This window comes from Cryptomeria japonica, chromosome 11 (assembly GCF_030272615.1).
Source record: "Cryptomeria japonica chromosome 11, Sugi_1.0, whole genome shotgun sequence".
Classification (NCBI taxonomy): domain Eukaryota; kingdom Viridiplantae; phylum Streptophyta; class Pinopsida; order Cupressales; family Cupressaceae; genus Cryptomeria; species Cryptomeria japonica.
Window position 1 is genome coordinate 586,526,782 of NC_081415.1, and position 72,089 is coordinate 586,598,870.

Sequence of the window (72,089 nt, forward strand, 5' to 3'; positions counted from 1 at the left end):
TGATGTTAAGAAATTGATTTTCTGATTCAATATGATGTTGCCATATCTTGAGAAGATTGATTTGAAGAGAATTAAGTGGTCAGTAAAAGACACAAAAAGAATGTGATGAATAAGGGGAGAAATAAGTTATTCAATGGGAAACTATTATCGAGTTAGACAATGGTGAGATCATGATGTTTAGATTGTTTTGATATCCTACATATGTTGTTGATTGTAAGGTTAATACTATACTATGTTACCGAGCAAAGAACCTAGTCGGTAAACCCTAAGGTTATCGATATCGGTTAATGAAGGCGGAATGTCTACCGAGTAAAGTTTAGTATTTACCGAGTTACAACTGAGTTATGACAGATCGCATTGGTTGGATAAAAGCATTATTTAATGAAGGATGCTGATGAGATGGAGTTGTTTAAATGATTGGCATGCCGTGCATGAAGTTTGTTAAGGAGCTATGGCAATGGAAGATCAATAGGAAGATCTACATCGTAGATTGAACCACAATAACCTTGTGCAAGTTCCAAGAAAGGAATGCAAGTCCCAAGGCAAGGCAAAACATTTTCAGATCGAAGGATGCATTGAACCTAGTCAAGATTGAAGATCTGATGGCTAAGATTGATCATGGGAAATGTGATCAAGGAGATTCAGCGGTTAGCAAATTGTTTATAAATAAGAAATTGTTGATGAACAATGTATGCAGGCAAGTGTAAGCACAAGGATGCTACATAGTGATTACCGAGCATAGAAGCTTGAAGACCTGTTTGAATAACAAAGTAAGGAGCCCAGTAGAGGGACAAGATACATCCTATGACAGGATTGTTTTGAGCAAATAAGAATCTGCTTTAGCATTTTAGATGTGAAGTTGTAGATATATATTTATTACTATTATTGTGTAAGTGACAAAAAATCTCTTAACCGAGTGGACTTAACAGTCTTATTTGTAAACCCTCTAGCAAGGTGACATTCTAAATGAGTGTTTGAAATCCTTTAACAAGGTCACTTCTAACAAAGTGAAGATCCTAACAGATCTGAGGGAAATCCCTTAACTGGGCCACATCTAGCAATGTGTTTGTAATCTTTAACAAGATTTTCTTTTAACCGAGCATACTCTAGAAGAGTATATTTCTTAGTGGGTCCGAAATCCCACAATTTTTTTTTCCCTATTTGGGTTTCCACGTTAAATCTGGTGTTATATGTGTTATGATGATTATGTGTTTATGAGTTTGCATGTTTAGCAGTTTTTGGTTATATTGCTGAAGTATTAGTTACCGAGGTTGAATCTATTGATTTTATGGAAGATTAAGTTTGTATGATTCACCCCCCCTATCATCTTATTAGCTATTGGCATGAGTAATTTACATTTAGTATCATAACTTACAATTGGTATCAGATCTTTGGACTCCGGAAGAAAAGTTTAAAGGTACTTGAGGCAAAGATCCGAAGATGTATAAAAGGGATGCACCAAAGCTGAGCAAGTCAAGTTTCTCCACATGGCAGAAAAAGATGATGCTGCATTTATCAGGAATTGGAGAATATGCAACATATTATTTGGAGAATGATTACATACCACCAAGCACCAACCCGATGACCTTGGAAGAGATAAAGTCAAAGCAAGAACACCTTCAAGCTATGATTGAAATAACATCAGCACTAACCAACTCAGAGTTTAATGATCTAGAAGGCTGTAATGATGCAAAAGAAATGTGGACTAAGCTCATATATATATATGGTGGTGATGAAAATGTTCGAAGAGAAAAAGTAGATAGTCTAAGAGGACAACTTGAATCTATGAGAATGAATGAAGGTGAGAACATAACCCAATACAATACAAGGTTAAAGCAGACTGCCAATCAAATTAAAGGAGCAGGAGGAACTATTGAAGAAAAGGATATAACAAGTAAGTTGTTGAGAACCCTTCTACCTGTTTATGCCATTCGAGTCTTTGCAATGAATGAATTGAGGTTTGTACCTAACATGCCAGTTTCTTTGGATGCTACTATTGGTAAGCTACATGCATTTGAGTTAAGTAATTTTGATAATAGTGGGTCTTCGGTAAATAAAGTAGAATCTACATTCAGTTCTTTTCATATTGGTGAATCTGATGATTACAATGATAGAATGAGTAAGTACTCTAAAGGGAATCACAATAGAGCAAGTGAAAGATTTCGCAAGAACATGGAAGAAGTGCACAAACTGTATGAGGAAATCAAGAAGCAAGAAGAGTTTGAAGCATTATTAGCCAGAAGGTTACCGAGAGGAAAAGGTAAGTATAAAGGAAAGCTACCTTTAAAATGTTTCAATTGTGATAAAATAGGACATATGGCTTCTAACTGTCCTGACAAAGAATCTAGTGAAAAGAGAGAATATCGAGATAACAGGTAGAAAGACAACCAATACAAAGGACACCGAGACTTCAGAAGGAGAGAAAGAAAGATATGCCTACTAGCTGATGAGGAATCCAACGATGATAAATCTGATGAAACTAATACTGAGGAAGTTGTTTATGTGGCTATTAAAGATGGATCAGATGAAGAAATGTATGAAGAAAAAGCCCTAATATCTCACATAAATAATAATGATTCTTGGATCATAGACAGTGGATGCTCACATCACATGACAGGTGATAAACACAAGTTTGTTAAATTAGAAGACTATGATGGAGGCTATGTAAGATTTGGTAATGATGCACCATGTTTGGTGAAAGGTAAAGGATCCATAACACTTCTTGACAATGCTAAATGTGATGATGTATACTCGGTTGAAGGATTGAAGTACAATTTGTTGAGTGTAGCACAGCTAAACAATATAGGATACCAAATAGAATTTCAGAAAGGAATTGTCAAAGTTCATGACAAGCATGGAAAGTTAGCTGCTACCGTGACACAAAGAAAAGGTAATACATTTCACCTTGACTCTACTCACAACAAGTGCTTGCATGCAAAGATTGATAACACCTGGTTATGGCATAAAAGTTTTTGTCATGTTAATTTTGATAATCTGATCAAGATAAGTAAGAAGCACAAAGTAAGAGGTCTATCGAGTCTTGAAAAACCTGAGAATGCTATGTGCCGAGGATGCCAAATGGGAAAGATGACAAGATCCAGCTTTACAAGTAAGTCCTACACTTCTAAGGGAATTTTAGATCTTGTACACACTGATCTTTGTGGTCCTATGAAAGTTCAAAGTTATTATGGTGATAAGTATTTCATATTATTTGTGGATGATTATTCAAGGATGATGTCAGTAATGTTTTTAAAAGAAAAATCAGAAGCTCTTCAAATGTTTAAGTGGTACAAGGCTAGAGTTGAAAATGAAATAGGAAGACAACTGAAATGTCTTAGATCAGATAGAGGAGGAGAGTTCACATCTGATGAGTTCAATCTATTTTGCAATGATCATGGTATTAAAAGACAAGTCTCTGCACCGAGAACTCCATAGCAGAATGGAATAGCTGAAAGAAGAAACAGATCCATTGTGGATTGTGCTAGAACACTGATGATTGAGAAGAAGGTTCCACAAAATTTTTGGAGAGAAGCAATAAGCAAAGCAGTTTACACCTTCAACCGAGTTCAATTGAAGAAAGGTACTTTGAAGACACCTTATGAAATCTAGTATGGCAAGAAACCTAATGTAAGTTATTTTAAGATCTTTGGAAGAAAATGCTATGTTCATAAAAATGATAGAAATGGCAAGTTTGATCAGAAAAGTGAAGAAGGAACATTCCTAGGATATTCTTCTAGGAGCAAAGCATTTAAATGTCTGATCAAATCATCTAACAAAATAGTAGAAAGTGCAAATGTGAAAATTGATGAATTTGCAGAAAGAACTGATGACAGGAATTCCAAAGAACCAGAAGACTATGATGAATTTGTCTATGTGCAACTGAAAAGTCCTACTGAGATAACTGTTGAAGGAAATGAGGAAGATATCCAGTTACCGAGTGATGAAGAGGATCATACAGAGCCTACCAAGCCTGTATTAGCCAAATATGTCAGAAGACATCATGCACCAAGTCAGATTATAGGAGATAAGGATGATCCAGTGATGACAAGGAACAAACTAAGATAGAACACATGTTTGATATTTGAATTTGAACCAAGAATAGTAAAAGAGGCATTCAACAGTGAAGATTGGATAAATGCTATGACTGAAGAGATTGATCAAATCAAGAAGAATGACACATGGACACTAGTCCCAAGACCTAAGGACAAAAATGTAATCGATACAAAGTGGATCTTCAGAAACAAGCTAAATGAGAAAGGAGAGGTCATTCGGAACAAAGCAAGATTGGTTTGCAAAGGTTATGCCCAAGAAGAAGGAATTGATTATGGTGAGACTTTTGCACCTGTTGCCAGACTTGGAGGAGTTAGAATATTGTTGGCATATGCTGCTTTCAAAAACTTCAAGGTATATCAAATGGATGTCAAATCTGCATTTCTGAATGGAATATTAGAAGAAGAAGTTTTCATTGAACAACCTGAAGGATTTGTTAAAGACAATAATAAAGATCAGGTATGTAAATTGAACAAAGCTTTATATGGTCTGAAACAAGCACCTAGAGCATGGTATGAAAGATTGCACTCTTATTTGATTAAGATTGGTTTTATAAGGACAAGTGAGAACAACAACATGTACATGAAGAATGATGAAAATGGAATACTAATCTCAACCATATTTGTTGATGATATTATATTTTGTGGAAATGACTCTTTATGCAAGAACTTTGGTAATGAAACGAGCAAAGAATTTGAGATGTCATTAATCGATGAGATAAAGTATTTAATAGGCTTATAGATACTGCAAATGAAAAATGAAATTTTCATTACTCAATCCAAATACATAAAGGAAATTTTGAAGAAATTTGGAATGGAGGATTCAAAGCCAGTAAGTACTCCTATGACTACAAACTGCAAACTATCAAAGAATGATGAATTTGCATTTGTTGATGAGACACTCTACCGATCCATGATTGGAAAACTACAATATGTTGTTCACAGCAGGCCTGATATAGCACATGCAGTAGGTATTGTTGCAAGATTCTCTGCAAATCCTAAGGAAATACACATGACAACAATCAAAAGAATTTTTAGATACTTGAAAGGCACTGAAGATTATGGCTTAGTATATCAGAAAGAAAATGATTTTGATTTGAAAGTCTATACTGATGCTAATTGGGCAGGCAACATTGATGATAGGAAAAGCACAAGTGGAGGAGCTTTCTTCTTAGGAGAAAGACTAGTGAGTTGGCTTAGCAAGAAACAAGGATGTGTTTCTCAGTCAATAGCCAAAGCTGAATATGTTGCTACAACACTGAATTGTACCAACATTGCATGGATCAAACAATTGTTGGAAGGAATAAATGAGAAAGTTACCAAGTCAGTAACTATATTCTGTGATAATACTAGTGCCATTAATATTTCAAAGAACCCTGTTATGCACTCTAAGACAAAGCACATATCTATCAAATATCATTATCTTAGAGAAGAAGCTCATGAAAAGAAAGTGGTGTTGGAATATGTTAACACAAAGGAACAAATAGCTGATATCTTCACCAAGCCACTACCAAAGGACACTTTTGAATATCTCAGAAGTAAGTTAGGGGTCCTAACCCTATCTCTTACTCATTGACCGAGTTCAGTGAAAGCATCACTTTGATGAATCTATTGAATATCTTTTAGGGAGCTGATGCTGGAGTGATACACTTTAAGAATGCTTTTCTGAAAGTCTACTGGAACAATATTGGGATAATAGAGAAAATGATATAGGGAACAAGAATTGTAATAAAATGCTCTGACCGAGACTCAGTTGATACACATCAGCAGGAAATAATTTCTTACAGAAACAACTTATGTTTTAGTTCTTTTCTTTTTGGCATTGTTGTCAAAGGGGGAGAAGACTACCAGGGGGAGAAGATCTACCCAAGGAGGAGAAGACCTGAGAAGATTGAGAGAAAACCAGAAGAGAAGTCTGATGTATGGGGGAGAGCATTTCAGCATTTCAGAATCACAACAATCCGAATTCTTAATGGTCAAATCAATCGGTTTTTCCATCAATGCCAAAGGGGGAGATTGTTGGCAATATAACAAGGATATTGAGAAGGTTGTTGATGATTATGGACATAACTGATTAAAGATGTTTTACTATCTTGATATTATTATTTTGTCATTGATGTCAAGAAATTGATTTTCTAATTCAGTATGAAGTTGCCATATCTTAAGAAATATGATATGAAGATTATAAAGAAGTCGGTAAAGACACAGGAAAGAATATGATGAATAAAGGGATAAGTTATTCAATGGGCAACTCTACCAAGTCAGACAATGATGAGATCTTGATGTTTTAGATTGTTTTAACATCATACATATGTTGTAAAATGTAAAGGTTAATACTACACTATGTTATCAGGCAAAGAACCTAGTCGGTAAACCCTAAGGAACCTAGTTGGTAAACCCTAAGGTTATCACAGTCGGTTAATGAAGACTGAATGTCTACCGAGTAAAGTTTAGTATTCACCGAGTTGTAACCGAACTATAACAGAATGCATTAAATGTTTACATGTGATATTTAACGAAAGAAGCTGATGAGCTGGAGTGGATCAATGATTGGCAAGCCGTGGAAGAAGTTTGTTAACAAATCTAAGGCAATGGAAAGTCGGCAAGAAGATCTACAGCTCAAATTGAACCACATTACCCTAACACAAGTTCCAAGGCAGGGTAAAACATTTTTCAGATTGTAAGATACAATGAACCTGGACAAGATTGAAGATCTGATGGCTATGATTGATCATGGGAAATGTGATCAAGGAGATTAAGCGGTTAGATGATTGTTTATAAATAAGGAACTGTTGATAAACAATGTATGCGGGCAAGTGTATGCACAGGGATGCTACATAGTGATCACCGAGCATAGAAGCTTGAAGACCTGTTGGAATAACAAAGTATTGATGCCCGACAGATAGACAAGAATAGTTCTATGTCTAGATTGTGTTGAACAAATAAGAATCTGCTTTAGCATTTTAGATGTAAAGTTGCAGATAGATTGTATTACTGTTAGCTTGTGGAAGTAATAGGAAATCTCTTAACCAAGTGGACTTAACAGTCTTATAAGTAAATCCTCTAACAAGGTGACATTATAAATGAATGTTTGAAATCCTTTGGCAAGGTCACTTCTAACAAAGTGAAGATCCTAACAGATCTGAGGGAAATCCCTTAACCGGGTCACATCTAGCAATGTATTTTGTAAGCTTTAATAGGATTGGCTTTTAACCAAGCATACTCTAGAAGAGAATATTTCTTAGTGGGTCCGAAATCCCATAGTGGTTTTTCCCTATTTGGGTTTCCATGTTAAATCTGGTGTTATGAGGTCTATATTGTTCATATGCTTTTGAGTTTGCATGTTTGACTGTTTTTATTCTATGACTGATATATGTTACCGAGATTGAATCTGATGTTTTCATTAATGATCAAGTTTGTTTGATTGACCCCCCCCTCTCATCTTGTTGGCTATCGGATCTATACTTATATTAAGTATCAGAACTATCACCTAGTCGGTAAACCCTAAGGTTATCGATATCGGTTAATGAAGGCGGAATGTCTACTGAGTAAAGTTTAGTATTTACTGAGTTGCAACCAAGTTATGACAGATCGCAATGGATGGATAAAAGCATTATTTAATGAAGGATGCTGATGATCTAGAGTTTTTTAAATGTTTTCTATGTCGTGCATGAAGTTTGTTAAGGATCTATGGCAATGGAAGATTGGTAGGAAGATCTACAACACAGGCTGAACCGCAATAACCTTGTGCAAGTTCCAAGAAATGAATGCAAGTCCCAAGGCAAGGTAAAACATTTTCAGATCGAAGGATGCATTGAACCTAGTCAAGATTGAAGATTTGATGGCTAAGATTGATCATGGTAAATGTGATCAAGGAGATTCAGCAGTTAGCAAATTGTTTATAAATAAGAATTTGTTGATGAACAATGTATGTGGGCAAGTGTAAGCACATGGATGGTACATAGTGATTATTGAGCATAGAAGCTTGAAGACCTGTTTAAATAATAGAGTAAGGAGCCCAATAGAGGGACAAGATACATCCTATGACAGGATTGTTTTGAGCAAATAAGAATCTGCTTTAGCATTTTAGATGTGAAGTTGCAGATATATATTTATTACTGTTATTGTGTAAGTGATAGAAAATCTCTTAACCGAGTGGACTTAATAGTCTCATTTGTAAACCCTCTAGAAAGGTGACATTCTAAATGAGTGTTTGAAATCCTTTAGCAAGGTCACTTCTAACAAAGTGAAGATCCTGACAGATCTGAGGGAAATCCCTTAACTGGGTCACATCTAGCAATGTGTTTGTAATCTTTAACAGGATTTGCTTTTAACTGAGCATACTCTAGAAGAGTATATTTCTTAGTGGGTCCGAAATCCCACAGTGGTTTTTCCCTATTTGGGTTTCCACGTTAAATCTAGTGTTATATGTGTTATGATGATTATGTGTTTATGAGTTTGCATGTTTAACAGTTTTTGGTTATATTGCTGAAGTATTAGTTACCGAGGTTGAGTATATTGATTTTATGGAAGATTAAGTTTGTATGATTCACCCCCCCCTCTCATCTTGTTAGTTATTGGCATTAGTACTTTACATTTAGTATCAAAACTTACAAAAGATAATGAGAAAGGAAAGAAGAAGGTAGATGAAATACAAAAAGATCACACCAAGAGATGGGTTAGAAAATATGAAGAACCAAGTGGAGATGGATCTACACTGGTAACACCACCAGTAGAATAGAGCATTCTTGCACTGATAGGAAATTCCACCATTAACTAAGGCCTAAGCCTTAGGGGTTGGCAAAGTCATTGAAAAATATTGCATATTACCCCGGAGGAGATCTAAGGAAATATGAAAGAGATCTGGAGAGTTGTGTTCATCATTGATGAAGGTTCACTCGACACAAGACTGTGAAGCTGGCATTCGATAAGGTTATTCGTGAAGCATTTATTACAGAGAAATATTAGTGTTTTATTTGCTGATAAAAGGGGTAAGTGAAATAATTTTTATTGACCAAGAATTCAAGCATTCAGAGTGAAGAACAGGCAAATTTCAGGCAAATTAAGAGCGAGCAAAAACATTATGGAAGGATTTCGAGCAGTTATCAGAGAAGCACTCAATCTTCAACTGACGTTCACTTTCAGGTATTCTTCAAAATGGCATCTAGATCTTCAACTCATACTTTCATTGCAAATCACACCATTGTTGAAGTCAAGGATAGGTTAAGGCCCGTATTCAAGGAGGCTCCCAAAATTGGTAAGAAGGAAGACTCTGTGGGAACATTTTCTAGGTTTCCTAATGACATGATGTATGTTGAAGATGTGAGGGCACACATTCACTGCACCCTAGAGAATCTGGGCACAAAGGACATCAAAAGAATGTATCAATCTGTGATACTGGGAGACTCCGGAACCATCAAGCCAAAATAGAAAAGCAATTGAGGATCTAGGGTTAACCAGTATTGTCTACATACCAAAATTCAAAGATGAGGTCATCAGATACGTTCTGAGCAGGGTTTACAACAAGTTTATGTGGCTGGATCAGCCTTACATGATCATGAAGGAGGCTATTCAAGCAGTCACCGGACCAAAGTTGGACAAGAACCTTGCAAGAAAGTTTCCAACACTAAGGTAAAAAAACTCACGAGTACAACTCCTGATAGCAGATCAATGAGGATCAACACAATCACCGACACTGATGTGAGATTTGCAAGCATGATAATATGTTATAAGGTAATTCAATCTATTCAATTGAATTTTGTTGCTAGTTCATGCATTCATGTTGCATATCAGATGCTGAGGAATAATGCAAAATATGATTTATGTGAATGGATGAGGAGTGAATTAATGTTGAACCTTGGAAAGATCAAGGGAGTTAAGAAAGGAACTTTTAGATACAAAAACTTGATTGTTTGTTTAATGCTTTACTTCTTGAATGAGCTACCTGGTCTAGGGAAGAAGCATTGGGCTCATGACATGCTAGTAGGTATGGAGATCAAGGAAGCAATCAACGGTTTTGGTACCGGCATAGATGAGAAACTTTGGGGGTATTTCAAAACATTCCAAGAAAACATGAGGCAAAGGGAGAGAATATCAAAGAACATTGTGGAGAAGTACTCCACTGATATCTGTTTTATGGTAAAAGATGATGAAACTCTTATGGAAGAAGTTGAACCAAGGACCATATGGGTTACAAAGCTTGGATATGAGGTAGATGATAACATTCTTGAAATCTATGAAAAGATGTTAGATGCCCCATTAGATGATAAAATAGAGCATTTTGGCATGACACATGAGAAGGATTTTGAAGTTAAAACTGGTTTTAACAGGAAGAAAAGAGAGAAGAAAATAGAAAAGATGTCTACATATGAAAAAGATGTAATTAATAAGATAGACACTCAACTAGGGTTTGGATCCAAACTGAGAGCAAAACTGACAGTGGCTAGTACTGCAGAAATGAAGAAATCAAAGCTTACATTTTTATCATCACTTTTGATTCTGACCCTGAGGACAATGAACCTCTAGCTTTTAGAAGGGTACAAAGGAAGAAAGTGGACCAACCACCGATAGAGTAGAAGGTGGTGGATCCTAGGAGGAGACTTGTTAGAAAGGCAACTAAACCTACTGCACCTCCACCTCTGACAAGGAAGCCTATGAAAAAGAGGAAACCAGTCACATCTACACTGACAACCCCAAGCAAAAAGAAGAAGGGTGATGATATTGAAATTGGTAAGACCACAAACACGTGTGCTGAGCTAATTGATGAAATTACAAAAGATATAATTTTGAAAAATGTATCTAAGTATTATGAAGACTTAGAACACAATGAGAAAAATAAAATAGAAGAGGTTATTTTGTTATATATAGACATTTATAAGAAAGCCTTAGTATAAATTTTGAAGGAGATACCTCTATCTTTGTATAATAAACTTGATGCTAGAAGACTTGACACTGTCAAGAGGGATAGGGAGATTAAGGAAGTAGCACTTTTGGAAATGTGTGGTGCTGTAAATAATGAGGAAATGAAAAGATGCATAAATGTTGCAAATAGGACAAATTTCAGTAGTAAACCTCGACAAATAAGCCTTATAATGGGCAGAGTTAATGAGGTGATAAATGAGACCAGTAAGGGTTGGACCAAATTTTGCTAAAAAAATCCAGATTTTCTTACATCTCAAGAAGAATTTGCAAAAGAAACAACTTCCACAATTCCTGACAAATCAAAAGGGAAAGGTATTTTGGGCAGTTCAACTCCAATTTTGACCAAACTAGGAGTAAAGGAAAGTGTGTAGTCTATACCGACACAAACCATTTTTTAGAAAGGCAATGCACAGGACATTGTGAATATTGTGGATAATACTCCACTGGAAGTAACTGACATTGAACCAAGTGGCAAAGCCACAGGTGCAAAAGAGGTTAAAGAGGATAAGGTAAAATCAACTAAGTCTATAATGACAGTTAAAACCGATTCCCCGACAAAGGTTTTGGCAATTGAAACTTCTTAGGTTGAGAAGAAATCAGTCTCTGAGATGAGTCCAACTGAGTTGATGATGATGGCAACTCAAAAATTATTGAAGGAGGGTACTGTAGACAAAGGAATAATTGATGAATCAGTTATAGTGTTACACAGATTGATACTTGACTGTCAGATTGAAGATGGAGCAAGCCATTCTGGCAACCTCAACATACTAACATAGCACATTTCTAACAATTTCAATCTCTAAGGCAGATTACAGATTGACAGGCTTTAGAAAAGTTCACCGTAGCCAAAAGAATAGCTTTTGATCAGATCATGGAAACAGAGAAAAAGAAAATTGAGGCAAAACTCATTCTTATTGAGGTTTGTTTTAAACAGTGTACAAATATCTATAGAGTGTGCTGTAACATAGAAATTCTTACAGCTAATGTAGATGGCAAATTGAAGGAGGTATATGATAAGATAGCTAACATTGGTAATTCTTTGGATGGATTAACTACACTAACCACATATGATGATGGATGAATTTTATCCTTGGAGAACCAAATTTTTTCTTTGGAGAAAGAGAAAGATAAGATCATTCGCATGGTAAGAAGCCTTAGAGGACTAGTAAGTCCCAGATTAGATTCATTGGGTGTTCATAAGAGTGAGTGCATGGACATGATTGCTTATTCCACACCGACAGGAGTCAAAGAGAAGGAAACACTAGCACACTTACTAAGTGGACTAGTATCCATTTCTAAAACTTTCAAAACCTGTTGGGATACATATCTTCAGTTGTTAGATGAGGCTTACCCTGAAATTTTAAAGTTGGTCAAGCTCCAGTGACATTAACAATATTCATTTATTCTTTTGTTCTGAATTCTTTCAATTCTTTCACCCATCTTTGGCATTGATGCCAAAGGGGGAGTATGTATATATGTTAAAAATATCAGAAAATACCAGATAAGAACACATGGGAAGGATATAAGAAAGAGTGTATTGCTCAGGGGGAGCATATTTCAATTGAACCGATAGGGAATCCATTTTTCACATGAGTGTTGCCATCAATGCCAAAGGGCGAGATTGTTGGCAATAGACACTCATCGGATTCATTTTTTTGTCATTGATGGCAACAAGATCAGATGGAAGTAATATAGCGACATTAGGAGGCATATACCGACAGACACCGACTTTGGAGCATTCAGGGCTACATCGACACCGACACCAACATCAATACTTCAAGGAAGCCAACATCAAGAAATATTTATTTAGTAAATCATATTGTAATTATTGTCGAGGCCGACATCGAATATATTTTTGTAATGTATTGTAAGCCAACATAAGGCATATTGTTTGTAATAGGTATATAGGTCAATCTGCTAGGCCATTTTGAAGACATACTGACATGATATGGATATAGGAGAATATAGAAGAACTGCATAATGTGAAATATATGTATGTAGATCATTTGTATGCGAATTTTATATCATGCAATGATCTGTAGATATCTTGGAAAGAATTCTTGGAGGAGAAGAGATACCGGTAGTAGTGTTCAGGTTTTATGAACTGGTACAGAGCAAAGTTAGAACCATAACTCTATTTGGCATAGAAGATCCATTTTTGAGTTCATTTTCAATGTTATACTTTAGCAAATGCTTGTAGTCAGTGAGGCTCTTTAGTGATGAGCAGTATGCTCTAGGCAGTGTGCCTTGCTGCATGTGTAGGCCCCCATTATATGTAATATACTTTCATATGGCCAATGAACTAATATTGTGGGTCACAAATCCCATCGTGGTTTTTCCTCTTTGAGGTTTTCCACGTATAAATTATGTGTGTTATGGTGTTCATTTATGTGGATGGTTTATTTGCTTCATGTTATATGTTTATTTGTTTACCGGTTTATATGTGTGTGGTATAAAAGGATAAAATCTTATCATACCAGTAGAACACTGATTCACCACCCCCCCCCCCCTCTTAGTGTTCTTGGATCCCAACAGATGTATATATGGATGTATATGTGGCACATGTGTTTTGTGCTTTATTTTGATGCAAGTATCAGGCATCAACTCCACCTAGCTTCATAGGTCCAAGCATTCCTAACAATCCCCAATTATTTTAATAGAGATATAGATTGTAGGCCCATGTTGACAACCCTAACCGTTGTCCCATAATAGGAGAATTATCTTTGAGTGATGTGTTTACCTATTATAATTTTCCCTAAAGGTGATATTCACCACCTTGACTCAGTTGCTTGAGTTTGTGGTAAATGTTGTCTTTATCTCTGTTATGATGTAAGTATTTATGTGTAATATTTTATTGGTATGATAATATTATCTTATATATAATTATTGATGATTTCTAGTATTATTATTTAATTAAAGATATGATTTATTTGTATTTATATTAAAGTGTTTATTCTCACTATTTAATTATAAGGTTAATAATTTATGAGTTAATCATTTTAATTTAAGTGAGATTATTTATAATTATTATTACTATTATTATTTGATTATTTGATATGTGTGTGCGTTTTTTTTACTTATATTAATATTCAATTATTGATCTGATTGAGTGTCTCTTTCATATGGGCTTCTTCTCTCATTGAATCTCCTTTAGTTTGTGTTGTCTCTGTAGAACCTGAGGTAGGGTTTTGAGACACAAATTTAGGAGAATGATTAGGTTCTTGTTTTGAAAAGAAAATAATATCATTTTTATTGATTTTTATATTATTTGAATTTACTTTGTTTTTTAGGAAGGTATGGGAGAAGAGGGATTTGAATGCATTCCCATTTTCTTGAGTTTTAGGGGCTGATTTTTTATGAAATCTTTGTGTTGTTTACAGTGATCTTCAAGTATAGTTGTATGGTTTTTTTGTTGTCTAAGGTTTTATTGATATTATTTAAAATTATTCTACCCTTATTATTGTTTTAATCTTATTTATATGATTTTATTTCCATTTTTTAGTCAAATAGAATTAGTTTGTGGTGTTTTGGGTGAATCGGGTGGTGTAGTTTTATCACAATTTTATGGATTTGGTAGAGATTTTGGAAATGATATATATATCATTATCTGTTGTGTTAAATCAGGTTTTAGACCTTATATTTTTTTGTTAAATATCAGAAAATACATTTCCAGGATGTCCTATAAAATTATATTAAAGTTGGTGATCCTTTGTGCAAATCTAGTTGATCAACTTTGTTGTTTTTCGATTGATTTGGAAAGATAAATTGTGAATCAATTTTTTCAGATCTGAAATGAATAATTAATTTATTATTGAGGAAATAATAGGATTTGAAATAAATCCTTAATACTTTTGGGGACATTTTAGTTTGAGTCGTATACTTGTTGTTTGACTTTGTTAATTAGTTCAGGTGTCAAGGTGGATTCTAGAGGCTTGTCATGAGGTTGTTCTTTGTTGTATCAATATATGGGGGTCAGTAAGACCTGATTTGATATTGATTCATGTCTACTTATGTTTTCCTATGCTTGGATGTAAGAATATCCTATGGTTATGGTATTTGGAAGTAAACTCATTGATGTATCCTATTGGTAAGGCCTAGGGGGGCCTTGTGTATGATCTATGATTATGATTCTTGATTATGAATTCATGTATGATTCATTTGACATATCTATGATATTGATGTTTATCATACCTTGAGATGGAATATAAATTAATAAATTAAATAAATTAAGGGGTGGGTAGAACACACATTAATAAGATAATTGTTGGTACTCCACTCATGGCATGGAGTGGTTGTTAAAACCCGAGATGGGATTGGGAAGGCCGACATGACAAATTGAACTTCCTTGCCTCCATGGAAGGTTTTTTTGGTTCCACATGTGCAATCAAATGGGTAGTAGGGTTTGGAATTTGGAGAGGGTTAGGCCGCCAAGATCACTCATTTTGATACCATGTGATGACACTCTTCCCTAGTTGAATTCTAGTACCCTATCCTATGTAGTGGTGTGAAACCTCTAGTGAAACCTGGTGATGCGTCCTGTTTGATCATATCTATCCTTGTGTCCTTGTGTCTTCTTGATGTTGGTCTGTCAGATTAGATTTCTTGCATTGTGTGGGGTCTCGTGTTTATCTCCTAAGCATAGTGGGGTGGACCTAAGGGTTCCACATGGTTGGTAGGTTGTTGCCTACCTCCATTGGGGACTTGTTCATGCATTGGATGGAGGGTAATCCCATAATACTAGGTTACACTTTTTGGCCAAACTTGACATTGAAATTAGCATTTTGTGCCTAATCTTTAATTTCTGATAGTTATTGTAGCGAAATCATTAATAATTTGAAGATGAAGTAAACTATTGATTTGTGAGATTTTAGATCTATATTCTAATTATATATTTTTTTAAATAATTAGAAATGAATTGTTCATATTGTTATGTAACTTTTGATAACTTATATTTACAATAATTAGCATTTTTCATAATTTACATTTATTTTGTAATGCATAACATTTTTTATAGTAGGAAGGAAATTATAATTTTTCAAATATAGATTTGTCACATCAATATATAGTGTATGGATTATTTTTTTAATAATTTTTCATTACATATATATTTTTTAGTTAATTTTTTAAGTCAAAGCAACTATAATTTAGACAAAGGTGTATTCTACAATGCATATCTTTTTTTGTATGCACTTCAACTAACTTCTTTTTATGTTGAAATGAGGATATAAATACCAATGGAAAAGATATTTTTAATGATTTTTATTCTCTATTTTTCAATTTTTCCACATGTGTGAAACACAATGCTTAATGTTCCATGAAAAACCTGCATTCATAGGAAATAAGACATAAACATATAAATGAAATTAAATATACTGAAAATTATACTATTTAAAAAGTTAATAATAAGGACTTAAATACTTGAAAAAATAAAAAAATAAATGAATTCATTTGACCCCCCAAAAGCTAATGTAGAAGTGGTTTTTTTTCAATATTTTGATAGGTACGAAGAAGACTCCATTATAGGTATGATCCATGTAGGAGAATTTATAAAATTAGGGATTGTCACTAGGCCAACAAAGAATAAAGGTAAAGAAGTGTCTTCAAGAAAATCTCTGCAACAACTAGTTCATGCTTCTAAAAGAACCCAAGTGATCTTACAAGGTCTCAACCTATTTTAGCACCCTTAATAAGTCGAAACCCACCATCTCCATCAATGAAATACTTCAATAAAATGTGTACCCCTTTGGGAACCATACTTGGAGGAATCCATGATCTAGCTAGGAATTCTGACAAGTTTTGTACTAAGTTAGAATTTGGTGGACCCAAGACTACAGAGGAAGATATTGAACCATTTAAAGATGTTGTGGTCTGCAATCACATTTCACATTAGGATATTCATGCAGGAGCATCCCCGATCGATGAGAAATCTTGCATCAACCAAAAATAGTTGTTTTTAGCAGTTTCTATGTTTCTTTCAACATGTTCTAGTAGTTGTTTCTTTTTTTTTGTGGATAATATTTCTGGTTTCCTGGTGTGTTCGCGTTTCTTGTTCTAGATTTCCAGTTCATTTGGATTTGTTTCGGGCAATTTATCTCTTCTAGAGTGTTTGTTTGTTGGTTTTGGAGCAATTTTGAGCTTATCATTTATGTTGGAGATTTATTTTCATGCGGAATGGTTCCTTAGATTGCAGAATAATTTGGCACCACACATGATGTTCTTTGGCCCTTGGCCAAACCTCCTTTGTGGTTCGCTCTTCATGTGTGTTCTTGGTGGATGAGATCTTCACATTTTGGGGCTGACCTATTTTACACATTTTATTTTCCTTCCCTGGTAAATGTAATCTCTTATGGTCAATCTAGATGTGTTCTGGATGGTATATGAATTGTTGTATTTGATCCTTTGAGAGATATTGAAGTAGTATGATGATCTAGTTTCATAAATTTTAATTCAAATACTTCTCAGAGGTCTAGATGAATTGTATTCTGGGATGTAGTCTATAACTGGATGTCACCGACTATATGATGAATATAAGGTGATGCAAATGTTTGATTATCCATTTTCTATGGTTTTTATTATTGCTTCCTTCGTGTTAGTCCTGCTACATGATTTGAACTATCCTCTTTGAGGATCCTCCAGATCATGGCTATGTCAGATGGTATCAGAGCTGGTTGTGAGCCTTGAGGCATTCCTTTGGGTGAACAGATCGCCAATTTGAGGTAGGTTGCTAGTGTGTTAAATAGATTAGCGACAGAGAGGTAATTGAAACATTGTAGTTAGATCGTTGAGTTGAGGCAGTTACACTAGAGCAAAGGAGGAGATGCCACCAAGAAGGATGTGTTGGCCATTTGGTGGAATTGATTATGTGTTGCATTAATGTTTTGTCATTAATTTAAACACTAGTTGTTTGGATGCTTTACTGGTACCCTTTTGGTTTCGGTAGGTTGAGTGGTTTCTGGTTAACCTGAATCCGACATGATCCGATAGGCTCCGGTATAATCTGGTGATAGAATTGGCTTGTTCATGATACTCAGACTTATATTTGGTTAGTTGGTTTTGGTCTGGTGATTGGATGCTATCCTATTTGCTTAGAAGATTGGTTTCTAGTTCCGGCGAGGGTTTCACCGGCAGAGCTTTTGGTGGATATCTTTCATGAAATGCATAAGTGGTGTTGGTACAACTTCTAATGGTGTTTTAGGATGCTATTGGTGATCATGTTCAAGACTTGGCATTTGGAGATCATTGGTAAAGCATGTGGACCTATACTTGGTCCCGGATGATTTAGGTTCTGGACTGATATTAATGTAATGTGTGGATAGCACCTATTGATTTATTTTTGGGATGTCGTATGCGTTGATATTACTTAAGGCTGACATGGTTTGTAATTATGTAATTAGTTTATTGTTTGGTAGCTAACCTGATTGTTTATGGTTGAGGGTTTGTATAAATAGATGTAAGATATCATTGTAGATCATCATGGTTAATGAAAGAGGTCATGGTCAAGGAATGTAATATGCGAATAATGTAATATCATTCAGGCAAAGGAGTTGGTCGATCACTGGAGATCGAATTGGGTTTGTGTAAGAGGATTTAGTCCTTTTCTATTGAGCTTAATCAAAATTGTAGTTAGGCATAGGAGATGTTATCTTTTGCAATTCAACACTTCTCTAGATTGTAATCTAGATTTGTATGTAGTCAGTGAGACTCCTTTTGTGATGAGCAATGTTCTCTAGGCTATTGATATTCCTGAAAGTTCAGGCCTCTTTATAATAATTCACGTACTTACTACAAAAGTATTATTTGACTATGGGTAGGCTTCTCACCATGTTTTTTCCCTTTACCGGGTTTTCCACATACAAATCTTGGTGTTCTGTGGATGGGTTTTATTCTGTAATTATTGTTTATGCTTAATTGGATTAATTGCTATTCCAGTATTATTGTTTTGGCTTTTGATATTAAAGTTTAAATTGCTAATGCTTCTGGTAATTTGTGACAACTGATTCACCCCCCCCTCTCATTTGTATTCTGATTATCTTTAGCTATCTAACAATTGGTATTAGAGATTTGGTCCTCTTTGCATAAAGCTTAACCACTTGAGGAAGATCCTATGGCAACTAGCAGTTCAAGTTCATCTAGTTCTTCTGGAGCTATCTTTCAAAGGGATACATCGAGGCTTGATGGAACAAATTACACAGTATGGAAGATTCAGATGGAGACTCATCTAAGATGTATTAGCAAGGATATTTGGGAGATCACACAGAATGTTGTCACACCCTTTAATCCGGGATCTGGAAATCCTCCTTCGTCTAACCTGGACAAAGATCTTGAGAATTATTGTAGAGCAAGATAAGCCCTCTTGTGTGCACTTTCTGATCAACAAATAATGGATTAACAGGCAAATCATATGGAAAGGCTATATGGGATAAGTTGTAGACTCTTAATGAAGGTGATGCTACATTGAAGATTGCTAAACTTGATGGTTACTGAGTGAGATATGAAAACCTGAAGATGAAAGAAGATGAAAGGATTACTGGATTCATGGAAAGGGTAAATGAGATTTTTATGGGAATTCAATGTTGTGGTGGAACTCTAAGCAAAGATGAAATTGTTTCTAAAGTCCCGAGAGCCCTACGACTAGCTTAAAAAATGAAGGATACTACTATCAATGAGTTGAGAATAATGGCTAATACATATGTCAACCAAGATACATTAATCGGGAAACTATCTCCTTTTGAGCTTGAGGAATTTGGACCTTCTGGAGCTATAAAGACTGAACCTTCTTTTAATGCATCTACATCTACAACCAGTAAGCAAGACTAGAAAGCTTTATATGCAAAAGAACTAGAAGATATGAAGAGAGGAGATAATGAGTTTGAGAAACTTGAAGCACTATTTGCTAGAAGACTACCTAAAGGACCGGTAGGAAGTAAGTATGAAGGAAAAGAACCTTTTAAATGTTTTGCATGTAATAAAATTGGTCATTTTGTATCTAGATGTCTTGAAAGGAATTCAAGTTTTGAAAAAAGAGAAAAGATTATTTAATCCTAACCCTAGATATCAGAACAAATATAGATTCAAGAAAAATGGTGACAAATCATGCTACATAGTGGATGAGGAAGGCATTACTGATTCTGATGATGAACTAGTAGAAGACTTTGCTAGTGGATCAGACAATGGGAAAGAATGGGTATCTTGGCTATCAAGGAAGATGATCCAATATTGGAAGAGAATGTACCTAAGGAGAAGGAACTTGCTGCTAAAATTGAGGACAAGGATGAATGGGTAATTAACTGTGGTTGTTGACATCATATGTTTGGAGATAAAGGGAAATTTCTATCTTTGCAAGAATTTGATGGTGGACTAGTTATATTTGGAGATGACAAGGAATGTATGATCAAGGGAAAAGGAACTATTACATTGGATGGTAAGAATAATACTGACAATGTTTATTATGTTGAAGGTTTCAAGCATAATATTTTGAGTGTAGGACAATTGGTAGATAAGGAATTTACAATTCAAGGATGGAAAATGCAAAATCCTTAATAGATTTGGCTTGGAGATTGCAATCGGTACACAAACAAAAGGTAATATATTTCATTTGAACTCTAGTGAGAAGACATGTTTGATTACACATATTGATGAGAGTTGGATATGGCATAAAAGGTTGTGTCATGTGAATTTTGATTGCATTGTAAAGATCAGTACAACTAAGGCAGTTAGAGATATACGTAAGATTATGAAGCCCTATAATCCGGTATGTAAAGAATGTCAAATGGGTAAACAAGTCAGAACCTCTTTTAGGAGTATACAATATAAATAAAATGATGTTCTTGATCTTATTCATACTGATTTGTGTCGCCCTCCTAGAGTTAAAAATTTTCATGGTGATAGATATTTCATGCTAATCATTGATGATTATTCAAGAATGATGTGGGTTACTTTTTTGAGAGATAAATCTGAAGAATTTGAAAAGTTTAAAATCTTTAAGGCTAAAGTGGAAACTAAAACAAGAATAAAGATTAAATGTTTGAGATCAGATAATGGTGGAAAATTCACATCTGGTGAGTTTAATAACTTTTATGACACGCATGATATATGAAGACAATTTTCTACTCCCTGGACACATCAGCATGATGGAGTTGTGGAAAGGAAGAATAAAACTATCTTGGATGTTGCTAGAACAATGATGATGGAAGCAAATATACCTCATATCTACTCGAGAGAAGAAATGATTACAACAATTTACACATTCAATAGAGTACATATCAAAGGAGAAATTGGTAAGACACCTTATGAATTATGGTTGAGAAATACACCTACAGTTAAGTATTTTAGAATTTTTGGTAGTAAATGTTATATCAGGAGAGATGATACTAATGATAAATTTGATCGTAGATGTGATGAAGGAATATTTATTGGTTATTCTAATGAAATCAAAGCATATAGATGTTATAACAAGAGATTGCATAGAATTATGGAGAGTGCTAATGTCAAAGTAGATGAGCTGAAAGAAGTCAAATTAGATTTTATGAGAAGGAACCGATAGTGGAAATGATTATATCTGAACCGATAGCACCTTTACCAAAACAGAGAGTTGAACTAGTTACTCCGGCAAAATTAGAGAATTCTACAGTAACTTAAGAACATGGAAGAGAAACAGAGAGTCAGAAGACTCCTAGGTATGTGCGACTGAATCATTCTAAAGATCAAATCATTAGGGATAAGAGAAATAGAGTGATGACAAGAAGAAGACTGGAAACTAATGAGGTATGTTTAATTTCACAAGTTGAACCGGTATCAGTAATTGAGGCATGTAAAGATGAATTTTGGTTAAAGGCTATGGAAGAAGAATTAGATCAGATTGAGAAAAATAACACATGGACTATGGTTCCCTGGCCTAAAAATAAAAATATCATTGGAACTAAATGGGTTTTTAGAAATAAATTGAACAAGGATGGTAAAGTTATAAGGAATACGACTAGATTGGTTTGGAAATGATATTCTCAGAAGGAAGAAATTATTATGGAAATTATGAATGTTATTTGTAATGTTTCAAGATTTCAGAGTGATCCTAGAGAAAATCATGAGATGGAGGTGAAAGGTATTTTTAGATACTTGCAAGGTACATCAGAATACGACTTGTGGTACCCTAAGGATGATAACTTTATTTTATGTGCAATTACAGATGCTGATTGGGCTGGAGATATTGATGATCAGAAAAGCACTTCCGGTGGATCTTTTTTTCTTGGAAAGAAGTTGGTTTCATGGATCATAAAGAAATAGTCATGTACTTCTCTATCTACTACTGAAGCTAACTAGGTTTTTTCTACTACTAACTACACACAATTTTTATGGATGAAGCAAATGTTGAAGGATATAAAGGTGGATTGTGATGCATCGGTAGTTATTCACTGTGATAACCTTGTTTCTATCGATATATCAAAGAATCTGGTATTTCATTATAAAACAAAACACATATCTATCAAGTATAACTTTTTGAAGGAGAAGGTGGAAGCAAATGAAGTCAGACTCGTTTATGTGAACACTAAAGAATAGATTGCAGATATTTTCACTAAACCTTTATCCAAGGAATCATTTGAGTACCTGAGAGATGGACTGGGGGTTTCTACCCCTCCAGCTGAGACTTCATTGATGCGGCTTGGCATCAGTCTGACATGCATTATCTGAGATACTATTCATTTCAGCACTGATGTGGGATGCTACTACTCAAAGGGAGTAGTCAACTTTGAGATTCAGAGGCTTATGTTTTTGCTTTGATATTTCTATTAGATTTTTGGCATTGATGTCAAAGGGGGAGTGATATTGATGTGAAATAGTAATAGTCAAAGGGGGAGATATTGATAAGGGAGAGATATTGAAAACTATATGCAGGTGATTGCTGGTTGTCTTCTGCAGGGGGAGACTTGTTTGGCATTTCTTGATACTTAGATTTTTTTCACATCTAGTGTTGCCATCAATGCCAAATGGGGAGATTGTTGGCCATTTGGTGGAATTGATTATGTGTTGCATTGATATTTTTTCATTGATTTCAACATTAGCTATTTGGATGATTTACCGACATCCTTCTAGTCCCATTAGGTTGAGTGGTTTCTAGTTTATTTGGATCCGACATTATCGGGTAGGCTTTGGTATAATCTAATGATGGAATTGGCTTGTTCATGATACTCATACTCATATTTGGTCAGTTGGTTTTAGTGCGCTGATTGGATGCTATCCTACTTGGTTAGAAGATTAGTTTCTGGTTCTGGCAAGGGTTTCATTAGTAGAGCTTTTGGTGGAGATCTTTCATAAAATCCACAAGTGGTGTTGGTGCAGCTTCTGATGTTGTTTGAGGATGTTGTTGGTGATCATGTTTGAGACCTGGCATTTGGAGATCATTTCTAAACCATGTGGACCTATACTTGGTCCCTGTTGATCTAGGTTATGGACCGACATTAATGTAACATGTGGATAGGACCTAATTATATATTTCTAGGATGTCTTATGTGTTGATATTACTTAAGGTTGACATGGTTTGTAATTATGTAATTATTTTATTATCTAATGGCTGACCTGATTGTTTATGGTCAAGGGTTTGTATAAATAGATGTAAAATCTCATTGTAAGTCAGCATGGTTAATGTAAGAGGTCATGGTCAAGAATGTAATGTGCAAATAATGTAATATCCTTCAGGCAGAGGAGCTGGTCGATCATTGGAGATCGAATTGGGTTTGTGTAAGAGGATTTAGTCCTCTGGTATTGAGATCAATCGGAACTATACTCAGGAATAGGAGATGATATCTTTTGTAGTTCAACACTTCTCTGAATTATAGTCTGGATTTGTATGTAGTCAGTGAGACTCCTTTTGTCATGAGCAGTGTGCTCTAGGTTGTTGGCCTTCCTGCAAGTGCAAAACCCTTCATTGTAATTCACATACTTACCACATAAGTATTATTTGACTGTGGTTTTTCCATTTACCGGGTTTTCTATGTACAAATCTTGGTGTTGTGTGGATGGCTTTTATTTTGTGATTATTGTTTATGCTTAATTGGATTAACTGTTATTCATGTATTATTGTTCTGGGTTTCGGTATTAAAGTTTAATTTTTTTTAATGCTTCCAGTAATTTGTGACAACTAATTCACCCCCCTCTTAATTGTCTTCTGGTTATCTGAATTGTCTAATGGGATGAACCCTTGGATAGTAGAGCAGATGATGGAGGATTTCAACAATGAGATGAGGAATGAGATCTGAAACACGTTGGCTAGTTTGCAAAGGAATTCAAAATCAGAGGATGAATTTGGAGAGGCAGGAGAAGAGCTTGATGCAGAAGAAACCAGAGATCGACAAATGAAGGAGAATAAATATTTCTTAGGGTGGTGGTGTAAGTAAGGAAAGTTCATAAAATTGAGGTATCAAACTTTTTGGGTTTGCTGAATTTGAAAGACTTGATAGACTAGATCAGAGAGTTGGAGGATTGCTTCGAGATTGAATATGTTAAGGACCTGTAGAGACCCCAGTTAGCACAAACTAAGTTGAAAGGGCATGTTGATTTATGGTGGAAAGAAATGTAGAGAGATAGAGTAGAGAATGGTGAGATGAAGATCATTTGATGGAGGTAGATGTTCGCAAGATTGAAGGATAAATTCATTCCAGGAGACCATGAGTTGGAGTTGTTTAAGAGGTTACAAAACCTGAAGCAGAAGGACATGAGTGTGAAGGAGTACACCAAAGAATTCTCCAAAGTGATGATCAAATCTGGACACCGAGAGATGGATAGGGAAAAGGTGGCTAGTTACATTAATGGACTTTGATTAAACACTCTAGATGATAGGAGAATGCTGAAGATTTCTAAAATTGAGGAGGCTTGCCAATATGCCTTGAAGGATAAAGATAAAGTGAAAATAAGACAATAGAATAACCATAGAGGAAAATAGACATATAAGGGGCAGGTGAATAACATTATAGAGAAGAAGAATAGTGAAGAAGAACCAAAATCTAAATGGAGTAAAGAACCAGAGCAGAAGACACAAAGAAAAGGTAGTGGCAGTAGCAGTAGAGAATTTTTAGGTACATGTTTTAAGTGTGGAGAAACTAGACATAGATCTTTTTAGTGTATGCAAGGAATAACAATAAATTGCATGGAAAATGAGGATCAAGAAGCTAGAGTTACTAGAGAGAATGTGGTTGAACCGAAGCAGGGAGAGTCCCTTTTTTTTAGAAGAGACTTGATGGAGAAGAACAGTGAAGATACCAGACCTACTCAAAGGAATAATCTTTTCTATATTGTTTTCAAATTAGTTGGTAAGAGCTATAAGGTTATTGTGTATACTGGAAGTAATAATAATTTGGTATTAGAGGAGATGGTAGTGAAGCTTGGTTTGAAGAGGCTTGAGCATCCCAACCCTTACAAGGTGTGTTTGTTGCAAGATGATCATAAGCTAGAAGTGAGAGAGTAGTGCTTGGTGAATTTTAATATTGGACCTTTCAAGGATGAAGTCTTGTGTGATGTTTTGCCTATGAGTGCTTGCCATGTTTTATTGGGTAGACCTTGGTAGTTTGATAGAGGAGCTATATATGATTATATAAGAAACCTGATCACTATTGAGAAGGATGAGGAAAAGTTTACTTTGGCTTCTTTAAAGGAGAAGGATAAGGTAGTGATGAATTTGTTGGAAATATACTGGATTTGATTAAGTGTTGTCATTGATGTCAACACTGTATCTCGGTTGGAGGCTATCCCAATTGGACCTATCTTGGTTAGTCTTGGTGATCATCTTGGTTCTGGCTATGATTCTGATCTGGTATGATCAGATCTTTGAAATTGATTTTGGATGCTTACTCTGGATGGTTATTTGTTTTCCATATTCTGTTGGTTCATGTTTTGGTGCTCTGGTAACTATCGTTTATGTTCCCAATTTGTATTTCCTAGTACTGGTTAGCTTTACCGGTAAGCGATACTTGATGTTTTGGTCAGACAATTTTGGTCCAGCTTATGGAATTAGTTTCTGTCATGCTGAAGGTTCTTCTTGACCATATGTTGAGTGTTTGGTGAATTTGCATTGGCTGGCATGCTATTATGGTGGTCTTATTTGGATCCGGTTAAACTTTCTATGTTACTATTGTTGGGATCCAAGAACACTGAGAGGGGGAGTGAATAAATGTTCTGCTAGTATGAATAGTTTATAACTTTCTAGACCATGCATATATAAGCCGGTAAACAAATAAACATATAATGAGAAGAAAATAAACCATCCACATAAATGAACACCATAACACACAAAATTTTATACGTGGAAAACCTTAATGAGGAAAAACCACGGTGGGATTTGTGACCCACAATATTAGTTCACTGGCCATATGAAAGATATTACATATAATAGGGGCCTGCACTTGCAGGAAGGCACACTTCCTATAACATACTGCTCATCATTAAAGAGCCTCACTTACTACAAGCTTTCTGCTAAAGTAAATTACTAAAAATGAACTCAACAAAGCAACTCCTATGCCAAATAGAGTTCTAGTTCTGCTTTGTACGAGTTCATAAACCCTGAACTACTACTGGTATCACTTCTCCTCCAAGAATGCTTTCCAAGCTATCTACACATCATTGCATGATATAACATTAGCATACAAAGTGATCTTCATGCATATATTTTGCATCATATAGTTCTTCTATATTCTCCTATATCCACACATATCATTTATTACATATATATCAAAATAACCTAGCAAACTAACCTATATACCCATTACAAATAATATGCCTTATGACAACTTACAATACATTTACAAAAGATATTCAATGTCAGCCTTGACAATATTTACAAAATGATTTATTAAGTAGATCCTCCTTGATGTTGGCTTCCAATCAAGTAATGATGTCGGTGTCAGTGTCGGTGTCTGTGTAGCCCTGAATGCTCCAAAGCCAATATATGTCAGTATATGCCTCCTAGTGTTGGTTTATGACTTCCATCAGATATTGTTTCCATCAATGAGAACAAAATGAATCTAATGAGTGTCAATTGCCAACAATCTCCCCCTTTGGCATTGATGGCAACACTCATGTGAAAAATGAATTTCTTGCTGGTATTCTCCCCCTGAGCAATATACTCCATCTGATATCCTTCGAATGTGTTTCTTTGATATTTTTCACATATATACATACTCCCCCTTTGACATTAATGAAAAATAGCGGTGAACGAATTGAGAGAATAAAAGAATATTGTTAGTTTCACTAGACCTTAGTCATCTTCAGGATTTCCGAGTATGCCTTTTGTAATAACTGAAGATATGTATCCCGGATGGTTTTGAAGGTATCAGAAATAGATGCAAGTCCACTTAGTAAGTGGGAAAGTGTTTCCTTCTCTTGGATATCTATCAGTGTGGGTTTAGCTATCATATCCATGCACTCTTTCTTGTGAACAGCCAATGAATCTAGTCTAGGACTTACCAATCCTCTTAGATTTCTTGCTCTTCTTATGATTTTATCTCTCTCCTTCTAAAAAGAAAAAAATTTGTCCTCCAAGGAAAAAAATTGTCCATCAACAGATGTGGTTAGTGTAGTCAATCCATCAAAAGAGTTAGCAATTTTAGCCATCTTATCATATAACTCCTTCAATCTGCTATCTAAATTAGTTGTACGACTTCCTACGTTACAACACACTTTGTAGATATTTGCAAATTATTTTAAACAAACCTCAATGGGAATAAGTTTGTCCTCAATTTTCTTCTTCCTTATTTCTATAAGCCGATCAAAAGTTTTTCTTTTTACTGCTGGTAAATTGTCTAAAGCCTGTCGGTCTGCAATCTGTCTTAGAGATTGAAAATTGTTGGATATATGCTTTGTTAGAGTCATGAGCTTACCGGAAGGGCTTGCTCTGTCTTCAATCTGACAGTCAGGTATTAGTCTGTGCAATACTGAGACCGATTGATCAATTAATCTTTTATCTACAATACCTTCCTTCAGTAATTTCTGAGTAGCCATCATCATTAATTTAGTTAGACTCAACTCATAGACTGATTTCTTCTCAACCTGAGAAGTGTCAATTGCCAAAACCTTTGTTGGGAATCAGTTTTACCTGTTGGTATGGACTCAGTTGATTTTACCTTGTCCATCTCAACCTCTTTTGCATCGTTGGCTTTGCCACTTGGTACAGTGTCGGTTACTATCGGTGGAGTATTATCCACACTATTTCTAGTGTCCTATACATTGCCTTTCTCAAAAATGGTCTGTGCTGGTACATACTATACACTCTCCTTAGCTTTCGGTTGTGTTTGAATATCTATAGTTACTGCCCGTTGTGTCAAAATTGGAGTTGAACTGCCCAAAATACTTTTCCCTTTTGATTTATCAAGAATGGTGGAAGTTGTTGCTCTTGCAAATTATTCTTGAGATGTGAGAAAGTATGGGTTTTTTCTAAAAGAATTTGGTCCATCCCTTACTTGTCTCATTTATCACCTTATTTACTCTCCCCATCATAAGGCTTATCTGTTGAGATTTACTACTGAAAACTGTCCTATTTGCAGTGTCTATACACCTTTTCATTTCTTCATTATTTATAGTACCACACAATTCTAAAAGTGCAACTTTCTTAATCTCCCTATCCCTCTTGACAATGTCAAGTCTTCTAGCCTCAAGTTTATTATACAAGGATAAAGGTATTTCCTTCAAAATTTCAATTAAGGCTTTCTTATAAATGTCTATATACAACAAAATAGCCTCTTCTAATTCATTTTGCTCATTCTCTTCTAAATCTTCATAATACTTTGATATATTTTTCAATATTCCATCTTTAATAATTCCATCAATAAGCTCAGCACAGGTCATTGTGGTCTTATCAGTTCCAGCATCATCACCCTTCTACTTTTTGCTTGTGCTTGTCGGTGTGACTGGTTTCCTCTTCTGCATAGGCTTCCTTGTCGGTGGCAAAGGTGTAGTAGGCTTAGTTACCTTTCTAATAAGTCTCCTCCTAGGCTCTGCCTTTTTCTGCTCTACCAGTGGTTTTACCACATTCTTCCTGTGTACCCTTCTAAAAGCCAAAGTCTCATTATCCTTAGAGTTAGAGTCAAAAGTGATAGGGGAATGTGAACTTGTGGCTTCTTCACTTTTGCAGTACCCACCTCTGCTGGTTTAGCTGCTTGTTTAGATTTAGAGCCTAGATGAGTGTCTATCTTATGTATCACATCTTGTACATATGCAGACACCTTTTCTATTTTCTTCTCTCTTCTTTTCCTATTAAAACTAGTTTTCATTTCAAGAGCCTTTTCTCCTACTGTACCAAAATGCTCTGTCTTATCATCTAATGGGGCATCTAACATCATATTTGCATAGAGTTCAAAAATGCTATCATCCACCACATATCCAAGCTCAGCAATCCAGACTTGCCTAGGTTCAACTACTTTCATAAGAGTTTCATCAATTTTTACCATGAAACAAATATTAGTGGAATACTTCTCCACAATGTTCTTTGAAATTCTATCCCTTTGCCTCATGTTTTCTTGAAATGTCTTAAGATATCCCCAAAGTTTCTCATCTCTACCGGTACCAAGACCGATGATAGCTTCCTTGATCTGCATACCTACTGGTATGTCATGTGCCCAATGCTTCTTCCCTAGACCAGGTAGCTCATTCAGGAAGTAAAGCATTAAACAAACAATCAAGTTTCCATATCTAAAAGTGCCTTTCTTGGTTCCTTTGATCTTACCAAGGTTTAGCATCAACTCACTCCTCATCTATTCACATAAATCATACTTCACGCTATTCCTTAACATCTGATATGCAGCATGAATGCATGAACTAGAAACAGAATTCAATCAGTTGGATTGAATTACCTTGTAACCTATGATCATGCTTGCAAACTTTATATCTATTTTGGTGATTGTCCTGACCCTCATTGATCTATGATCAGGTGTAGCATCGGTGAGTTTCTCGACCTCTATGTTGGAAATTTTATTTCCAGGTTCTTGTCTGACCCTGGGTAATTCAGTGGCAGCTTGAATAGCCTTCTTCATGATCATATAGGGTCTATCTAGCTAGATAAATTCATTATGAACCCTGCTCAAGACGTATTTGATAACCTCATCTTTAAATTCTGGTAAGTAGAGAATACTGGTTAACCCTAGATCCTCAATTGCTTTGAATTCTGGTTTGATGGTTTCGGAGTCTCCCAGTATCACAGATTCATACATGCTTTTGATTTCTTCTGTGCCAAAATCCTCAAGGGTGCAGTGAATGTATGCCCTCACATCTTCAACATACATTACACCATCAGGAACCCTAGAAAATGCTCCTGCAGAGTCTTCCTTTTTAGCAATTTTGAGAACCTCATTAAATACTAGCCTTAACCTATCCTTGACTTCGACAATGGTGGGATTCACAATAAAAGTAGGAGCTGAATATCCAGATGCCATTTCAAAAAATACCTAAAGGTGAATGCTGGTGGAAGATTGAGTGCTTCACATAACTGCTCGAAATCCTTTCACAATGCTTTTTCTCACTCTCAACTCTCCTTTACTTCACTCTGATTTCTCTGAATGCTCGGTGAGTGAAAAAGAATTCACTTACCCTCTTTTATCAGTGAATAAAACCCTAATTTTTTATAATAAATGCCTCACCAACAACCCTACGGATATCGATTTCACAGTTAAGTGTCGAGTGAACTTCATCGATGATGAATACAATTCTCCAGATCTCCTTAGATCTCTTCTAGGGTAATATGAAAAATTTAGAAATGACTTTTCCAACCCCTAAGTCTTATGCCTCAGTTACCTGTGGAATTTCCTACTAGTGGAAGAATACCCTATTCTACCGATGGAGTTGCCGGTATATATCCATGTCCACTTGGTTCTTTAGATTTTTTAACCCATCTCTTGGTGTGATCTTGTTGTATTTCATCTACCTTTTGCTTTCCTTTCTCATTATCTTTATAATTATTAGCCAGTTGAGTCTTGCTTTTGCAATACTTAGCAATATGACATATTCTGTTGCATGCATAACATGTAATATTGCTCTTCTAAATTTCTTTGACATATCCAGTATCATTTCTTGACCTACAATGATTAGAAAAATGTCCAAACTTTCCACATTCATGACATTTAATATTCATTGTACAATCATCTGATCTATGACCATATTTCTTTGAGCTTGTGCATTGACCGGGAATAGAATTGTAGTTTTGATTTTCCTTATTTCTACATTGTTTATCCATATGCCCAAATTTATTGCAAACAAAACATCTACCATTGAATTTATAAGCATTAGATTGCCTTACCAATTTCCTCTGTTTTGATGAGTTTTGCATACCGGTTGTTTGATCTTCATTTGTAGTACCAAAGCTTTTAGCTTGTACAAATCCAAGTCCTCTAGAATCATCAATCTATCTTTTTCTTTTCAATAAGTCATCCAACTGTGTAGCACTATTCCTAAACTTTTCTTTATACTCACTCGCAGTAGTCAAATCATCTCTCAGGGTAGTTATTGGTCTTTCAAGTTCTTGTTCATTGTTTCGGGAGTGTGTCAAATCAGTTCTCAACAAATTATTCTCATGAGTCAATCTACCACATTCATCAAATTTGTTCTTCAAAGATATAACAAGATTATCTTCCTTCTTCTTTCTATCCTCAATATCTTTTGATAACCTCATAGTCAGATCTTGCATTTCATTCTTCATGAGCATGTTTGCTTGACTTAGCTTCTCCTCATCATCTGGTTGTAGAAAAAGTTCTTTTCTCTTGGCTTGAGTGAATGATAACCTTTCTTGCAGGATAAGAATGAATTCATTTGTAGAATTCAATTCTTCTTGCAATTTCAAGTTCTTCATCCTTTCAGCATCATAATCCTCAAGAGCCATCTCAAGTTGCTTCTCCATAGCCATGTTCAAAGATTCCAGTTTTAGGATCTTCCTCAAGCTATTAAAGTTCTTCCGAGGTACCAGGATTTGAAACCAATTGTGGAGATCCAAGAACACTGAGAGGGGGGGTGAATCAGTGTTCTACTGGTATGAACAATTTTTAACTTTCTAGACCATGCATATATAAACTGATAAACAAATAAACATATAACAAGAAGCAAATAAACAATCCACATAAATGAGCACCATAACACACAAAATTTTATACGTGGAAAACCTCAATGAGGAAAAACCATGGTGGGATTTGTTACCCACAATATCAGTTCACTGTTCATATTAAAATATATTACATATAATAGGGGCCTACACTTGCAGGAAGGCACACTGCCTAGAGCATATTACTCATCACTAAAGAGCCTCAATGACTACAAGATTTCTGCTAAAGTAAATTACTGAAAATGAACTCAAAAATGCATGTGCTATGCCAAATAGAGTTGTGATTCTGGTTCTACTCTGTACCGGTTCATTAACCCTAAACTACTACCGGTATCACTTCTCCTCCAAGAATGCTTTCCAATCTATCTACAGATCATAGCATGATATAACATTCGCATACAAAATGATCTTCATACATATATTTTACATCATACAGTTCTACTATATTCTCCTATATCCACACATATCATTTATCACATATATATCAAAATAACCTAGCAGATTGACCTATATACCTATTACAAATAATATGCCTTATGTCGGCTTACAATACATTTACAAAAGATATTCAATGTTGACCTTGACAATATTTACAAAATGATTTATTAAGTAGATGCTCCTTGATGTTGGCTTCCAATCAATTAATGATATCAGTGTCAGTGCTGGTGTAGTCCTGAATGCTCCAATGCTGGTATCTTCCGGTATATGCCTCCTAGTGCCGGTTTATGACTTCCATCAGATCTTGTTACCATCAATGACAAAAAAATGAATCCAATAAGTGTCAATTGGCAACAACTTCACTAAGGGTTTCTACCAGTTGGCGAAGCATGTTATATTTTAGTCTTAGCAGAATTTACGGTGGATGGAATTGTTTTGTTACTTGATTTAGGTCCATGCTATGTAATGTAAATCCTAATATTGGTCTGGTGATACTGTGTAATGTAATTTTTGTTATTATAGGTTTATGGGTTTAGGGTTTTGTTGACCTTGTCAATAAGGTTGATGATCTGTATTTATTGGTAACTTATTCATGTAATTTGGATATCGATAGGATCGATGATTATGTCTATATTATCAAAGGAAGGTTTATGTACAAATAAGTGATATTTCATTTTGTGAAGGTTTTTGTATTATAGGGAAAACATATGTGCTTAACCAGAACTATATGCAGCATTTGGAGATGCTACTTTCAGAGTTCATGATTTCTGGATTGTAGTCCGATGTTTTGTAAGTTAGTGAGACTTTTTTTTGTGATGATCATTGAGCTCTATGTAGTTTGCCTGATTGCAAGTGCAATCTCTATTGTAATTTCACATACTGTTGCAGAATTATTATCTTGTGGGTAGGGTTTCTAATCATGGTTTTTCCCTTTACCGGGTTTTCCACGTAAAAATATTGGTGTTGTGTGTACTATACTTTCATGTTCTATCCTTCATTGTGTTGGTTTCTTTGTGCTCTGGTTAAATAGTTTTGATATGCATTAGTTCTAATTTCTGATGGCAAACTGATTCAACCCCCCCTCTGAATTTACTCCTGATATCAGATTTTTTTAACAATTGGTATCAGAGTGAGGTACTCTTTGCGGAAGCTTAACTGCTTGAGGAGATCCGATGGCAACAAAATATAGTTCTACATTCAATCCCTATCAGAAGGAGATTCCTAGATTCAATGACACAAATTACAAAATATGGAAGGAGTGAATGAAAATTTATCTCAAATGTCTTGGCATTGAAGTTTGGAAGATACTGGAGAAAGGGTATATACCTCAATTTCTCTTGATCCTAACTCTATAACACTAGCACCAGCTGATGAACAAAAGAAAGCTAAAAATGATGTTAGAGAAACAGAAGCATTGTCAAGCATCCTATCTGATGAAAAAGAAGCATTGACCTATTAATGCCTGATACAACCACTAGACTTATAGAATCCACATGAGGTTGTTAAACCATGTCGTGAATCCCCACAAGGGACACTGGCCCACTGCCAACAATCGCCCTCCCAGAGTCACTCATCGTGGCCTGCATGATTTGAACCTATGACCAAGCTCTGATGCCACTTGTTACAAGCTTGGGTTATCGTTGCACCAAAATATTTACCTATTATGCCCGATAAAACCACTAGATTTATATAATCCACAGGAGGCTTTTAAACCATGTTGTGAATCCCTGTGAGGGATGTTGGCCCACTGCCAACAAAGTTATTGAATATCATAGAGTTGGAGAATACAAAGTTGATCTGGACAAAGCTTGAAACTCTTTATGAAGGTGACCAAGTTGTGAAAATTGCAAAACTTGAAGGTTTCTGGGTAAGGTATGAAACTTTGAAGATGGAAGAAGATGAGAAGATAAGTTATTTCATGGATAGAGTGAATGAGATTGTTATGGGATTCAAATGTTGTAGTGGATCAGTTAGTGAGGATGAGATTGTGTCAAAGGTTCTGAGAGTTCTACCTCTGACTTCTAAGATGAAGGCTACAATAATTGTTGTAAGGTGTGCATCCTTGGTCTCCTTGTGTTGTACAACACAGCACTCTGGTTTGTGACATGGCTCAACTGCCTCCTATGGATTTTATAAATCTAGTGGTTGTATCAGGCATTGATAGGTCGATCTTTTGGTGCAACAACAACCACACTTGTAACAAGTGGTATCAGAGGTTGGTCACATGATCAAACCCGTCGCTTGTGTTGGGGGGGATTGTTGCAAGGTGTGCATCCTTGGTCTCCTTGTGTTGTGCAATGCAGTGCTCGGGTTTGTGACATCGCTTAACTATCTCATGTGGATTCTATAAATCTAGTGGTTGTATCAGGCATTGATAGGTTGATCTTTTGGTGCAACGACAACCACACTTGTAATAGTAATCAATGAACTCAAGATAATGTCAAGTACCCATGTTACCAGAGATATATTGCTTGGGAAATGGACTGCTTTTGAGCTTGTGGAACTTGGAGATCAGAGTGCTGCTAAAACTAAAACTACATTTAAAGCAACTGCCTTTGGTAAGAAAAGATAGATTGGAAGGAGATGTATGCTAAAGATTTGGAGGACATTGAAAGAGAAGAAAGAGAACTTGAAGAGATGGAAGCCTTGATTGCTAGAAGAATTCCTAAAGGACTAGTTGGAACTAAGTATGAAGGAAAAGTCCCTTTTAAATGTTTTTCATGCAATAAGATTGGTCATTTTTCTTCTCGATGCCCTAAAAGAGTTGCTAAGAATCATGAAATATTTGTGAAGAGTTATAATCTTAATCCAGAATATCTGAACCAACCTAGATTCAGAAGGAATAAGGATAAATCATGCTATTATGTTGGTGATGATGATTTTGGTATTACTGATGACGACGATGATGAACTGGTGAGTGGATCCGGCAATGGAAGCTCCAGTAAGGACTAGTTTTTTATTGATATCAAGGATGATTCTCTAGAACCTATCATTGAAGAAACTCATACTGAGGAGAAAGATTTAGCTACTAAAATTGAAGAAAATGATGAATGGGTTATAGACAGTGGATGCTCACATCATATGACTGGTGACAAGAGAAAATTTCTATCACTACAAGAATTTGATGGTGGATTAGTTAGATTTGGAGACAACAAGGCATGTAAGATCAAAGGCAAAGGAAATATATCATTGGATGGTAAGACTAATACTGATAATGTATATTATGTTGAAGGCTTAAAGCATAATCTCTTAAGTGTAGGTCAGATGGTGAATACAGGATTTAATTTATAATTCAAGGATGGGAAATGTAAGATCATCAATAGATCTAGATTGGAAATTGCTTTCGGAACCCAGACCAATGGAAACATCTTTCATATGAACTTCGGTGAGAAAGATTTCTTGATTGCTCAGATTGATGAAAGTTGGTTATGGAATAAGAGGATGTGTCATATAAATTTTGATTTCATAGTAAAGATCTATTCAATACAGACTTTCAATGACAATCTTATAATCTAGTATGTAGAGAATGTCAAATGGGTAAGCAAGTCAGAACTTCTTTTAGAAGCATACATGATAAATCTAATGAATTCTTGATCTTATTCATACTAATCTATGTGGACTGACAAGGACTAAAAGTTTTCAAGGTGATTGATACTTTATGATACTTATTGATGATTATTCTAGAATGATGTGGGTAGCATTTTTTAAAGAAAAATCTGAAGATTTTGAGAAATTCAAAATATTTAAAGTTATGGTTGAGACTAAGACATGACTGAAGATAAAGTGTTCAAGATCAGATCAAGGCGATGAGTTTACATCTAGTGAATTAAACAACTTTTATGAGAAGAATTGAATCGAAAGACAATTTTCTGTCCCTAGAACTCCACAACAAAATGAATTGGTAGAAAGGAAAAACATAACCATATTGGATGCGGAAATGACTATGATGATAGAAGCTAGATTGCCTAGTATTTATTGGAGGGAAGCTGTCAATATGGTTGTATACACTTTCAACAGAGTACACATAAAAGGTGATATAGGTAAGACTGCTTATGAGTTATGGTTTGGTCATACTCCTACTATCAGATATTTTAGAATTTTTGGAAGTAAATGTTATGTTAGAAGAGATGATGCATTGGGAAAATTTGATCCTAGTAGTGATGAAAGAATATTTTTGGGTTATTCTACTAAGAGGAAAGCATATAGATATTATAACGAAAGATTGAATAGGATAATGAAGAGCATAAATGTCAAGGTGGATGAACAAGGTGGTCATCAAATCAGATATTATGACCATGGATTGGAAGATGAATTTATCAGACCTGAACTGATAATGCAAGAACTTGGTTAAAACGGTGAACCAGTGAATCTATTAACATTAGAAAAATCGATTGTGATAGAGAAACAACATAAAGAGTCAGTAAATCAAGAAAATTCAAAAACTCTCAGGTATGTGAAACTAAATCATTCTGAAGATCAGATCATTGGAGATAAAAGAAAAGGTATGATGACTAGGAGAAGGCTAGCTACTGAAGAAGTATGTCTGATTTCTCAAATTGAACCGGAATCATTTATTGAAGAAAGTAAAGATGAAAATTGGATAAAAGCAATGGAAGAAGAATTAGATCAGATAGAAAAGAATAAGACATTGGAACTAGTTCCTAGACCTAAAGACAAGAATATTATTGGAACTAATTGGGTTTTCAGGAATAAATTGAGTGAGGAAGGTCAAATTGTGAGGAACGAAGCTAGATTGGTTTGCAAAGGTTATTCATAGAAAGAAGGAGTTGATTATGGTGAGACTTATGCTTCAGTTGCAAGAATTGAAGCAGTAAGACTATTTCTTGCCTATGCTGCACACAAGAACTACAAAGTATATCAGATGGATGCCAAATGCACATTTCTAAATGGAGATCTTAAGAAGAAAGTCTACATTGAGCAACTTGATGGATTTTCTTTATTAGAAGATAAGGACATGGTTTGTAGATTGAAGAAATCTTTATATGGACTAAAACAAGCCCCTAGGGCATGATACGCTAGATTAGACAAATATCCTTGTAAGCTTGTTTTCAGAAAAGGTAATGCTGATAGCAACCTATATTACAAAATTAAGCATGATGACATACTAATAATTTAAGTCTTTGTTGCTAATATCAGTTTTTGGAGGAGAAGGTAGTCTATGCATGAAATTTGCTAATGATATGAAGAATGAGTTTGAAATGTCTATGATTGTGAGATGAAATTTTTCTTAGGTTTGCAAATTAGTCAAACTGATAAAGGTATTTTCATTTGTCAAACTAAGTATGTGAAAGAGTTACTTAAGAAATTTGGACTTGAGAGTTCCAAACCTGTCGGTACTCCTATGGTAACTAGTTGCAAATAATCAACGAATGATGAATCCCCTAAAGTGAATCCCAGTCGATACAAATCAATGATTGGTGGATTGTTGCACTTAACTGAGACTAGACCTGACATTATGAATGTTGTTTGTATTGCTTCTAGATTTCACTCATATCCTAGAGAAACTCATGATATTGTTGTCAAGAGGATATTCAGGTATTTGGCAGGTACAATGAACCTTGGGTTATGGTATCCAAAGAATGATCACTTTAGATTATGTGTGCATACAGATTCTGATTGGGCAGGAGAAATGGATGACAGGAAGACAACTACTGGTGATGTGTTCTTTCTTGGGAAGAAGTTGGTTTCATGGCTTAGCAGGAAACAATCATGTACTTCATTATCTACTGTAGAAGCGAAATATGTAGCTATTGCTACTATTTGTACTCAAATTTTATGGATGAAACAAATGTTAAAAGATATAAGGGTAAGTTATGAGGAGCCTATTTTTATTCACTATTATAATACTATTGCAATTGTTATGCCAAAGAATCCGATATTTTATTCCAAATTATAACATATTTCTATAAGGTACAATTTATTAAAGAAAAAGGTTGAAGCAAAGGAAGTCAGATTGGGTTGTGTGCCTACTAAGGAATAGATTGTAGATATTCTAACTAAACCATTTCCTAAAGATACTTTTGAATATCTCTAAGATCAGTTGGGGGTTACCAACCCTCCAGAAGAGACTTGGAGATGTAAGAATGCATCAATCCGGCAATCTTATTTAATATTTTCTTTGATCTGGGTTGATGAGGTGATGTTACTACTCATGGGGAATAGTCAACTATTTGGTTCAGTATTTTTGGTTTGGTATCCATCCTTTGTCATTGATGTCAAAGGGTGAGAGAAGGTATTCATATGAAATCAGTCATATCTTTGAGGGAGATTGTTGGCATTCCTTGGCACTTGGATTTTTTTCACATTCAGTGTTGCCATCAATGCCAAAGGGGGAGATTGTTGGGAATATGCTAGATTTGGTTAAGTGTTGTCATTGATATCAACATTGTATCCTGGTTTGAGGCTATCCTGGTTAGTCTTGGTGATCATCTTAGTTTTGGCTATGATTTTGATCCACTATGATCAAATCTTTGGAATAGGTTTTGGATGTTTACTTTGGATGGTTATTTATTTTACATATTCTATTGGTTCATGTTTTGGTTCTCTGGTAACTATAATTTATGTTCTCGGTTGGTATTTCCTGGTACCAGTTAGCTTTACCGATAAGTGATACTTGATGTTTTGGTCAGACGATTTTGGTTGGTCTTATGGAATCGGTTTCTATCATGCTAAAGATTCCTCTTGATCATATTTTGAGTGTTAGGTGACTTTGCATTGGCTGGCATGCTATTATGGTGGTCCTATTTGGATTTGGTTAGACTTTCTGTGTTACTTCACTAAGGGTTTCTATCAGTTGGTGAAGCGTGTTGGATTTTGGTCTTAGTGGAATTTCTAGTGGATGGAATTATTTGGTTACTTGGTTTAGATCCTTGCTATGTAATGTAAATTATAATATTGGCCCAATGATACCATGTAATATAATGTTTGTTATTGTTGGTTTATGGGTTTAGGGTTTAGTCTACCTTGTCAATAAGATTGATGATCTCTAATTATAGGTGACTTATTCATGTAATTTGGATATCGATAGGATCGATGGTTATGTCTCCATTATCAGAGGAAGGTTTATGTGTGAACAAGAGATATAGCATTCAGTGAAGGTTTTTGTATTGTAGGGAAGACATCTGTACGTAACAAGAACATTATGAATCATTAGGAGATGCTACTTTCACAGTTTATTCTTTCTGTATTGTAGTCCAATATTTTTTAAGTTAGTGAGACTTATTTTTATGATGAGCAGTGAGATCTAAGTAGTTGGCCTGATTGCAAGTGCAATCCCTATTGTAATTTCATTTACTTCTACAAAAGTATTGTCACATTGTGGGTAGGGTTTCCAACCATGGTTTTTCCCTTTAACGGTTTTTCCATGTCAAAATATTGGTAATGTGTGTATTGTGCTTTCATGTTTTATCCTTCATTGTGTTAGTTTCTTTGTAGTCTAGTTAAATGGTTTTGATATGCATTAATTATAATTTCTAAAGGTAAACTAATTCAGCCCCACTCTCAGTTTACTCGTGGTATCAAATTTGTCTAACAAAATTTGTGTCTTGTGAAGAATTGTAGTGTTGAGAATCAAGTTGCAGAGGTTATACCAAATGGTGGCATAGGTTTGTAGAAGGATCTAGTGGATAGGATAGATAACAAGGTGGTACCAGATGATAGTAGACCGAATGAAATATTGTGGTAGAAATAAATCAGAGATAGTGTGCAGGTATGAAGAAAGTAAAGCAAGCTAAAGAAAAAAAGAAGTTTGAGAATCTGGATGAGGTTTCAGAAGAGGTTAGGAAGACATTTTTAGACAAAGAAGACATTTGGATCAGAAATGAGCATGGGGTATATATCCTGAATCCTTTTTGATGTTCATGAGTTGCCTCTCATGGAACATTTTTTTCTACCTGGGGTACTTGATGCAAGAGAATCCCCAGTCGATGAGGAATCTTATATCAACCAAAAATATTTTCTTTTAGTCATTTCCATGTTTCTTTCAGCATGTTATATTAGTTGTTTCTTTTTCACCGTAGATCAGATTTATGGTTTCCTGGCATGTTTGTGTTCCTTGTTCCAGATTTCCAGTTCGTTTGTATTCTTTTCTGGTAAGTTATTGCTTCTAGAGTGTCTATTTATTGGTTCCAGAGCAATTTTGAGCTTATCATCTATGCTAGATATTTCTTTTTGTGCAAAGAAATTCCTTGGATTGTGAAACAATTTGGCTACACACACGATGGCCTTAGGCCCTTGGTTGACCCTTCTTTGTAGTTTTCTCTTTATGTTTGTTCTTGGCGGATGAGATCTTCACGTTTTGGGGCTGACCTATTTTAGGTGTTTCATTTCCTTTCCTTGGTAAATGTAATCTTTTGTGGCCAACCCGAATGTGTTCCAAATGGCAAATATATTATTGTATGCGATCCTTTGAGGGATATCGAATTAGTATGATGATCTACTTTTATAAATTGTAATTTGGATACTTCTTGGATGTCTGGATGAATTACATTTGGGATGTAGTCTATAACTAGACATGTTAGCCTGCACGTAACTGGATGTTGTCAAATGTTCTATGATGAATATAAGATGATGCAGATTTATGATTATCCATTTTCTATGTTCTATGTTATTGGTTCTATTGTGTTACTCCTGCTGCATGATCTGGATTGTCCTCTTTGAGGATCCTCCAGGTCATGGTTGCGTCATATATGGTATTCCATCTCTTCCCACACTCATTAGGAGAAAATGAATATATCTGGTACCTTACTTTACCTACCAACTCTATCCATAATTGCGATAATTTAGAAGATGCCTTCATTGCATATTTTAGGGTATACGTAGACCCTACTACCCTTTACCATCAATTTGCCTCCTAAAGTAAAAAACCCAACAAAACGTTGACAATTTTTTTTTAAAATTTTGAAAGGGAATATAAGATGATACAAGACCCATACCAGATTTCTTATTTAGTGTTAACTATGTTGGATATAACTACTACTAGGATATGTTGTTGTCATTGATGTCAACATATTCTTGTGCTTTGGTGTTGCAGATAAATGTTTTGGTGATCCGGTGATTGTAGTGAGCTGATCTAGTTGGTTTATCTATTTGTTATGCTAAATCAACTAGAGATACTTCATTCTTTATTGATTCCATGATGCTATTTATTGATTTGATCGAGTGGTGGATTTCGGTATGGAGATTGGTTTTTTTAGTGTTCAGTGGTGCAGTGTTCTTGTATTTGATTCATTATGCTTCAATATGATAATATCTTGTGTTGTGGATTTGGGAGAGTGTTTGGGATGTTTGTGTGTATCTTTATTTTACATGGTTCATGATTTAATGATCTACAAGCTATATTTCTTGTCTGAGTTTCTACTGTTAAGTGTTCTTGAGTGCTAGCATGTTGATCGATGAAGACTTGATTAAGTGGTGTTTGTGCAACCATTGCAGATGATTATAACGTGCTTGTTGGTTTTTCCAAATGATGTCCTATTTATTTTAATGGTTTGCATTGATCATTGTGCATGTTCTTGATGATCTTATGGGTCCGGTAAAATTCTTTGTGTTATGCAATATTTATGGTGGTGTAATATGTTGTGGTTGATTTTGGAGAGATTTATAGTGGTGTTGTGCATTTGAGGAGTTAATTTAAGTCCATGCTATTTTTTCTATGATATTATCTTGGTCTAGTGGTTTATTTATGTATCATGTGATGCAATTTTATAATTAGGTGTTGAGGTTTTGGTCAACCTTGTAGTCAAGGTTGATGATTTGTACAAAAGGGTGTAATATTCATGTTGTTTGGGTGTCGGTGTTGAGTCTGCATTATCAAATAGTGGTTTATGTGTGATCAAGAGAATTCATCTTTTGGTGTGGTGTATTGAGCAGTGTGTGGTGTAGGGAAGACACATGAGCGTGACCGAAACTATCATCGGGCATTAGAAGATGCCATTTTTTGTAGTTCATCTTTTCTAGATTGTAGTTCAAATATCTTTGTAAGATAGTGTACCTTCCCTGAGGATTGTAGCCTTTTGGGTAATTGTAATTTGAGCAATGAGCTCTAGGTAGTGTGCCTGAATGCATGTGCATTCCCCATTGTAATATTTACACATACTACTGCAGAGTATCATCTCATTGTGGGTAGGTTCCCACCATGGTTTTTTCCTTGACCGAGTTTTCTACGACAAAAATATTGGTGTTATGTGTGTTGTTGTTATTGTTGTTATATTTCTTTTTGTTGTAGTTGATGAGAACTAAGATAGTGCTTAACTTTTTTATTCCAGTGAAAAATAATTCACCCCCTCTCAATTTTCCTTCCTTGCTATTGCCAACAAGTGGTATCAAATCTAGATCCTCTGAAAGAAGCTTAACTACTTGAGGAGATCCGGGATGGAAACCTATGTGTTCAAGAAGGAGAGGCCTAGATTGGATGGAAATAATTATATTGTATGGAAGGACCGGAAGTTCATCTGAAGTGTATTGGAGAAGATTATTGGAAGATTACAAAGAATGTCTACAATGTTCCTCTAAATGGATCAATTACTGTTGATAAGATCAAGGAAGATGAAGATAATATAAGAGTTAAGGAAGCATTTCTAAGTGCCTTGACTGATTTAGAGATGACTAATGTGATGAGACTTCAAAATGCACATGAGATGTGAAAAAAGTTAGAGATCTTGTATGAAGGAGATGCACAAGTTAAAGTTGCTAAGTTGCAAAGTTTGAAAGGAAAGTATGAAACATTGAAGATGGGAGAAGATGAGAATATAACATAATTTATGGCTAAAGTAAAAGAACTTGTTATGAACTGTTAGGTCCCAGAGACAACTGAGAGGGGGTGAATCAGTTGTCAAATAAATTCAAACCAAAAACAACTTAACCAAACTTTAATGCCGGTAGACAATTTATCAGTTAATTGTAGTACCGGTAAATATCAATGCATGAAATAGAAAGACAATAACATCCACAACACATAACACCAATATTTGTATGTGGAAACCCTGTAAGGGGAAAAACTACGGTGGGAAACCTTACCCACAATCAAATGACACTACTGCAGATAGTATGTGTATACAAATGGGGTCTGCACATGCACAAAGGCTAAGTGCCCAGAGCTCATTGCGCAAACACAAATGAGAGTCACACTAACTACAATTGGATGGTTAAATCCAATAATGATGTACAACTCAAAAGAGCATCTTCATATGCTGGATTCAGTACCAGTTTAGTTCTGATATGCCTTCACAAAACCTTCCTTCAACCTTCAAATGATGTCTAAGTGTATTTCTCTACTTATTCTTGCATATATCAAATTACAACCCTTTTCACATTCGCACACTGATCTCACAAATGAGATCTTACATTTATATCATAACCTAAGACCAATTTTAGTAGGTCGGCTCTAATAAGAACATTTATAAGTAAAACAATAACCGATGCAATATGTGATTCAACATGTCGGCTTAATGCATTTACAAAAATAATAAATCATCTCCATCGCGTGTCGTGCTGATCTGGAATAGATAAGCCTGTCGGTGCTTATCCTGGACCTATTTGCCGGTAACAACAAATATGCAAACACGAATATACCAATGAGTAAATCTTCAAGACAAAGTGTCCAAATGATGTCTTCGACATAACCAAGTATTTTCCATGTCATCCCAAGTGCTGGTGAACAATATATCCTACCGGTGTACGAGATACCGGTGACTGTTCATAAGTCACTTGCTTGTCAGTGAACATTGCCAATTCTTTAAGTGCCACAGTTGATAAGTGTTAATAGGTGTTGACATCAATGACAAAACCATATCAACATATCCAAAATACCAACAATCTCCCCCTTTGGCATTAATGGCAACACAAGACGGAAAAACCGTCAAAGTGCCAAAACAAAAATGCCAAATACCAAAAACCAACAATCTTCCAAAAGAGATCAAAACCAAAAATCAAAATTTAGATATAGAGAGCAATCAATCTCTCCCAAAATAACAATTACTCCCCCTAGGAGTAACACGTGTTTTTCCATATCAATCTCCCCCCTTTGACATCAATGCCAAAGCTAATACAAAAACTAGGTTCAAATACAAAATACCAACTTGTACAGTATACCAACTACTCCCCCTGAGAAGTAGCTCTCCTCATCAAAGACGGAGTAAAATATTTCTCTGTTAGTTTCATCGGTTGATGAAAAACATCAACTTTCTAAGTTTCTACTGGTGGGGGTACTACCCCAAGCTGATCTCTGAGATATTCAAAAGTCTCCTTAGGAAAAGGCTTAGTGAAAATATCTGCAATCTGCTCTTTAGTATTCACATAAACCAATTTTACTTCTTTTGCTTCAACATTCTCTTTCAGAAAATTCAGTTTGATAGAAACATGTTTGGTTTTAGAGTGTAGTACTAGATTCTTTGATATATCAATTGTTACTGTGTTATCACAATAAATAGTTATAGGTTCCTTGCATTTTACCTTTATGTCCTTCAACATTTGCTTAAGCCATAATGCCTGTGTACAGTTGGTTGCTGCTGCAACATATTCTGATTCAGCTGTTGATAAAGATGTACAACTTTGTTTGTTACTCAACCAAGAAATTAATCTGCTTCCAAGAAAAAATGCTCCGCTGGTGTTTCTTTTTCTGTCATCTATATCTCCTTCCCAATTTACATCTATGTATGCACATAATTTAAAGTTTTCATCTCTAGGATACCATAAACCAAGATATGTAGTGTCTTGTAAGTACCGGAAAATCCTTTTTACTGTTGATTCATGATTTTCTCTAGGATTACTTTCAAATCTTGAAACAATACATACTGCATTCATAATATCAGGTCTTTGTTTGTGTCAAATATAGTATCCCTCCTATCATAGATTTGTACCTAGTCAGATTAATAGGTGTTGAATCATCCCTTAGAGATAATTTGTCATTTGTAGTCATAGGTGTGCTTACCGATTTAGAGTTTTCCATACCAAATTTATTTAGTAACTCCTTCAAGTACTTAGATTGACTCAAGAATATACCTTTATCAGTCTGTGAAATCTGCAATCCTAAAAACAATTTTATCTCTCCAATCATAGACATTTCAAATTCTTGCTGCATTTCAATAGAAAAGTCTTTACATAATCCATCTTCTCCTCCAAAGATTATATCATCAACAAAATCTTCTATAACCAAGACGTCATCATTAGTTACTTTATAGTACAAATTGTTGTCAACATTACCTTTAGAAAAATCAATCTTCAAAAGATATTTATCCAATCTAGCATACCAGGTTCTTGGAGGTTGCTTCAACCCATACAAAGCTTTCCTTAACCTGCAAACCATATCTTTGTTATCTGTAAAAGAAAATCCATCAGGTTGCTCAATTTAAACTTCTTCTTCAAGATCTCCATTCAGAAATGCACATTTAATATCCATTTGATATACTTTGTAGTTCTTGTGTGCTGCAAAAGCCAAGAATAATCTGACTACCTCAATTCTAGCTACCGGTGCAAAGGTTTCATTATAATAAATTCCTTATTTCTATGAATATCCCTTACACACTAGTCTTGCTTTATTTCAGATTACTTTACCATCTTCATTAAGTTTGTTTCTGAATACCCATTTTGTTCCAATTACATTTTTGTCTTTAGGTCGGGGAACTAATGTCCATGTGTTATTCTTTTCAATTTGTTCTAATTCTTCTTCCATAGCTTTAATCCAGTGTTTATCTTCACATGTCTCATTAATTGATGCTAGTTCAATTTGAGAAATAAGACATACCTCTTCATTTGCCACTCTTCCTCTTGTCATAACTCCTTGATACTTGGTTCCAATTATCCAATCTTCAGAGTGGTTCAATCTTACATACTAGAGTGTCTCAGTTTGTTGTTGTTCTTTAGTTACAGTGGAATTTTTAGATGATACTGGTGTACCTGGATCTTCATTCTGTACCAGTGTGTTCAATGTAGGCTCATTTGTCAGTATCTCTATTGCCAGTTCAGAGTCTATGTACCTTGAAGTTCCTCTAAATTGTTCATCAATCTTCACATTTGTACTCTCAATAATTTTCTACAATTTCTTGTTAAAACATCTATATGCCTTGCTCTTAGATGAATAACCAAGAAATATTCCCTCATCACTTCTAGGATGAAATTTGCCAATATACTCATCTCTTCTAATATAGCATTTACTTCCAAATATTCTAAAATATTTAAGAGTAGGAGTAATACCAAACCATAGTTCATGAGGGGTCTTCCTAGTTTAACCTTTGATGTGAACTTTGTTGAATGTATAGACCATTATACTCACTGCAGCTCCCCAATATACATGTGGTAGATTAGCTTTTGATAACATACTTCTAGCTACATCCAAGATAGTTCTATTTTTCCTTTCTACAACTCCATTCTGCTGTGGTGTCTGAGGTGCTTATAACTGTCTTTTGATTCCATTTACTTCACAGAATGTATTAAATTCCTTAGATGTAAATTCACCTCCTTGATCTGATCTCAGACATTTGATTTTCTTACCAGTTTCAATCTCTACCATTGCCTTGAATAGTTTGAATTTCCCAAGTGGCTTTGATTTTGCTCTGAGAAAAGTAACCCAACACATTCTAGAATAGTCATCCATGATTAGCATAAAATATCTATCACCTTGTAAGCTTTTAGTTCTAGCTGGACCACATAAATCAATATGAATTAAGTCAAGAGTATTATTGGATTTTTTTGGAATCCTTTTAAAAGATGCTCTAACTTGTTTCCAAATTGACATTCCTTACATACCGGATTGTGAGGTTTAACAATCTTAGGTAAATCTCTAATTGCTTTAGTAGTACTAATTTTCACAATGCAATCAAAGTTTACATGATAGAGTCTCTTATTCCATAGACAACTTTCATCAATATGTGCAATCAAGCATGTCTTTTCATTGTTATTCAAATGAAAAATATTACCTCTAGCTTGATTACTGGTTGCAATTTCCAAACTAGTTTTGTTCATAATTTTGCATTTTCCATTCTTGAATTGTAACTAAAATCCTTTTTCAATTAATTGACCAACACTTAAAAGATTATGCTTTAAACCTTCAACATAGCAAACATTGTTGGTATTATGCTTACCATCAAGAGATATAATACCTTTTCCTTTGATCAAACAAGCTTTATCATCTCCAAATCTTACTAGACCTCCATTATATTCCTGAAAAGTCAAGAATTTACCTTTATCATCAGTCATATGATGTGAACATCCTGAATCCATCAACAAGATAACAAGACTTGTCTTTATTCTTCTTAAATATGTATCTCTAATATTCAGGGTTAGGCTTGTATGTTCTTCTAGCTTCTTCTCTCAATCTTGCATGTCCATCAGAGCATCTTGAAGCCATATGACCAATCTTATTACAGTTAAAACATTTAAAGGGTGATTTACCTTCATACTTACTTCCAATTGGAGCTTGAGGCATTTTCCTTGCAAATAGTGCTTCAAGTTCTTCAAGTTCTTCATTTTCTCTCTTGCTTTCTTCAAGTTCTCTTGCATAAAAGGCTTTCCAATCAGAATTGTCAAATGATGGTGCAGATGATGTTGATGACTTAAAAGATAAATCTATGTTTATAGTAGCAACATGACCGAGTTCCTCAATTTCAAAAGCCGAAAGTTTTCCAATCAATGTATCTCTAGTTACTGATGTATTAGGCATTGTTCCCAACTCATTTATAGCAGTAACTTTCATTTTGTAAGCCGGTGGAAATCCTCTTAAAACTTTTGAAATAATTTCATATTCACTTAAGGTTCCTCCACAACATTTAATGCCCAAAACAATTTCATTTACTCTTTCCATAAGAGCAGAAATCCTTTCATCTTCTTCCATTTTTTGATTTTCATACTTGACCCAGAAGCTTTCAAGTTTCACAATTTTGACTGTGGAATCTCCTTCATTCAATGTTTCCAAATGGTCCCAAATAGCTTTAGCAGTAGATCTATCTGATAATCCCATGATTTATTGATTTGATAGCACTCAAAAGTGCTTCTCTTGCTTTGCAATCATTCTCTTCATCTTTCCTAAGCTAGATGGATTGGGCTGACCGGGAGTAGGAGCAGTATAGCCATTCTTTTTAACTTCCCAGAAGTCCTTTCCAATGCAATTCAGATGTGTTTCCATCCTAATTTTCCATATGCCATAGTTGGTTCGATCAAGTTTAGGATTGCTCTTCCTGAAATAATTAGAAGACATTGGATCTTCCTCAAGCTGTTAAACTTCTACAAAAAGAGGACTAGGCTCTGATACCAATTGTTAGGTCCTAGAGACAACTGAGAGGGGGGGGTGAATCAATTGTCAAATAAATTCAAACCAAAAAAAACTTAACCAAACTTAATGCTTAATACTGGTAAACCAAACTTTAATGCAAGTAGATAGTTTATCAGTTAATTGCAGTACCGGTAAAGATTAATGCATGAAACAAAAAGACAATAACATCCACAACACATAACACCAATATTTGTATGTGGAAACCCTGTAAGGGGAAAACCACGGTGGGAAACCTTACCCACAATCAGATGATACTACTATACATAGTATGTGTATACAAATAGGGTCTACACATGTAGAAAGGCCAAGCACCTAGAGCTCACTGCTTAAACACAAATGGGAGTCACACTAACTACAATTGGATGGTTAAATCCAATAACGATGCACTACTCAAAATAGCATCTTCATATGCTCGATTCAGTACCGGTTTAGTTCTGATATGCCTTCACAAAAACTTCCTTCAACCTTCAAATGATGTCTGCATGTATTGCTCTGCTTATTCTTGCATATATCGAATTACAACCCTTTTCACATTTGCACACTGATCTCACAAATGAGATCTTACATTTATATCATAACCTAAGACCAATTTTAGTAGGTCGGCTCTAATAAGAACATTTACAAGTAAAACAATAACTGATGCAATATCTGATTCAACATGTCAGCTTAATGCATTTACAACAATAATAAATCATCTCCATAGCCTGTCGTGTTAATCTGGAATAGATAAGCCTATCGGTGCTTATCCTGGACCTATTTGTCGGTAACAACAAATATGAAAACATGAATATACCAATGAGTAAATCTTCAAGACAAAGTGTTCAAACGATCTCTTCGACATAACCAAGTATTTTCCTTGTCATCCCAAGTGTCGGTGTACCAGATACCGATGACTGTTCATAAATCACTTGCTTATCGGTGAACATTGCCAATTCTCTAAGTGCCAGAGTTGATAAGTGTTAATAGGTGTTGACATCAATCACAAAACCATATCAACATATCCAAAATACCAACAATGAACATCACATGTGTTGGTGGAACTCTTGAAGAAGATGAGATTGTTTCTAAGGTGTTGATATCCTTGCCTTCCTTTTATAAAGCTAAAGTTGTCGCTATTGATGAGATCTAGAGTATGACTACTGTGACAAGAGACATGTTGGTTGGTAAGCTAGCTGCATTTGAGTTGAGAAAATTTAGAGAATCACGTGGTAAATCTGAGACTGCATTTAAAACCTTTGTATCTAGGAAGCTAAAATATGATTCAGGAGAGAGTTCATCTAGGGTTTTAAAATATGAAAGAGAAATGAGAGAGATGGAAGAGTAGGAGAAAGAGTTGGATGAGCTTATAGCACTTATTTCTCAAAGATTTCCTAAGGGATCCAGTAAGTATGATGGAAAGTTACATTTGAAATGTTTCTCTTCTAATAAGATATGACATTTTCCTTCTAGGTGCCTTGAAAGAATGTCTAGGTATGATAAGCATGAAAAACATGATAGATTTGATAAGCATGATAGATATGAGAATCATGATAAGTACGACAGACCCTATAAGTCTAACTGGAAGTACAAACATTAGAAGAGATGTTATTATGTTGTTGATGAAGGTGTGACAAATGAGCAATCAGAGAATGGTAATTCAAGAGATTAATTTGTATTTATTGCTATCAAGGAAGATGATCCGGTACCAGTGAATCCTACAAGATGCATTGTTAAGGAGAAATATTTGGCTGCAAAGAGATTGAAGAGAAAGATGAATGGGTAATTGGCAATGGGTGTTCACATCAAATTATAGGTGATAAGAGTAAATTTGTGAATATGGAAAGGTATGATGGTGGTATAGTAAGGTTTGGAGATGATAAAGCTTGTGTGATTTGTGGTAGAGGTTCTATATCTTTTGATGGTAAGAATAATATTGATGATGTCTTATATGTTGAAGGTTTAAAGCATAATATTTTGAGTGTTGGACAGATGGTTGACAAGGGATATGATTTGCAATTCAAGGATGGTAAAGGTAAGATTATGAATACCTCTGGTATAGAGATTGCAACAGGGACTAACACTAAAGGTAATATCTTTCACTTGAATGCCAGTGAGAAAAGTTGTTTGATTGCTTAGATTGATGAAAGTTGGTTGTGGCAAAGAAGGATGTGTCATGTTAAATTTGACTACATGATAAGGATAATTTCTACTCAAGTTGTTAGAGATTTGACTAAGATTATGAAGCCTTCTAATCTGGTATGTAAAGAATTTCAATTGGGTAAGAAAAGAAGAACTTATTTTAAAAGTAAGTTGTATACATCTAATGAATTACTGAATCTTGTGCATACTAACTTGTGTGGTCCTACAAGAGTGAGAAGCATGCATGATGGCAAGTATTTCATGTTGTTGATTGATGATTACTCTAGAATTATGTGGGTGACTTTTCTAAGGGAGAAATTAGAAGCCCTAGAGAAATTTATGATATTCAAAGCTAAGGTGGAGACTAAGACATGGTTAAAGTTGAAGTGTTTCAGATCTGACAGAGGAGGAGAATTCACATTTGGTGAGTTTGATACATTTTGTGAGAGGAATGAAATTAGAAGACATTTGTCTACTCCTAGAACCCCTCACCAGAATGGTTTTGTTGAGAGGAAGAACATAACATTTTTGGATGCTGCTAGAATGATATTGATTGAAGGAAATGTTGTGCAAACCTTTTGGAAAGAAGTTGTTATCACTATTGTTTACACATTCAACTGGATGCATATAAAAGTTGATTTTGGTAAGAGTCCTTATGAGCTATGCTTTGGTCATTTTCCTAGTATTAGATTTTTCAGAGTTTTTGGAAGAAAATGTTATATCAAAAGAGATGAGGATATAAGAAAGTTTGATGAAAGATGTGATGAAGGAATATTCTTGGGATATTCTACTAAGAGAAAGGAATACCAGTGTTACAATATAAGGTTGAAGAATATAGTGGAAAGTGCAAATGTGAAGGTTGATGAATATCCTCAGAAGCGGGTCAGAGCATGCAAATATGAGATTGATGATCAAGATACTGTTTCTAAGCCTACACAGACTAAGATCCTATAGTAGAATGATCTAGTAGAGATAGTTAATCCAAATATTACTACTGCTAGTGAAGAAGTTCAAGAGCCTAAGAATCAGAATAATCAAAAGACTTTGAGGTATGTGAAATTGAACCATTATGAAAATTAGATTATTGGTGACAAAAATAAAGGTGTGATGACTAGAACAAGACTTGTTGTTTAAGATATATACCTGATTTCTAAGATTGAACCTAAAGATGTTGTTGAAGAATGTAAGGATGAAAACTGGATAAAATCTATGGAGGAAGAGTTGAATTAGATTAAGAAGAATAAAACTTGGGAGCTTGTTTTGAGACCTAAAGACAAGAATGTGATTGGTACTAAATGGGTATTCAGGAATAAACTGAATGAAGTTGGTGAAGTGGTAAGAAACAAAGAAATATTGGTATGTAAGGGATGCTCTCAGATGGAAGGTATTGATTATGAGGAGGCTTTTTCTCTCCTAGCTATAAGTGAAGGTGTAAGATTTCTTCTTGCATACGTTGCTTACCAGAATTTTAAGGTATATCAAATCGATGTCAAGTTAGCCTTTTTAAATGGAGATTTGGAAGAGGAAATCTACATTGAGTAACCAAAAGGATTTTCACTATCAGATGAAGGAGATATGGTATGCAGATTAAAGAAAGTATTGTATGGACTGAAGCAAGCCCCTAGAGCCTGGTATGCAAGATTAGATAAGTATTTGATGAAGTTGGGATTTTGTAAAGGTACTGTTAATGGTAACTTATACTTTAAGGTTGCGAATGATAATATTTTGATTGTTGAAGTGTTTGTTGATGACATTATTTTTGGAGGAGATGATTATTTGAGTATGAAGTTTTTTGATAATATGTAAAAGGAATTTGAGATGTCTATGATAGGTGAGACGAAATTCTTCTTAGGGATGCACATTACACAAACTGGTAAAGATATTTTCATTTCTCAATCTAAGTATGTGAAAGAACTATTGAAAAAAATTGGGTTAGCCGATTCGAAACCTGTTGGAACTCCTATGGTGACTGGATGCAAGTTTTCTAAGAATGATGAATCTAAAAAAGTTAATCAGACATTGTACAAATCTATGGTTGGCAGACTATTGTACCTAAATCAGACTAGACCAAATATCATGCATGTTGTTTGTCTTTATGCTAGATTTTATGCTAATCCTAAAGAGACTCATGTTACTATTGTGAAGAGGCTATTTAGATACTTGAAGGGAACTGTTGGCCATGGTTTATGATATCCAAAGAATGATGATTTCATGTTATGTGCCTATACTGATGTTGATTAGGAAGGTGATGTAGATGAACGCAAGAGCACTAGCTATGCAGTTTTATTATCGATGAAGAAGTTGGTTTCATGGGAAAGTAAGAAAAACAATGCTATATCTCTATCTACTGTTGAAGTTGAATACATTTCTTCTGCTAGTAGCTGTACTCAGGTAGTTTGGATGAAGCAGATGCTGAAAGACATTAGAGTTGTGTATGATAAGCCTACTATTATTTATTGTTATAATTCAAGTGTTATTAATATTTCCCAAAATCTGGTATCGCACTCTAAAAAAAAACACATATCAATTAAGTATCACTTCTTGAGGGAGAAAGCTAGTGATGAGGAAGTTAAGATGGAGTATGTGTCTATAAAGGATCAAATTGTAGATATATTCACTAAGCCTTTACCTGTAGATACATTTGTCTATTTGAGAGACAAGTTAGGGATCTCAGTCGCTCCTGATTAGAACTAGTTGCATGGAGATGCATCAATCCAATGGACTTTACAGTCTTATCTTCTTATCTTAGTTGATGAGTTGGTGTTGGTACTCAACTGGGGTAGTTAGTATGTTATTCAGAATTGTGAGTTTATCCTTAGGGGGGGATTTTTTCCTCCTTAGAGGAAGAGATTATATAGTTTGGGGCAGAGAAGTTTGATCTATATATGTCTTTGGCATTTCTATCAAAGGGGAAAAGAAGCTTGTGAAAAACTACCTTATCTTTGGAGCTTTGTGTACACGATCTTGTTGGTATTATGCATGACTTTGTCATGTGTTGCATTGGTTTTGTCATTGATGTCAATACTTATCCTTCTGGAGGTCTACATTATTGATTTGGCACTTTGGTTATATTGGTTAGTTGTTGAATCGACACATTGTGGTCCTGACATGGATATTGGCTTATGCACAGTCACAAAGTATATGTTTCACTGGTAGCTCAGGAAGATGATGACTTGTTATCATCTGGAGATCATTTGGCTATATCGAAGACATGGAATGGATGTTTACATTTGGTGTTATTCTTATTGGTCTAATCGGGTTTACATATTTTTCTTAATTAGCAGATAGGTCTAGGATATGGACCGGTACAAGATATCATGTTCTAGATCAACACGACACGCTCTGGAAATGGTTTATTGATTGGATTATGTGTAAATGTATTGAGGCCAACATATTGTTTTGCATCAAGACTTATTTTGTAAATGTAATATCTTTAGGGAGCCAACCTAATCATGAGGTCTTAGGTTTTGTATAAATAATTTTAAGATCTTATTTGGAAGATTATGAGTGTGTGCGAATATTGAAGATCATTGTACAAAGCAAAAATAAGCAGATCCTTGTGCGAATCACGCAGATATTATCTAAAGGTTGAAGGAAAGGTTATGAAGTTGTTTGGCACTCATGGTCAGAACTTAAACCGGTACTGAATCTAGCATTGTAGATGCTATACTGAAGAAGTACTTTGTTATTGGATTTAACCATCCAATTGTAGTCAGTGTGACTCCTATTTTGTGATTGAGCAGTGAGATCTAGGTGGTTGGCCTTTCTGCATGTGCAAACCCCATTATTGTATTCACTTACTATCTGTAGTAGTATCATCTGATTGTGGGTAAGGTTTCCCACCATGGTTTTTCCCCTTACAGGGTTTCCACATCAAAATCTTTGTTTCATGTGTTGTGAATGTGTTTTTCTTTTTGTCTCATGCATTAAGTTGTACCGATATTAATATAGTTGTTAATCTGTTTTACCGACACTGAGTTTTAAGTTGGAATAATTTGTTTTGGGTTATAATTTATTGACAACTGATTCACCCCCCCTCTCAGTTGTCCTTCTCGATTACTAACAATTGGTATTAGAGCCTAGTCCTCTTTTTGTAGAAGCCTAACAACTTGAGGAGATCCTATGGTAGCGAATATCTTCAAGAAGGACAGTCCCAAACTTGATGGAACTAACTATGGTATATGGAAGATTGGAATGGAAACACATATGAATTGCATTGGAAAAAGATATATGGGATGTTACAAAGAATGGGCAAGTTGCTCCTAATCAGAATAATCGTAATCCATTGACCTTGGCTAAAGACTTGGAGAATGATTGCAAAGCAAGAGAAGCACTTCTAAGTGCATTATCAAATCACAAAATCATGGGATTATCAGATAGATATACTGCAAAAGCTATTTGGGATAAACTGGAAACATTGAATGAAGGAGATACTACTATCAAAATTGCAAAATTGGAATGTTACCAGGTTAGGTATGAAAATTTAAAAATGGAAGAGGATGGATGAAGTTTTGCATTTATGTAAAGAGTTAATGAAATTATTTTAGGAATACAATGTTGTGGAGGATCTTTAAGTGAAGATGAAATTTTTTCTAAATTTTTAAGAGCCTTGCCACCATCTTACAAAATGAAAGTGACAACTATTAATGAGTTGAGAACAATGCCTAATACATCAATATCTAGAGATACTTTGGTTGGAAAACTTTCAGCATTTGAGCTTGAAGAATTTGGTCATGTTTCTATAGTCAAGACTGATATAGCCTTCAAAGCATCATCATCAGCATCATCATCATCATCATCTGACAAATCTGATTGGAAAGCACTTTATGCAAAAGAACTTGAAGATATCAGAAGAGAAAATGATGAAGTTGAAGAACTTGAAGCACTATTTGCAGTGAAGATGCCTAAAGGTCCAGTAAGAAGTAAGTATGAAGGTAAAGCACCTTTCAAATGTTTTAATTGTAATAAAGTTGTTCATATGATGTCTAGGTATCCTGATAGACTTTCAAGACTAAGAGAGGAAGCTAAAAGAACACATAAACCTAACCCTGAATATCATAGATAAATATTTAAGAAAAATAAAGATAAGTCATGTTACTATGCAAATGAAGGTGTTACAGATGATTCAGATGAAGATCCAATAGATAGTGGATGGGAATTTGTTGCATTAAAGGAAGATCAGCCGGTACCTATTGTCAAACTGGTAGACCAGGCATTAGCAACAAAAAATGAAGAAAAGGATGAATAGATCATTGATAGTGGTTGCTTGCATCATATGACCAGTGATAAAAGAAAATTCTTATCATATATGGAATGTCATGGAGGTCTAGTAAGATTTGGAGATAACAAAGCTTGTTTAATCAAAGGAAGAGGCACTATATCTTTTGATGGTAAGCGCAATACTGACAATGCTTATTATGTTGAAGGTTTAAAGCATAATCTTTTGAGTGTTGGTCAGTTGGTGGAAAAAGGATTTCAATTAGAATTCAAAAATGAAAAATGAAAAATCATAAACTGAACTGGATTGGAGATTGCAACCTGTAATCAGACTAAAGGTAATATCTTTCATTTGAATACTAGTGATAAGACATGTTTGATTGCACAGATTGATGAATGTTGGTTATGGATTTAGCTAAGATTGTGAAACCTCATAATCCGGTATGTAAGGAATGTCAAATAGGAAAGCAAGTTAGAACAACATTTAAGAGCATTTATGAGAAATACAATAATATTCTTGATTTAATTCATACTAATTTATGTGGTCCAGCAAGAACAAGAAGTCTTCAGGGTGATAGATACTTTATGCTAATAATTGATGATTATTCTAGAATATGTTGGGTTACTTTTCTCAGAGAGAAATCAGAAGCTTTTGGGAGATTCAAGATATACAAGGCAATGGTAGAGAATGAAACCGACAAGAAAATCAAATGCTTGACATCTGATCAAGGAGGAGAATTTACATCTAGGGAATTCAATGCATTCTGTGAAGTGAATGGAATCAAAAGACAACTATCGACACTCGGGACACCCTAGCAAAATGGAGTTGTGGAAAGGAAGAACATAACTATACTGGATGCAGCAAGAACTATGATGATGGAAGCAAATCTACCTCATATGTACTGGAGGGAAGCAGTGAATACAATGGTCTATACTTTCAACAGAGTTCACATAAAAGGTGAAACCGGTAAGACACCTTATGAACTATGGTTCAGTTGTATTCCTACTCTTAAATATTTCAAAATATTTGGAAGCAAATGCTATATTAGAAGAGATAAGTCTATTGGAAACTTTGATTCTAGAAGTGATGAAGGAATATTTCTTGGTTATTCAACTAGAAGGAAGGCATATAAATGTTATAATAAAAGATTGCATGAAATCATTGAAAGTACTAATGTGAAGATAGATGGACATTTTAGAGGAGAATCAAGATCTATAGGTTCTAAACCAACAGTATAAATGATTATAAATGAACTAGCATAGATTGCACTGGAACAGAATGAAGAACCAGTCACACCGACATCATCAAAAAACTCAATTGTGACTGAAGAACAATAGTCTATAAGTGGAAATTAAAATAAACCCAGGTATGTAGGATTGAATTTTTCAGAAAATCAAATAATTGGAAATAAAAATCAAGGTGTTATGACAAGAGGAAGATTGAAAAATGAAGAGGTATGTTTAATTTCTCAAGTTGAACCAACATCAATTGTTGAAGCATGTCAAGATAAACATTCGATAAAAGCAATGGAAGATGAATTAGAACAAATTGAAAAGAATAATACTCGGACATTAGTTCCCCAACCTAAAGATAAAAATGTAATTAGAACTAAATGGGTATTTAGAAATAAAATTAATTAAGATGGTGAAGTAATCAGAAACAAAGCATGATTAGTTTGTAAATCTTTTTCTCAGAAAGAAGGAATAGATTATAATGAAACCTTTGCACTGGTAGCCAGAATTGAAGCAGTAAGACTATTTCTTACATTTACAGCTCACAAAAACTATAAAGTTTATTAGATGGATGTAAAAAGTGCATTTTTGAATGGAGATCTTGAAGAAAAAGTTTACATTGAATAACCTGATGGATCTTCATTAACAAATGTTAAGGATATGGTTTCCAGGTTAAGGAAATCTTTATATGGATTGAAGAAAGCTCCCAGAGCTTGGTATACTAGACTGGATAAATATCTTCTAAAGCTTGGATATACAAAAGGTAATGCTGACAGTAATTTGTATTACAAAATCACCAATGATGATATTTTGGTTATTGAAGTATTTGTGGATGATATCATTTTTGGAGGAGAAGAAGAGTTATGTAAAGACTTTGCTAACAAGATGTAGGAAGAATTTGAAATGTCTATGATTGGGGAGATAAAAAATGTTCTAGGTTTGCAGATTTCTCAAATAGATAAAGGTATATTCATATGTCAAACAAAATACTTGAAGGAACTCTTGAAGAAATTTGGAATGGAAAACTTCAAACCGGTAAGCACTCCTATGACTATAATAGATAAATTGACATCAAATGATGATTCAGCTCCTATAAATCCAACAAGGTACAAATCTATGATTGGAGGGTTACTGTATTTAACACAAACCAAACTTGATATAATGAATGTAGTGTGTATTGTTTCAATATTTTAAAGAAATCCTAAAGAAAATTATGAAACTACAGTAAAAAGGTTTTTTTGGTACCTATAAGGAACATCAAATATTGGTTTATGGTATCCTAAGAATGACAATTTTGAGTTATGTGCATATATAGATGCAAATTGGGCAGGAGATGTGGATGACAGAAAGAGTACCACTAGTGGTGCATTCTTTATTGGTAGAAGATTAATTTCATGGATCAGCAAGAAGCAGAATATGTTGTAGCAACAACTAATTGTACTCAGGTATTATGGATCAAGCAAATGTTGAAGGATATCAAGGTAAAATGCAAAGAACCGATAATTATTTACTATGATAACTCAGTAGCAATAGATATATCAAAGAATCTAGTATTTCACTCTAAAACAAAGCATGTTTCTATTAAGTATAATTTTCTGAAAGAAAATGTTGAAGCAAATGAAGTGAGATTGGTTTATGTGAATACTAAAGAACAAATTGTAGATATTTTTACAAACCCTTTGCCTAAGGAAACGTTTGAATATCTTAGAGAGAAGCTTGGGGTAATCTTCCAATTGATAGAGACTTGAATGATCAAGATTGGCATCAAACTGACAGGGACTAATAGAAAAATCTTTTTCTGGCTTTGATGAAGGAGAGCTAGTGCTCAGGGGGAGTAGTTAGTTGTATGTTATGTTTTGATTCTTGAGTACTTTGGCATTTAATGTCAAAGGGAGAGAGATGTCTATGGAAAAAACATTGTACTTTGAAGATTGGAGAGAGATGTATTTTTGGAGAGATATATTTTGGTTTTGGTTATATTGTTTCTGTTTTTGGTACAAAACTTTGTATTGATCTATTTTGGGAGATTGTTGGTATTTGGCATTCTATTTTTGGCATTGACATGTTTTCCATCTAGTGTTGCCATCAATGCCAAAGGGGGAGATTGTTGGTATTATGGATGAATTTGTCATTTGTTGCATTGGTTTTGTCATTGATGTCAACACTTATCCTTCTGGAGGTCTACATTGTTGATTTGGCACTCTGGTTATATTGGTTTGTTGTTGAACCAACACATTGTGGTCCCGACATGCATTTTGGCTTATGTACAATCATTGGTAAATGTTTCACCAACAACTCAGGAAGTTGATGATGACTTGTTATCATCTGGAGATCATTTGGTTATGTCGAAGACATGTATTGGATGTTTACATTTGGTGTTTTTCTTATTGGTCTAATCGGGTTCACATATTTGCCTTAACTGGCAGATAGGTCTAGGTTATGGACCGATACAAAATATCATGTTCCAGATCAGCATGAAACGTTTTGGAAATGGTTTATTGATTGGATTATGTGTAAATGTATTAAGGCCGACATATTGTATTCCATTAACACTTATTTTGTAAATGTCATATCTTTAGGGAGCCGACCTAATCATGAGGTCTTAGGTTTTGTATAAATAATTGTAAGATATTATTTGGAAGATTATGAGTGTGTGTGAATATTGAAGATCATTGTAAAGAGAAAAAATAAGCAGATCCTTGTGCGAATCATGCAAATATTATCTGAAGGTTGAAGGAATGGTTATGAAGGTGTTTGGTGCTCATGGTCAAAGCTTAAACCAGTACTAAATCCAACATTGTAGATGCTATACTGAAGCATTACATTGTTATTGGATTGAACCATCCAATTGTAGTCAGTGTGACTCCTATTTTGTGATTGAGCAGTGAGCTCTAAGTGGTTGTCCTTTCTGCATGTGCAGACCCCATTATTGTATTCACTTAATATCTGTAGTAGTATCATTTGATTGTGGGTAAGGTTTCCCACCGTGGTTTTTCCCCTTACAGGGTTTCCACGTCAAAATCTTTGTGCCATGTGTTGTGAATGTGTTTTGCTTTCTATCTCATGCATTAAGTTTTACTGATATTAATATAATTGTTAATCTATTTTACCGACAGTGAGTTTTAAGTTGGAATAATTTGTTTTGGGTTATAATTTATTGACAACTGATTCACGCCCCCTCTCAGTTGTCCTTCCTGGTTCCTAACAGATCTTAGGGAGAGTTTGTTGGAGTTTGTCGGTATTGATTTATTCCATTGCATTGATTTTTTTCCATATTCATATGTTGCCATTAGTGCCTAAGGGGGAGATTGTTGGATATTGCTACTGCTAGGATATGTTGTTATCATTGATGTCAACATATTCCTATGCTTTGGTGTTGCTGCCAAATGTTTTGGTGATTCAGTGATTGCAGTGAGTTGATCTGGTTGGTTTATCTATTTGCTACAATGAATCAACTAGAGATACTTCATTCTTTATTGATTCCATGATGCTATTTTTTTATTTGATCGAGTGGTTGATTTTAGTATGGAGATTGGTTTTCAGTGTTTACTATTGTAGTGTTATGGTGGTTGATTCATTGTGCTCCGGTATGATCATATCTTGTGTTGCATATTTGAGAGAGTGTTTTGGTTGTTCATGTGTATTGTCTTTTTAGATGGTTTGTGATTTTATGCTCTACAAGCTATCTTTCTTGTCTGAGTTTCTACTATTAAGTGTTCTTGAGTGCTAGCGTGTTGATCGATGAAGATTTTATTAAGTGGTGTTTGTGTAGCCATTGTAGATGATTCTAATGTGCTTGTTAGTTTTTCCTAATCATGTCCTATTTTATTTTGATGGTCCACATTGATCATTACGCATGTTCTTGATGATCTTATGGGTTTGGTGATATTCTTCATGTTATGTGGTATTTTTGGTGGTGTAACGTGTTGCGGTTGATCTTGGTGAGATTTTCAGTGGTGGTGCACATTTAAGGAGTTGATTTAGGCCCATGCTATGTTGTTATGACATTTTATTGGTGTGGTGGTTGATTTATGTATCGTGTGATTTAATTTTTAAATTAAGTGTTGCGGGTTTGGCCAAACTTAGAGTCAAGGTTGATGATTTTTATCAATGGGTGTAATATTCATGCAATTTGGGTGTCAATGTTGAGTCTGCATTATTAGAGAGTGGTTTATGTGTGATCAATTGAATTCATCTATCGATGTAGTGTATTGAGAAGTGTATGATGTAGGGAAGACATATGAGCTTAACTGGAACTGTCATCAGGCATTAGAAGATATTATTTTTGCAATTCATCTTTGCTAAACTATAGTCTGAATATATTTGTATGGTAGTGAACCTTCCCTAAGGGTTGTAGCCTTTTGGGTCATTGTAATTTGAGTAGTGATCTCTAGGCAGTGTTCTTAAATGCATGTGCATTTCCCATTGTAATATGTACATATACTACTGCAAAGCATCATCTCATTGTGGGTAGGTTCCCACCATGGTTTTTCCCTTGACTGGGTTTTGCACATCAAAAGTATTCGTGTTATATGTGTTGGTTTTATTGTTGTTATATTTGTTTTTGCTGCAGTTGATCAAATCTAAGATAGTGCTTAATTTGTTTAATCTCATGAAAACTGATTCACCTCCTCTTAGTTTTCCTTCCTTATTGTTGCCAACAAATTGAAGTATATTATAAGGCCATAGATCCATGGATTACAATATTCATCAAGAAAACCAATGAGGCTACAAATAGAGATAATCTTGACAAATTGGTGTAGATTACATGATATGTCTTCCCACTTTGAAGTAAATTATGCTCAAATCGAGAAAATTGTTTGTATTTCTCAAGATGACACTCAACCTACAAGGAAAAATGCACCAAGTACCTTAGATGATAAAATCCAGAAGCACATCTAGACAGTCTCATGGATTGTGGAAATCTACTCACTTAAATTACCTTAGATAATGTTAGCATTGCAATGTTGGTGGATAATTTTAATTTTTGAAACAAAGAAGATAATGAAATAGAAGATCTCACTTATAATACCCGAGATTTATATAATTCTTGGAATATGTACAATCCTAGGAGTCAGAAAAAGGATCCATTTATTACCTCAATCCCATCAAAAGATGGACAAGTTCATCTGGACGCAAATGTTAGTAACAACCTGTAATGCCCCACCAGGAAACCCCTAAGGGTTTAGGTTAAAAACACTCGAATAGAGTGTAACTATTTTTTTTTTTTATAATAATTGGGAGCGTTGATGAAAAGTTACAACATTAAGATAATTAGGAGTTATCTAAAACTTAGATACCACAGCGGAAGGCTTAAATGAACCTAAGGAGTTTCCCAACGCGATAACATAACCTTACACCTAGCTCAACTTGCATTAATTGATCCATTAAATCTGGATATCTTAATTGTGAGATAATGCATAAGACATGATTATATATATATGTTCAATGGTATGACCTCTTGGAATTTTAGGAAGCGTCCATTGACTTTGGGAGGTTAGGAGGCCATCGTGAGGTTATCTACTCAATGCACATTAACACCTATTTAATTGAAGAGGCCTCCCTTAGGGTTCAATGTGATAAATATAACAAAGTTCATTCATTGGTTTTAAGATAACCACCCACATTTGATATCTTTCTTAAATATTAAAAGTTTGGTTAATAAGATGAGATACATTCATTAAGGATTAAACTGCAATTAATAGAGTGTGGTCCCTTCATTTGATTTCATGCATAGCCAACTAATGAGTTGTAGTTCTTTTATGGAGGATAAAATGTGAGTAGCCATAGAATTCATTGAAGTTTTAATAATGCTAATAGATGGCTAAATTCATTAAGGTGAAAATGTATTAGGACCACATGAGTTCATCCTTTTAAATTAGAATATAGTTAGCAAGATGGTATTCATCATTACAGGATTAAAATATAAGTTCGTAGTGACGTTCTTCCATTAGGATTAAAATATAATTATCTTATTGCATGTCACTCCTTTTTAATCACATAAAGTTAATATGAAGAGATACTTTTGGCTATGATTAAGATACATCACTGTACGAATATTTCCCCTTTTTAGTTTCATTCTTAGTAATTATAAGAGATCCTTTTATTAAGGTTATAATATGGATATCTAGTTGAGTTCACCGGATTATCAAACTAATATGGTAAGGATGATTTGTTGAGATTTAAAACATGAATTAATTGAACAAATTCATCCAATATAGTGTAACATAACTAACATGGCGTTACTCATTTAATAAGGTAAGAGGGTAAATACCGATATGATGTACGTCCTTTAGATTTCAATCTAGGAATTAAAACATTAATTCTAACTTTGGTTTCCATTCTCATTTGCTCAATTTACATGCTTAATAACAAGTTAATCCAATGATGTAACATAGCAAGATTCTTTCCACTATTACTACTTTTAATTCACATTATCAAAATACTTTTTCCATAATCTTAATTACAATCTTCCATGAACCTGATTACTACATTTGCCAAGATGAATAATTTTATGCACTTAGAATTAAATTCATTAGTTTTTCCATCATACACTTATACAAGATAACAACCATCCATGATAATTTAAAGCATGAAACATAGGAAGCTAAAACATCGCATAACACAGATATGATCTCGGAGTTCACCCCTAAAGGGCCACATCTCCGGGTCTGCTCAACTGCAAGACCCCTTCGGCAATTAATATCGTTAGGAATACATAAATTACATGTCTTTTACATCTTTGCCACTTAGGCGGATACCACCAATTTACAAATGACCACTTTGATCCCCAAATCCTAATTGACTTCCACGTAGAGGCAGAACCAATAGAGCATGCAAAAAGGAAGTACAAGGTCCATTGCCCAACAGTACCCTATTTAGAGACCTAAGACTTAACAGGTGTCCCAATGACAATACGACAGGGTCCAAACAAATACATCAAGGTTTGCCATCACTTTAACAAAGCAAATACAAAACTTAAACTTATAACTTTCCAAATCGATACATTGTCAAACTTCCATTCATTCTACTAGCATGTCGATGAAGTAATAACAAAATATACAGAGATAATTTAGATTCAAATTTCATACTCTCCTATACTTTAGTTTCCATTTCTAAAATTCTCGGAAGATCTTAATCATTCAAATCGAAAGACAATGCTTATTTAAAAGAAATACAACGTCTTATTAAAATATATTTCATAACGTTAGCAATGGTGTTTTATTTCAAAGGACTCAATTACAGACAATATTTGATCTCTTCTCCAAGGATACTTTCCTATTAGATTTGGTTCCAAAATTAAATGTAACCAATATAAATTTAACAATACATGACTAATGAATTTTTATTTTCTTAAATAAATCACCAAATTCATATATACACAAACTTCGTGTTTAATATATATATATATATATATATATATAAACAATATTTAGCGAATTAAAAACTAAATTCAAATAAAATAAACCTTTCTACAAATATACTACAAAATCCTTTTATACATACCCCATGGCATATATTATAATATATTTTTTTGTTTAAAACAAATTATATATAAAAAAATTATCATAAAACAATTTTTATTTTATTTTATTCTAAACCTACCTACGGGCCCCACCTCCCATCTCAAGAGTGGGTGGAACCCGCACGCAGGTCCCTGCGGCCCATAGCATGGACGCAGGTTCCTGCGAAGCCACACTGTGGACGCAGGTTCCCTGCGGCCCACAGCGTGGACGCAGGTCCCTGCGAGCCACACTGTGGTCGCAGGTCTCCCTACGGCCCACGTTGTGGACGCGGGGTTCCTTGCGGCCCACATTGTGGTCGCAGGTAGACTGCGAGCCACAACAGCGCCGCGGGGGAGGGGCGGGTTGAGCTTCGGCTCCCCCACCCGAAACCCTAGTTTTTTTTTGTTTTTTGTTTGGTTAATATATGATCCGACTTACAGTCGGATTTAATCATTAAAAATCTTCAAAAAAAGAAGATATATATATATATATAAAAATAACGAAATCTCCCATCATTTTTTTTTTTTGTACAGACCCATTCATTTTCCAGATTTTTCCAAAATCTTCATTATGGGAAGAATATTTCCTCATCAAGTTTAAAACCACAAAATCTATTAACAAACAAGAATTTGATCCAAGAACTACCCATGTTTTCAAAACTGAATCCTACATTTAAACAACAATCATGGAGGTTTTGGAGCAAGAAATCTTCAAGACAAATTTCGGAGATATACCCACAATTTTAAAAGGAACAAAAATGGTGCATTCGAATCCTACCTCCAAACGCATTCCGGGAAGAGTTTTGATGAAGAGCTCCACCTGCAACTCCAAGCAAGAGAACTCCATTTTCTCCAACATTTTTACCACCTCCATTTCCAAAAAAATCCCCCCAAAAGAGAGAACCCCCAAAATGTTTTAAAAGCTAGGTTAAAATGAGAAACCCTATTTTTGCCCTAATTTTCAATTTCGAATTTAGGCATTTATTTTTAAAATAAAAGATAATGAAAAATGGAAATCATTCCTTTCCATTATTCAATCCTTCTTATTCGTTTTTCTTTTAAAATTAAAAAGCTTCCATTTCTTATTTAACTCTAATTTTAAATTTCGTCATATTACTTTAGCCAACACTTTATATTTTGAACTGTTGACCAGGGTAGGGCATTTTGATTAATTTAATTTTCTAAAAATCAAACTTTTATACTATATCAACTTTACAAGTAAAAAAAGAAAATAATTTTCTTTTAAATAATAAAATTTATCCTTTCTATTCCAAAATGCGAAAATGATGAATTTATTTCTATTTCCCAAACGACTTTAAATCTTTCCTTTCTAAAACGCATAACTCATTAAATCCGTTATTATTAAAATTAAATATTAAATTGACTCGCTATAACATAATAAAATGACCTTTTTGAATAAATGGCTAATCTAATGAAAGAGTCTTATTTATTCTAATTTCTCAACTACAAATGCGTAAATGAGCACATTAATCCAAGTTAAATACCTTAAGCTTGCTACAATAATAATTAAAGCAATCTCTTTAAATTACCAATTAATCATATAAAAGAATCTACCTATTTTATTATTTTTTTTAAATTACTAATGCGTACCTCTACTCATTAACTTGAATTAAAATACTTAGGATAGCAAACTCCACTTACCTCATGCAAGGCATGCAAATCGAGGAAGCCCACCAAATCACATGACACACAATCCAATGAAAAGAAAGAGACCCACGAACCACACACGCGATGCTCACCTGACCATGGCTAAGGCAAGACAAGAGTTTAATGACCCCCAAATCCGAATTCTAAGGATGAAGGAGACATACTCAACCTTGCAAATCCCAAAGGAGATGAACCTCGCCTTAGGTGGTGTCGTGCCTGCAATCTTCTGCACCCATGAATCACACAAGCATACATATACATATACATATTCAATGAAGGCGTTAGCTCAAGATTTTTCACAAGAGTTAGGAAAACACTTACATTCACACAAGAATCGACGCAAGAGCACAATGATAAATTTGCACAATTATTTATATTATCTAAACTACACATTGCATCATGGTTAACCTACCATTCAAGAATGCCACATAGGAAGTCAACCAAGTTCAAACGGGTATTACAAGTCCGACTAGGGTAGGGGCATTACAGTCTCCCCCCCTAGGCTCTGACTTACTCCTGGAAGTCGCAAAGCTAAACGGAAGTCCTGCAACACTTATTAGCCCTTAAACTCAATTGACAATTATCCATTTGCACAACCAACTATTTTGTCATCATTTTAGTACATCATTTATAAATCCTCTACGAATGTCATTATCCATTAATAGAAGGCATCTAACATCATTCACATCTTAAAATATTCTAGAATTTACACACAATCATAGTAGAGAAAAGAGAATTTTTTTAATTTTTTTTTTCCTTTTTATTACACCAAATTTAAGCAATAATATATATAGACACAGTTATCATACTCATCTATCAAACATGACAAGAAAATATGCTCTCAAGGTCAATTTCTTTCACCAATTCATCTCTTACGCAAAACTTTATCGCATAGAACTAGCTTCAAACATCAATTTCTACCACCAAGTTAACTTTTCAACAAATAAGAGCAACGTAAGAACTCAATTGTTTACACTTTTTAGACATACAAGAACCTTTCCAATGACTATGCCCCATAACATAGTGACAAGTTAATACCATTTAATCCATGATTACACATAATATCCATCCACAAGACTGGTTTGCACAACACAATAGGCCACATGTGAGCATGTCTAATGCTCGGTCAAGGTAACATATATGATCCACATCTCTATGCCTACTCTCAGAATAAATACATGATCATCAAATATCCAACATCTCACTCAAGGGCTTGATGGTGCTAGGGTACACCATAGCGGTGCTACCTCCCATACAAGTCCCTCGTGAATATCCCTTGTTGTGTAAGGTGTTTAGCCCCCAAGAGATAGTCACCACTCATAGGTAGGTAGTGGATCCTAGCTGTCTCACAGCCTCACATACCTCCATCCTCAAGGTTCCCTGCGTCTACTTCCTCGTATACACTCATCCAAGACCGTCTCCTACGTTCTTGGAGAGGAATTCACATTGCAACACAAGACCAGCATACGAAAACAATAAGGATAAACCGGTTTAGCCACCAAAGTACAAATGAATAAACATAATAATTGTCAATTCCAACAATAGGACAAGAAAATAATTTCCGGATTACAACATTAAATCAAGTAAGATCAAAATTGCAAGATCATGGCTAAACTATCAAGGTCAAAGTAAAATAAATTGCTGGCCCACAAAGAAATAAATAATTAATTAAAAGAAAATCATAATTGCACATTACATCACTACGTGACTAGGAGCTAGCCACCAACGAGGAAGGAGGGAACAATCGTCTAGCTATCCTAGTAGCTCATCATGTGGTGTGGCCAAGTCACACATCTGCATGGCATGGTAGTGTGCACCTTGGCATCACCCCGCATCACGTCGTCACATGGCATGGCTCTACCCTACACCTAGCGGTAGGCCGCATGGAAATGTCTACTACATCCTGCATCATGTCTCAGCATGGCATGGCAATACTCCAAGTGGACAAGGCACGCAATGGACGTATCCTGCATGGCAGTGTACCCCGCGGATAAGGCACGCGTTAGTCACACCCCGCATAGCGATGTCCCTCTCAGGATACTCGCCGTAAGCCAGAGGTATACATGGCTAAGGCCTACCCACAAGTCTGCCAACACTAGTCAGTCGGCAACTTATGTAAGAACATAACATGCCTCTCATGAAGACAAGGCAACAAATGCTCAAATAAAATCCATCAATATGCTCAAGAACTGTCATCTATATGCTCAAAATAAAGGATAGGAATTAGGCTGGCACACATGAACCTCATAGATCGGTTCATCACAAGGGGAAGTATTGAGTACACCTAGGTTACAGTTTCATTACAAAACTATATTTTTCCTCAAAATAGGGAAGCTAAAGTCGCTTCGCGTCGACATTACTCGTACGTTGTTCATACTATTCAAGGAATGGTGACTTCTACTACTACCCCTCCACATACTAACTTATCAACAACCCGTGGGTTGGCACTCAGTAAGGAAACAAATAAGAACATCACATAGATAGGTATGGTTTCCCATACTCATAAGCAAACATATTCCCCATGGTTGATTACTTCACCATCCCATGGGCACACAAAACAAGTACGGGTTTTCTCACAACACACACAGAATAGCACCATTACTGGTTTAGTCACATTTACAGGGAGTACTTTACATTATGCTAACATATACTTAAGGGAAGTTTTAATTATGCTTTATACATGAACCACCAAATAAAGTTTACTCTAGATACACGTACTGAAATTCTCAACAATTCAAATTTACACAAGGAAATAACATCATTCTGATATCTTTCTCAATTTCCCCTAAGCATTTTCATTCACATTACTAACTATGCAATTTCTTTTTTCCAAGGCTAAAAACTTTCCCCTTTCCATTAGAAGCCCAAAGCAAACATACAATTTCATATGCGTTATAACAAAATTTCTTCTTAAATCACTACATTCCAAATAGTATTTCAAAAACAACAAATCCTATACTTTAGACAAGAGGAGGAAGAGAGTTGAAAAATCAACCATTTCCTACGAATACACAAGAATTTTCAGGATCACACCATATGCTCGGATATAAGTCTATCATTTTAGTTGCACGGTTTTCATTTTACTATCTTTTAGGAAGGTGCCAAAACATCCTACATGACATTTCTAATCATAATTGTTGCACTATAATGTTCTAGTTTTCCGAACCAGAATTCAAGACAATCAAATGTTCTTTTGTAATACAAGTCTTCTTGAGCACAATCACTATTTGTAATACAATAAAATACAATAACACATCAAATCTAACATTGAAAATTCATAATACAACAAGGAGGAAATTGAAGAGCTATCTACTAGATATTACACATTCAATGCATACAAATTAACAAGTCTGTCATTTACTCTTTTCTAAATATAACAAGACAATTACCCATATCCAAAGCAAGTTAAAAGGTGCGTCACTTAATAGGTCCTAAATCACACTAGTTGAATAAGCACTTAAAACAATCTTTCGAGGAGCACATTAATTCACTCTTGAAGCTATTACAATATGTCCTCTTTTGGTATTCCTTTCATATCAAGCAATTTTCACAAAATCACTATGCGCATATTAAAGCACCTTACTTAAGATGAAATTTAATTATATTACTCCTACAAAGCACATGGAGAACCCTTTTATGCAAACATACCAATTTCTATCATTAACCAAAAATTAACTCCCAAACCAAATCCCTTTCACAATCTAAAACACAAAAAACATTATAAGGCTCACACAAGGCTCAAGAAATATCATCCTTTCTCTTGCAATTAGAAAACTTAAATAAGAGATAACTACGCATAACAATTCCTTTTAATTTACTAGAGAGAGAGAAGGAGATGAGTCATAATCACTCCATGTACTACGTAATAAGCATTAATATTTGCCATACTAGTCTTTCAAGTGGACAATCATTAAGATAGATCAAAACCATAAACAAGCACATTTCGTACTTTTAGATTCAAGATATTAACAACCAACCTAGATGGATTAGTCAAAAGATTAAAACAAGTCAAGATTGAAGGTACATACGACTCCCTTTCAAAGTAAGAGAAATCGTAGATCAAGACATCAATAAGCAGACAAAACACCCATTATTATTACCGAAACACCCACATCAATAAGGTGAAAACAAGGTGTGAACACACACGTTACACACAAGTAGGGTTTGTTAAATCACACCCTCACATCAAGGAGGACAAGCATACAACATAAGGTAGACACACACACACCAACTAAGGGCACAAGCGAAACCAGAGATCCCAGTGTTGCAACATGGGCTCTGATACCAAGTGTAATGCCCCGCCAGGAAACCCCTAAGGGTTTAGGTTAAAAACACTCGAATAGAGTGTAACTATTTTATTTTTTTTATAATAATTAGGAGCGTTGACGAAAAGTTACAACATTAAGATAATTAGGAGTTATCTAAAACTTAGATACCATAGCAGAAGGCTTAAATGAACCTAAGGAGTTTCCCAATACGATTACATAACCTTACACCTAGCTCAACTTGCATTAATTGATCCATTAAATCTGGATATCTTAATTGTGAGATAATGCATAAGACATGATTATATAAATATGTTCAATGGTATGACCTCTTAGAATTTTAGGAAGCGTCCATTGACTTTGGGAGGTTAGGAGGCCATCGTGAGGTTATCTACTCAATGCACATTAACACCTATTTAATTGAAGAGGCCTCCCTTAGGGTTCAATGTGATAAATATAACAAAGTTCATTCATTGGTTTTAAGATAACCACCCACATTTGATATCTTTCTTAAATATTAAAAGTTTGGTTAATAAGATGAGATACATTCATTAAGGATTAAACTGCAATTAATAGAGTGTGGTCCCTTCATTTGATTTCATGCATAGCCAACTAATGAGTTGTAGTTCTTTTATGGAGAATAAAATGTGAGTAGCCATAGAATTCATTGAAGTTTTAATAATGCTAATAGATGGCTAAATTCATTAAGGTGAAAATGTATTAGGACCACATGAGTTCATCCTTTTAAATTAGAATATAGTTAGCAAGATGGTATTCATCATTACAGGATTAAAATATAAGTTCGTAGTGACGTTCTTCCATTAGGATTAAAATATAATTATCTTATTGCATGACACTCCTTTTTAATCACATAAAGTTAATATGAAGAGATACTTTTGGCTATGATTAAGATACATCACTATACGAATATTTCCCCTTTTTAGTTTCATTCTTAGTAATCATAAGAGATCCTTTTATTAAGGTTATAATATGGATATCTAGTTGAGTTCACCGGATTATCAAACTAATATGGTAAGGATGATTTGTTGAGATTTAAAACATGAATTAATTGAACAAATTCATCCAATATAGTGTAACATAACTAACATGGCATTACTCATTTAATAAGTTAAGAGGGTAAATACCGATATGATGTACGTCCTTTAAATTTCAATCTAGGAATTAAAACATTAATTCTAACTTTGGTTTCCATTCTCATTTGTTCGATTTACATGCTTAATAACAAGTTAATCCAATGATGTACCCTAGCAAGATTATTTCCACTATTATTACTTTTAATTCACATTATCAAAATACTTTTTCCATA